The sequence below is a fragment of the Podarcis pityusensis genome, assembly GCF_964106645.2.
Source record: "Podarcis pityusensis genome assembly, chromosome: 13".
NCBI classification, from domain to species: Eukaryota; Metazoa; Chordata; class Lepidosauria; order Squamata; family Lacertidae; genus Podarcis; species Podarcis pityusensis.
Window position 1 is genome coordinate 46424955 of NC_138038.1, and position 72089 is coordinate 46497043.

General features: G+C 40.2%; 2 protein-coding genes and 1 long non-coding RNA gene across 3 annotated transcripts; all 3 read right to left on the minus strand.

Annotated features, from left to right (window-relative positions):
* Positions 1-13123: 13123 nt before the first annotated feature.
* On the minus strand, positions 13124-26429 carry LOC308461934 (vomeronasal type-2 receptor 26-like; the record flags this gene model as incomplete). The annotated part of the gene is made up of 6 exons (XM_080979103.1): positions 13124-13831; positions 21237-21430; positions 22332-22599; positions 22809-23675; positions 24855-25146; positions 26182-26429. The coding sequence occupies 6 exons, from the start codon at positions 26427-26429 to the stop codon at positions 13124-13126; spliced, it is 2577 nt and encodes an 858-aa protein (XP_080835229.1).
* A 1922-nt stretch (positions 26430-28351) lies between these two features.
* Positions 28352-38658, minus strand: LOC308461024 (vomeronasal type-2 receptor 26-like). The gene is made up of 6 exons (XM_080977602.1): positions 38595-38658; positions 37226-37304; positions 30613-31476; positions 30007-30228; positions 29605-29731; positions 28352-29510 (listed from the first exon to the last, which is right to left on the minus strand). The coding sequence occupies exons 3-6, from the start codon at positions 31411-31413 to the stop codon at positions 28609-28611; spliced, it is 2052 nt and encodes a 683-aa protein (XP_080833728.1). The 5' UTR covers positions 31414-31476; positions 37226-37304; positions 38595-38658; the 3' UTR covers positions 28352-28608.
* Positions 38659-52768: 14110 nt separating this feature from the next.
* Positions 52769-53401, minus strand: LOC308460737. Its single transcript, XR_013978761.1, has 3 exons — positions 53348-53401; positions 52948-53074; positions 52769-52853 (listed from the first exon to the last, which is right to left on the minus strand). It is a non-coding gene; the product is annotated as an uncharacterized lncRNA (long non-coding RNA).
* Between the last annotated feature and the right edge of the window lie 18688 nt (positions 53402-72089).

The following is a 72089-nucleotide window of genomic DNA, read 5'->3' on the forward strand; positions in this document are numbered from 1 at the left end:
TTTAAATATTACTTATTAAGATATGTGGTGGCTTGAGAAAGAGTATGATCTGAGGTACTTAAGAGTTCACCAAGAAGAATAAATATAACTGGTTTCCCCAAAAAGGCAATTATACTAGAGCTGAAAAAGACTATAGTTTCCATTAGCTAACCACCATCCCATCCCAAGTGACATAAGTCAGTGCTTTTATATCCCCCCCCTTTTAGAGATTTTATTTTTGTGTGCGCCCATAGTTTGAGTGCACACAAAAGGTTGTACTGGTTTTCATATGTAGAAGTTCCATGTTTTTTCTGAAGGCTTGCAGTATTCATGATCCAACACCCTGCATTCCCAAACAGAAAAAGTTCTCATATTTAGGAGAGTATCCACATATACTCTTGATAATTATAAGGTATGCAACTTAGAAAATGTAGCTGGAGTGGGCGATCCTTACTGTGGAAAGTCAAACAGGTTCTGAGAAGGGTGTTCCTCAAAAGTAACTTGGTTGACTATATAAGAGATATGAGAAGCAATCCCACCAATGAGGAGGCAACCTAGCTGGTACCATTCATGTGGAACAGGGAGGGGATCACCAGTGTGACATTTCATAGCTTCTTCTTGAGACACAAGGGGAGTCAACAGGAGCATCAACACTGCTATTTCTTACATGTTGGCAGAAAAGTAATTTGACTCTATAAATTCCCTAATTTGTAACTTGCATCCTTTGTGAGATTGTCAGTTCTAGAAGTCCAAGTGTGGCTTATAAGATTCAAAAAGGAGAACATGTCATAGATGGACCTGCCTGCCACTTGCACTTAATTATAGCCTAATGGCATAAGGAGTTAATTTATAACTACTTTCAGGCTCACTTACTGACTGTTTTTGCCTGCCCTCTAGAAAGCACCAGAAGTTTCAGAATGGTGAGCAAATTATAGTTATTTGGATAATTGCAGAGGGAAATAATTGCCTCTTCAAAGCTTTGATACTGAGTGACACTTGGATAGGAAAAAAATGGTTCATTTTATGGAACAGTCGACAAGTTTTCTCCATTCCCTAAAGCAGGTGCATTAATAATTTGGTGCTTTGTTGTTGGACAACAACTTCCGTCAAACCCTCCCAGCATAAGCAAAAAATCAATGACATGTAAATGTTCACAAATATCCCTTCTCTGTCATGAAGCAATGAGAAAGAAAAGTTTGGTTCCTGATCTCTCTGAAAAATAATTAAATCAGGAGAGTGACATTCTCTGGTAAAGCTAGTAACTTGACTGAATAACCCAAGCAGTGATAGTCCTGGAAAGAAGGTGGCTGTGTCTTAGAATTAGAGTTTCATCTTACACACCTGCCAATCACTTGCCATCAGGCTATTTTGCTAGCATGTCTTACTAGCAAACCATAGGGGTAAAGGAATAGGGCTTTTTAAAGGCCAATGATTGGCTGTTGGGTGGTGCCTGCCATCCCTGCTTTCTTTGCTTGTGTGAGCAATGACTTCAGATTAACGCAGACTTCGGGTGGCTTGTAGACACTTTGGATAGTACTGATATGTTTAGTTTTCTGCAGTTATTGCTTCACTTTCCACACTAATAGCTACTTGCTTCTCATGATCTATTCTAGTTGGCTCCTCAGCTTAATTAGGCAGCAAGCAGAATCCGTCAACTTTCAAGGGATTTTATTATATGCAGTAATTACACTCAGAGCCATTCACACAGCTACCGGCTCCTTTCAAGACGTTGACGCATCTGGGGTCCGATTTCGTAGCCAACAGGATACCCTCCAGGAATTGCCTTTTAGAATCTTAATTGACATCTTTCCTTGACCCTTGTTAAAATATGAGAGTGGAGGGATTCTGGATGGCATCGTACCCCTTCCTCTGATGAATACCCCCCTTCTGTTGTTGCTAGAGACCGCTTATCAGTGTCTTGGAGGCTCTCCAGACCTCTCTCACTTCCATGAAAATTTATCTCCTCTTCTCCAGCCAATGAGAAGGGGGGTTGTGATGAGCTGTCTTCAAACCATTGGGAAGGAAGGAGAACTACTCCTTCCTCCTCTTCTAACTCTCTCTCTCTGGGGAGCCCTGTCTCTGGCATTCTCTGAGGCTCTGTCCCCTCCATCATCCCCATTGTCACTATGGGGAGTCCTTTCTCTGACATTGGGGCAATAAAAATGTAAATATTATGATCATATCAAATGATCAATCAACAGAAAGATAGACAGAAAGGCATTTATTGTGTTAATGCAGAGCACCATTAAGAAGATAAAAGAAATCAATAATAGCCATTGCCATGGCTCAATATCTATTCACCGCTTCCCCATAAGCTCTGAAATCCCCTGCCAGATGTGTCATAAATGGGGTGAGGACACTGCCAGCATTAACAGCACAACACTTGGAAGCGAGAAGAGATGGGGTAGTGCTTGAATTAATAATGAATAGTGTTTATGAGTTCTGAGTGCCGTGCAGTGCTTTTCCCCTGTGGGTACTCAAGGGTACTCAGTACTAGCTTCTTTTCTCCCGAAACGTTAAAAGTGTGGCATTTACAGTAACAACTTCATAGAGATTACTGGCACCTTTCCCCCCTAAATATAAAAGCAATGGTTTTGTGGAACTACTTGTATAAAATAGTTGTGCACTTATCCAGTTCAGCATATAAAAAAGGTAAAGGGACCCCTGACCATTAGGTCCAGTCGTGGACGACTCTGGGGTTGCAGCACTCATCTCACTTTATTGGCCAAGGGAGCTGGTGTACAGCTTCCAGGTCATTTGGCCAGCATGACTAAGCTGCTGGGTGATTGAAATAAGCAGAGTTTGTTGAGAAGAAATTACCTCCCAAGGCTGCAGAAATTGAAGTTGGATATTGCTACCAGCTATCTTTGATCTGCCTTTGTATTTAGAGAAGTCAATTGCATGCAAAGCAACTTGTCATCTAGTCCTACCAAGTGTTTATTGCAGCATCTGGAAGGCATGGTGCACTTACATCATGGGTGGAGACAATATTTTTTAAAAAAAGCCAAGTTATGTATAGAGCTAAACAGCAATGTGGTTTCCTAGAGAAACTGCTGGATGACAACTCCCAACATCCCTCGTCTTTGACTCGAGGTAAGGGGAGCTGGAGTTAAAAAACATATTGTGCTGTTGTTGTGACCCCCCCTTGCCCCCTCTAATAATAATAATGGCAGATATCATGCATCCCCTTAATTTCCATGCTAAGCATATCCAGCTCTTCCAATTGTTGATATTTGATATTGACCCATTTCTTTTAAGCTTGTTTTGTTTTGCTTCCTTACTTCATAGTTCTGTCCCATTCTCAACTGTTTTCCATTTTAGTGAACCTGATGGTCATGGCAATGAGTACCAGATCTTTGCTCAAACTACTCCCTAGGAAAATGTTCCTTGAATGAGACAGTTGAAAAAAGACATTTTGCGAGATGAACTTAGGCAAAATCTGAGCATGAACAGTAACTTTGCAAAGAGACATTGCTATAATTGGAAGTGAATACATACTAATATTATGACCTGCTCCTAAGGCTCTTTTCCAACATGTATTACTGTATGATAGAATGAAAATATAAGATTCCTTAATACTTTCTCCTTATTAGTTTCTCCCTGCTATTCAGTTCTGGTCGCAACACAATGATGTAGCATTTCGGGCAAAAGATACAACCCTGTAAACCAGCAGTAGAGGCCAAGATGGAGAAAATCTCCACAGCCACCATGTCTTTCCCTCTTGTGCTCAGGTAAGTCGGAATAAAGGACAGCCAAACACTGCAAAATGCCAGCATGCTGAAAGTGATGAATTTTGCTTCATTAAAACTGTCGGGTAACTTGCGGGCAAGGAATGCCACAATGAAGCTGATGATGGCCAGAATACCCATGTAGCCCAAGACACAGTAGAACATGATGACTGACCCTTCATTACACTGTATAATGATTTCTTCATTTACCAAATGCATGTCTAAATCAGGAAATGGGGGAAAGGTTGCCAGCCACACAGTACAAATACCTATTTGAACAAGTGAACAGCCAATTACAATTGAATAGGACACTTTCCTCCCCACCCATTTCTTCATTCTTGATCCTGGTTTTGTGGCCATGAATGCAAGAGAAACTATGGTGGTTTTGGCCAGCACACAAGAAATAGCCACTGAGAAGATGATTCCAAAAGCTGCTTGTTGGAGGAGGCAGATCACTTTCCCAGGATGGCCAAGGAATAACAAAGAAGAGAGAAAACAGAGCAGGAGGGAGACGAGGAGAGTGTAGGAGAGGTCCCTGTTGTTGGCTTTGACTATTGGGGTATCTCTGTTCTTAATAAACATTCCTAGCACCAGGGCTGTGGTCAGTGAAAAGGAAACTGCAGCTGAGGCCAAAGTGAGCCCTAGAGGTTCTTCATATGATAAAAATGTCTTTACTTTAGGGATGCAACCATTTTTATTTTTGTTTGCATACTGGTCTTCTGGGCATTTGAAACAGTCATCCATATCTGAAAAACAGAAAAAAGGTCTAAATTCAGAGTCAATTAGTGTGACATAGCAAAAAAGCCCAAAAACCTCTGTGATGGCAGAAACATCACTGACCAGTCTGGTTTGATATCTTCCCATCTAAGCATTGGACACAATCATAGCAACAAAACTTTTCCCCTTCCTTCATTTTCTTCTGATGACCAGGATGGCATTGTTCATTACACATCGAAAGAGGAAGCACCTATCCATAAACAGGGAGAAATTAGTATGAATATACTTTTGGTTAACTTTAACTGATCTCATTTATTTATGTGGCAAATAACTGTTGAAATAAATAAATAAGGAATATTCAAAGAACATTATTCTTCAATTGCTGATATAGCCTAATATAAAAAGTTACAATAGATAAGTTTATGTGTTTGCAGAATAAATGATTTGATGTGAAACCTTCTCGAAAAATCATAACAGTGGACATGTTCATCTCAGACGGATAAGGATTAAATTTGCTTCCTCTTGTGTCTTAAAGCAGAATATAGCTTCTCCACATTATATTTCATAGGAAATCATCAAATGACTATAATCTGTGGGTTTTTTTCTTTTAAAAATGTTTAGGGGTATTCTCATTTCCCTACTCACATTGGAATACTGCCCCTCAATGAGGCCAAACGTAAATTCACAAAATGTTTAGGGGTATGCATACCCCTATTTCCCCCAGGAAAAAAAGCACTGGTTATAATATCTGAGTTAAATAAAATCTCCTATGTCATGCTTAAAGGGTGTTGATTGTAAGATATTCCAAAAATGGAGGCAAGAGTAAGTAAATCAGAATAAATGAGATAAAACTTGAAGCTTTCATTCTGCTAAGCATCCAATGTCAAGCTCTCAAAAAGTGGGTATTGCTGGATATGTCAGAGAAGCAAAGAATTCTGCAACCAGCAGTTTCCCAGAAGTCACCACCTTATTTATCTCCAGGGAGTTACTACTAAAAGGTCCTTTGAACCACTACCAACAACAGACTCTTTGCCATCAGAGTGGCAGAGTTAACCTATTACAGTGGTACCTCGGGTTGCATATGCTTCAGGTTACGTACGCTTAGAGTTAATAAAATATGCATAGAATATTTGACACAGTTTTCAAGTTAAGAATAAACAGAATTCATGCCTCACTAAATCCTCTAGGCCACACAATTCTATCCTCATCGACGGTGAATGGTTTTCCTTCATGGTCACTGGGATCAATCCTCCCAACTTTCACTTTCTGGAATGAATTATTTGGCAAAATGACCAGGTTCATGATATCAAATCCACCTCTCATTTCCCGTTTATCATTAAAGGACACAGTTTCTCCAGCTGAGTTGTTAAATGAAATGTCTCGAAGAAATAAGTGGAGCTAATTAAAAAAGATGGGGGGGGGATTCATAGACAACAACACTTTGCAAATCACACACTTCAGTTATAGAAAGAAATATGAAGCCAATATTTGCACTAATGACTTAAGGAGTAACCTGAATGTAGCTTCACATTGTACTCCACTGTATATTCTAATACTTTCTGGTAAGAAATTACCTGCCAAGGCTGAAGGTTCTGAAGTTCAATATTGTTACAAACCAACATTGGCCTGTGCTTGGACCTAGGTGAGTACATGGCATGCAAAGCATGAGCCAAAGCATAGACAGCAATATAAATGCTGTAGCTGTGGCCACTCATGTGCATTTCAAAAAGTCCAGCAGGGAGACTTTCCAGCCTCTCCTCTCCCGTACAGCTGTCATCATCCATTATAGGCACGCCTGGATCTGGAAAGAAACAGTCAAAGGCTTGCTCCCAGAAATCTTTGAGAAACCCATCTCCTTGAGTCCAATTTGGCTTAATGATTTGAAGAAATTCTCTGAAACCTGGTACTTCTTGTGTGTGAATTGTGAAGGAAATGGCACCCTGGAACATCTGAAAACCCCATCCTCTTGCAGCACCTGTTAATATAAAATCCATCTGCATTGTCATAATCCACACCTTTCGAAATAATGGGTTTTCCTTATTTCCTGAATCTTGTGAAAATATATATGTTCTCAGCCAAAAAAGTGTTAAAGATTCTCCGTATGTGATCATTGTTCCAACTTTACGTTCTTGGAAAGATACATCAATTGAACTTGCATCATTAAAATTATTGATGAAATCCTCCATACGAGCATCTTTGGGGATTCTCCTTATGAAGGCTGAACAGATTCCATGCCTGGAAAACAATGGCTCCAGTATTCTGAGGAATTGCTCTCCACTGTTATCTATAACAAAGAGCCCGACCCAGGTCCACCTAAAATGCTGAAGTAGCCATATAATCCCCATATACTGAAGGTTTTCATTTGGAACCATGCGGTAAAAGGGAGGAGCACCCATTGTTTGGACCTCATCTGGTGCAAATGAGCCATATATAAGCTGTAAGAGACCAGAGAGATTCATTAATACCCATCTATTTAATCCAGAAGTATGTGGCTGGGAGTGGGTTTGTGCAATGAATATTTTTGATGTATTTCTAAATCTATCTGTTTAAGGAATATTATAATGTTCCCAATATTTTCCTTATTGTCATCAATGTTACTCTTTTCTTTGGAACTTCAAAACTGAGTAATAAATAATTTTCCAACATCCACATCCACAGAACGAACAAATGAATCTTTATTTGCGTCAGCCATTGGCCACAGCAATAAAACAACAATACTATACACAAGGAATAAAAATAAAAAGTCAGTTATACAAAATACATATTAGGGTTTTTAATCAATAGTCAAATACTGGATCTTATTCTAACTGCAGCAGCTAATAACCTTGCAATCTTTGCTGTCACCTGCTCATTTTGATCTTCCAAGAGAAATGACACTGTCACAGTGGCTGGGCGACCCAAAATGGAAAATAAAAGATGGGTGATAACATCATTCCTCTTCTCTTTATAAAGAATGCAGGCCAGAAGGACATACGCCATAGATTCGGTACTGCCATCTCCTCAGGGACATAAGCATTTTTCATGTTGAATCTGTTGGAATCATTCCTCAAGTACAGCCGAGGCCAATACATTTGATCTTGCAGGAGTAAAAGCACATCTTTATTTTAGAATTGCTAGATTATGCATATAGGATGCAGGAGAGTCAAAATGGGTAGGTGGAAAATAGTCATACCATGGGCAAAATTTCCTTATTGTGGCCAAGTCGTTCTGATGCTCAATATTATTTAGGCACTGACAAATTAGACTGTTTGCTTTACTAAAACCCAAATCAACTAGCTGTTGTGGTCATAAACCACAAGAGTGAAGCTTTTGATAGACCCTTTTATTCAAGGCGCTCTGGTGACGATCTTGGAGCACTAAGGATATTAGACCGGGGAGTCTTTAAGTTTAGGCAAAGCCCATAGTTAAGTGTCCTATGCCAAATATATAATTCTACTGAGGGAGGATTAGCTTCTAGGCGCAATGATACTTTTGGGACACAGGCTGGTAAAGAAAAAAATTGCCTTAAGAACTTTGATTGGACAACTTCCATAGATCCAAGGTGTTTGGCTGCTCAAATCTGAGTCCCATACAATAACTGTGTTGGGGATTAGCTTAGAACACTTCCAGGACTGATGTTATATGTTTACCACCTTTTGTGTAGAAAAGGCATGCCAGGATTTTGGTGTTTTGGGACACTTTTTCTTTTGCACATTTCTCGTGTGCTCCCCATGACCATGTAGACTGAAAAATAAAGCCAATCTATTTGAAGACTCTATCCTCTTAAATTAGCTGGTTGTGCCATCTATGGGCCCTACAGTTTCTTGAGAAAACCATGGCTTTTGTTTTCTTATAATTCATCACCAGCTGTTCTCTCTGGCAATATCCTGAAAATACCCTCATCAGTCTTTTTAGGGGTACTTTTGTTTGGGATAGAAGAACCATATCATCTGCACAATAGCATTGAGATGGGTTGTGGCCAGTTTAGGGGCATGATACTCTGGAGATGTTAGACACTGGACAATATCATTTATATGTAATTGAATAGTGTCGGGGTTAGAATACACCCTTCCTTGACTCCCTTTGTGGCTGGTACAGATCCTGTAAGTTGTCCATTTGTGGAGCAACACACTTTCAACACTGTATCTTTATATAAGCATTTAATCAAGTACAGCAATCTTTTGTCTATACTTGAGGAGTTCAGCTTATCCACATACACAGATATATTGATTTATAGGAATATTATAATATTTCCAAGATCTTACTACTTGTCATCAATATTACTCTTTTCTTTGAAACTTCAAAGCTGAGTAATAAATAATGTTTCAACATCCACATGCATAGATATTACCTGTGGAATTTTGTAGAGGCCAATGATGTCCATCATAAGGAAAGAGGTGTCAGAGCCAAGTCCTCCAATAATGGCAAGAAGGGTTTTCTGTTTACCACATTTGTAGTTGGGAAGAAATGTATGTGCCTTGAAAATCAGGTCCAGTGTCGTCCGATAGGTCATCCTTGCACTATCATAGCTGTCGGAGATGTGGAACCCAAGGGTGACATTGGGCAGGATATTGTCATTCTTGTTGATCTCGTTTACTGCAAATGCCAAAGCCAGGTTGTGCTGGTAGAACTTGGTTATGACACTGCCAAGAGAGTTTATTTTAATATCTCAGAAGATGCATCCATAATGCACAAATTCATTATGGTACAAACCCAGAAATTTCTAAGTGCAACTGAGTCAGAATTTGCAATATCCTTTTTATTTGATTCTGATGTGCCACAATTTATGAACAGCATCTTCTTCAACAAATTTTAAAATAAAAAAAATCCTTCCAGTAGCACCTTTAAGACCAACTAAGTTAGTTCTTGGTATGAGCTTTCGTGTGCAAGCACACTTCTTCAGATACCAAGGTATCTGAAGGTATCTGAAGAAGTGTGCTTGCACACGAAAGCTCATACCAAGAACTAACTTAGTTGGTCTTAAAGGTGCTACTGGAAGGATTTTTTTTATTTTGATTATGGCAGACCAACACGGCTACCTATCTGTAACAAATTTTAAGCATACCTAGCCATGAGGAGTGCAAAGTTTAGTATTCTGTTGCATCATAGATTGCACTTAGATTGTCTATTTACTGTCCATTATACCATCTAAGCACCTGTTGAATCAAACATTTGCATCACTTTCTCATTAAGTGATCATGTATCCGTGTCTGTGCATGGACACATGCAAAATAGTGCTGCTTTTCACCTCTAAAATCAGATAATTATTTTTTACATTCTTCCTGTTCGTTTCTTACATTCCCACAGCAACAAATCTTCTTCAGTTAAAATAATCTTTGCAATCTATGGTGCATCAGATCATATCTGTCATATGTAATGGGCATGTTGTGACACGTTTTGAGAGCTCATCAGCAGAACAAAGCAATGCATTTTTATTCTTTCTGTCAAATGCACTGTCAAATACCCTCATCCATGACCTCCAGTTTAAATATCCTTTAATAAAATGTATGCGGTGGCTTGAGAAAGAGTTTGATTTGAGGTACTGAAAAGTTCACCAAGAAGAAGAAATATAATTTTTGTTTACCCAAAGAGGCAATTGTACTGGAGCTGGAAAAGACTATATTTCCCTTTAGCTGACCAATATCCCATCCCAAGTTACATTAGTCAGGGCTTTTATATCTACCCTTTTTGAGATTTTATTTTTTGTGTATGCTCATTGTATGAGTGCACACAAAAGGTCGTGCTGGTTTTCATGTGTAGATTTTCCATGTGTATTATGAAACCTTGCAGTATTCATGATCCAGACTTTTCCTTAATTTTTCAATACTCACTGCTTGTCCTGCCTGATGGCTTTCCTGTACCAACACTCTGCTGTCTAAAACAGCTTTCATTTTTGGAAGGAGAATATCCACATATACTCTTGGTAATTATAAGGTATGAAGCTTAGAAAATGCAAATGGAGTGAGGGATCCTTACTCTGGAAAGTCAAACAGGTTCTGAGAAGGGTGTTCCACAAAAGTAACCTTGTTGACTATATAAGAGATATGAGAAGCCATTCCACCAATGAGGAGGCAACCTAGCTGGTACCATTCATGTGGAACAGGGAGGGGATCACCAGTGTGACATTTCATAGTTTCTTCTTGAGACACAAGGGGAGTCAACAGGAGCATCAACAGTGCTATTTCTAACATGTTGGCAGAAAAGAATTTCTGACTCTGTAAGTTCCCTAATTGGTAACTCATATTCTATGTGAGATTGCCAGTAGTAGAAGTCCAAGATTCAGAAAGGAGAGCATGTCATAGACAGACCTGCCTGCCTATTGCACTTAATTATAGCCCAATGCCACCAAGGTTAATTTATAACTACTTTCAGCCTCCTTTACTGACTGTTTTCTCCTGCCTTCTAGAAAGCACCAGAAGCTTCAGAATGGTGAGCAAATTATAGTTATTTGGATAATTGCAGAGGGAAATAATTGCCTCTTCAAAGCTTTGATACTGAGTGACAATTTGGGTAGGAAAAAAATTGCTTCATCTTTATCGAACAGTCCACAAGTCTTCTCTATTCCCTAAAGCAGGTGCATTAATAATTTGGTGCTTTGTTGTTGGAAAAAAACTTCCATCAATTCCTGCCTGCAAGATCAAAGATTCAATGACATGTAAATGTCCACAGATATCCCTTCTCTGCCATGAAGCAATGAGAAAGAAAAGTTGGTTCCTGATCTCTCTGAAAAACAAATTAAATCGAGAAAATGACACTCTCTGGTAAAGCCATCATCTAGACTGAATAACCCAAGCAGTGATAGTCCTGGAATGAAAGTGTCTGTGTCTTAGAGTTAGAGCTTCATCTTACACACCTGCCAATCACTTGCCATCAGGCTATTTTGCTAGCATGTCTTACTAGCAAACCATAGGGGTAAAGGAATAGGGCTTTGAAAAGGCCAATGATTGACTGTTGGGTGGTGCCAGCCATCCTTCCTTTCTTTGCTTGTGTGAGTAAGGACTGCAGATTAACGCAGAGTTTGGGTGGGTTATAGAAACTTTGGATAGTATTGATAAGTTTAGATTTGTGCAGTTATTGTGTCACTTTCCACTCTAATTGCTAGCTGGTTGTCACCATCCAGTCCTCGGCTTAATTAGGCAGCAAGCAGACTCCATCAACTTTCAAGCAGTTTTATTATATACAGTAATTACACTCAGAGCCATTCACACAGCTACCGGCTCCTTTCAAGACATTGACACATCTCGGCTCTGATTTGGCCACCAACAGGATACCCTCGAGGAACTCCCCTTTCGATTCTTCGATTGATGTCTTTCCTTGACCCTTGTTAACCTATGAGCACGGGGGGATTCTGGTTGGCGTCCTACCCCTTCCTCTTACAACCCCCCCTTCTGTTGTTGCTAGAGACTACTTGTCAGTGTCTTGGAGGCTCTCCAGACCTCTCTCGCTTCCTTGAGAATTTATCTCCTCTTCTCCAGCAGATGAGAGGGGGGGTTGTGGGGAGCTGTCTTCAAACAGCTGGGAAGGAAGGAGAACTGCTCCTTCCTCCTCTTCTAACTCTCTCTCTCTCTCTCTCTGGGGAGCCCTGGATCTGGCATTCTCTGGCTCTCTGTCCCCTTCACCATCCCCATTGTCTTTCTGGGGAGCCCTTTCTCTGACCTTGTTGTAATTAAAATATAAAGATCATGTCCATATCAAATTATCAATCAACAGACAGATAGACACAAATACATTCATTGTGTTTTAATGCCAAGCACCATTAAGAAGAAGAAAAGAAATCAATAATAGCCATTGCCATGGCTCAATATCTATTCACCACTTCCCCATAAGATGTAAAATCCTCCACCAGATGTGTCATAAATGGGGTGAGGATACTGCCAGTCTCAACAGCACAACACTTTGAAGTGAGAAGAGAAGGGGCAGTGCTTGATTTAATAATCAATAGTGTTTAGGAATTATGTGAGTTGTGCAGTGGTTTTTTTCAGGGGTACTCCATACCAGCTTCTTCTTTCCTCCCCAAATGTTAAAAGTGTGGCATTTACAGCAACAACTTCATAGAGATTACTGGCACCTGCACCCCTCCTAAAAACAAAAGCACTTGTGCTGTGGAACCACTTGTATAAAATAGTTATACACTTATCCAATTCAGCATATAAAAGAGTATAATTTTCCATTCAAATTACGTGATCACATCATATTTAAGATCAAAGGGAACAATCTCTAAAAAGAGAGAGAGAGAGAGAAGGGTTTAAATGACTCAAGGGTGAAAAGGAGGTCCAATGCACCTTCAGAAACCATTGAATCTCTTAACAAAATGCAGTGACTTTTTTCAAGATCACACTTCCATTATGGAAGAGTTCAGTTGAAGTTTTGTCCTCTGATCAGTTGGCTAAGCTCTAGCCCCCATCATAACTGATTGCCTTTTGGCCGCTCTGGCTCCCTTAAGGAACTGTTCTTAAAATTAAGAATAAATAGAGCATTAGTATTACACAAAATTCTTCCTCTAATGCAGTAGGAACCCTTCTTGGCATTTTGAAAAGCCTTGCGGTTCTTAAACTCTTAGTTGCTGGCAATTTATACATACGTAGCTTCATATGTCTGCCCGCAGTTAGTCTGCTCACAGTTTATGTATTATTTTACACCACTGTCCTTGTAGCTGATCTGTACCCGAAATACTTGCCCATCATGCAAAGCAGTATATTGGAGAAAAGAGGACAATTTTCTTAATTCTTTCTCCTCATTATCTGCTCCCTGCTGTTCAGTTCAGGCCTCAGCACAATGATGTAGCACTTAGGGAAAAAGATGCATCCCAGTAACACAGCACTGGAGGCCAAGATGGAGAAGATCTCCACAGCCACCATGCCTTTCCCTCTGGTGCTCAGGTAAGTTGGAACAAAGGACAGCCAAACACTGCAAAATGCCAACATGCTGAATGTAATGAATTTTGCTTCATTAAAACTGTCAGGTAGCTTGCGGGCCAGGAAGGCCACAATGAAGCTGCTGATGGCCAGGAGACCCATGTAGCCCAGGACACAATAGAACATGGTAACAGACCCTTCATTACACTGAACAATGATTTCTTCATTCACTGAATGCATGTCTAAATCAGGGAATGGGGGGAAGGTTGAGAGCCAAACCGTGCAAAAACACATTTGAAGGAGTGAACCAGAAACAGCAATTGAATAGGACACTTTTTTCCCCATCCATTTCTTCACACTTGATCCTGGTTTTGTGGCCATGAATGCTAGAGAAACAATGATGGTTTTGGCCAACACACAAGAAACAGCCACTGAGAAGATGATGCTGAAAGCTGGTTGTCGGAGAAGACAGGTCACTTTCCCAGGTTGGCCAAGGAATAGCAAAGAGGTGAGAAAGCAGAGCAGGAGGGAGACTAGGAGAATGTAGGTGAGGTCCCGGTTGTTGGCTTTGACTATGGGGGTATCTTTATGCTTAACAAAAGAAGCAAACACCAAGGTTGTGATGAAAGAAAAAGAAGCTGCAGTTGAAGCTAAGCCTTTGCCTAAAGGTTCTTCATAAGACAGAAAATGTATAACTTTGGGGTTGCATTGATTTTTATTGTTGCTTGGATACTGATCTTCTGGGCATTTGAAACAGTCTTCCATATCTGAAATTTAGGTTGGGGGAATTTGAACTCAGTGACAATTCATTGAATACAGCAAATTCTTTTCAGCCTGTATTACAGCAAAATGACATGACCTACCCGTTTGGTTTGAAATCTTCCCCTCTGGACATGGAGCACAATCATAGCAGCAAAATTGTTCACCCTCCTTCCTTTTCTTCTGATGACCCGGGTGGCAATATTCATTGCACACAGAAAGGGGAACCACCTGTCCATATACATATTGATTGTTTTTACAATTAGTGATATTTTTAAAAATACACTTCTTACTTTGTTGATGTAGCTCCAAACCCCATATCACAACGATGGAGACAGCCCTGCAGCATGTTCAGACCAAATGATATCTATCATATTTAATAAACATAGGTGCATGATGTTTTTGTCATTGCAGTTTTTTATTTATTTAATAAGGATATTGCAGAGCATACAAAGTAGGCAATTATTTCACACACAAAAAACCACTCTCACAATCATTTCTGATTCTATGTTATTCCATCCTGGCATGGCACTTAGGGCATCTACATAGAACACATGTGGGTACAAGGTATGAATTTGGGGACAGTTCTGCAGAGGACTTGTTCTGAATCAATAGAGCACTGCATTCCATAGTTTCTTTGACTGGACTTAACTGTCCAGGGATCCTTTACCTTATTTTGCCTAGAGCAAAAAGTTAATTATATTTCAATGTTCATTAAATATGTATGGAAAAGGTAAAATAATATTCAAAACAGGAATAGTATTATATGGATGCATGTACTTGTTTCTGAATGTGAAAGGAATAATTGAAATCATTCAACAGCTTTATGTGCCATTGCAAGATCAGAATATGTTGAAAAAAACAATCTTACTTCATCATTTAACACAATGGCTTTACCAAGATAGAACTAGAATCAATACCTCATTAAAATATCTGTGCCACACAATGTTATCCTCACTAATGGTGAATATTTTCCTATCAGCAGCATAGTGATCAACACTTCCAATTTTTATTCTCTGAAAGGAATTGTTGGGGAAGGTGACCAGGTTCATGATGTCAAATCCACCACTCATTTCCCACTGATCATTAAAGGACATAGTTTCTCCAGCTGAGTTGTTAAAGGAGATGCCTTGAAGAAACTGATGGAGCTATTTCAAATATAAAAGGAAAGAAATCAACAAAAAATAACAGCATGCTGAAGATTTCAGAATGCCATTCATTGCAAGTTTCAAAAATAGAAAGGAAATGTAAACCCATGTTTTAAAAGAAAAACGGTGTAGAATGTTTTTATTATTTATTCAAGGTGAACAAAAAGTAATGTATTCTCACCCTGTAGCAATCTGGGGGATTGAAATCAGCAGAGTTTGTTGAGAAGAAATTACCTGCCAAGGCTGCAAAGATTGAAGTTGGATATTGCTACCAACTATCTTTGATCTGCGTTTGGATTTAGAGAAGTCAATTGCATGCAAAGCATGAGCCAAAGCATAAACTGCATTATAGATACTGTAGCTGTGTCCAGTCATGTGCATTTCAAAAAGACCTGCAATGAGACTTTCTGGCCTCTCTTCTCCAGTACAAGTGTCATCATCCATCACAGGCATACCTGGATCTGGAAATAAACAATCAAATGCTTGCTCCCAGAAATTTTTGAGAAAACCATCTCTTTCAGTCCTGGTAGGGTTTATATTCTGAAGGAATTCCCTGAAACCTGGAACCTCTTTTGTGTGAATAGCAAATAAAATGGCACCCTGGAACATCTGGAAATCCCATCCTCTTGCAGCACCTGTTAATATAAAATCTGTCTGGGTTGTCACAATCCACACCTTTCCAAATAATGGGTTTTCTGTATTTTCTGATTCTGGTGAATGAATAAAAGTTTTCAGCCGCAAGATTGTTAAAGATTCTCCATACAGGATCATTGTACTGGCTCTATAATCTTCCCGAGATAAATCAATTGGACTTGACCTAGAAAAATGATTTATGAATTCCTCCATACGAACTTCTTGTGGGATTCTTTTTGTGAATGCTGAACATATTCCATGTTTAGAAAACAATGGCTCCAGTATTCTTAGGAATTGCTCTCCACTGTTATCATCCACAACAACAAGCCCCACCCATGTCCACCTAAAATGCTGAAGTAACCATATAATCCCCATATACTGAAGGTTTTCGTTTGGGACCATGCGGTAAAAGGGAGGAACTTCCATTGTTTTGGTCTCATCTATGGCAAATGAGCCATATGTAAGCTGTAAGAAAACATACAGATACTGCAGAGATAGGTTAGGAGTAGTTTACTTTTCAGGCGACTGTTATTAGGAACTTCGGCATGACAAAATATATTCTCCAAAAGAATTTTTGAAGTCGGTCAGAGATAGGGTCTTTTTCTGACTGAATTTTCTTAAGTTATTGAGATCTTATCTTATTTGCAAATAAAGCCAAATTCTAAGATACTATTTTTTTCTTCTGAAAGATAACAGAAAAATATAATATTACCATCAGCACCCATGCACATATCCTACCTGTGGTATCTTGTGCAGACCTAAGATGTTCATCACATGGAAAGAAGTGTCTGAGCCCAGTCCTCCAATGACAGCTAGGAGGTTTTTCTGTGTTCCACACTTGTAGTTGGGGAGAAATGTATGTGATTTGAAAATCAGATCCAGGGTGGTGCGATAGGTCATCTTTGCATCGTAATAGGTGTCAGAGATGTGGAAACCAAGTGTGATATTAGGTAACATCTCAAGATTCTTGTTGATGTCATTTATGGCAAACACCAGGGCCAGAACATGCTGGTAAAACTTGATAATGACACTGCCAATAGTGTTTCTTTCATTAATTCAGAAGATGAGACTATCATGCATGAATCCTTTATGCTACAACCCTTGTAGTTCCTGTTCGTAACTGAGCTGAGTTCACTTACAGCAAAAGCCAAAATAAATACATGTTGCCAAAACATGGTCACCGCCCTGACAATAGACACCCCCCCCCCAATTCTGATTATGTATTTACAATGCATGAAGCTGTTACTCTATAATCCCACTAACCTATATGAGCAATTGAAACTCTTTTCAATTTAATATCTTTTCCATTTGTTTATGATTCCCTACAGCTTAGTATCACCATTCTTACCAGCCAAACCTCTATTTATACTTTGTTACAGAAAACAATTTGATTTGTCATCTGTAATGCATAGTCCACTTTGTGATCTCTTGATAAAAATATATCAGTATATTTAATCTCTCTTTCCAATGCACAAGAAATACTCATAGAGATTACTTCTATGAATGTTTTATAACTGCCCATGCACAAATCCTTAGTGCATTGGATACTACCCCATATTTATTTTATATTTACAAAATTCCTACAGTATTAGAGAATCAGGGAAAAAAGGATCCTTACTGTGGAATGTCAAAGAGGTTCTGAGTAGGATTTTCCTTGAACAAAACTTCATGGAAAAAGTAAATGATCTGAGAAGTAATCTCACCGATGACGAAACTACCTGGCTGGTACCATTCATGTGGTATAGGCAGGGGATCACCTGTGAGACATTTCATGGGACCTACTTTGGACACAATGGAAGGCAGAAGAAGCAGTAGCAATGTTTTTCCTAACATGCTTCCCTCAAATCTTATTTCTAAATATGAGCTGCAGTGCACCTATTTCCTTATATCGAGCTTATAAAAGGCAAAGGGAGAAAAGTGTCAGAGATGGCCCTGCCTGCCTCTTGCACTTAATCCCAGCTTCCCATGGCACAGGTGTTCGTTTATAACCACTTTGAGGCTTGCTTACAAATTGTTTCCTCGTGCCTTTTTGAAAGTCTCTGAAGCTTTGACTGCATGAGCAAATGATTATGCTTTGGATAATTGCAGGGGGACACTAATTGCTTTTTCAGTGTTTTGATACTGAGTGAGCCTATTGGTAGGAAATGATGTTTCTTGTCTTCCATTTGTGACCAGAAGTCTTCTCTGCTTGCTGAACAGATGGGAAATGGGACCTTAGTTCTAGATTTCCATGAGGAGCAGTCTCCAACAGGACAGTGAGGCCATACGAGCATTCTCTGTGGCATTTTGAACTGTGGCATTCCCTCTGCACTCTAGTATGCCTGGCATCTTCACCGAACAGCTTCTGGTGAATGCTGGAGATGCCCCAACGTACTGTTGCAAGATAGAAGCACAACAAATGGGAAAGAAACTGGGAAACGAAACAAGGGTTATGTTGGGAAAGTTCCCTTGTTCTTCTCTGTAGGCAAGTAGGAAGGACAATTGAATACACCATTCTCCCCGCCCCCCCCCCCCCGTTGCTGCTTATGACATGATTTCCTACCCCTCCCCCCAGTTTCTAATTCTTATTTTCCCTGCTAGCCTGTTTCTGTTTATCTCACATCATCTTATCTTAAAAGTGATTGTTTGCTCAAGGGTTCAAATCCAAACTCATCCATGAAGTTCACTGGGTGACCTTGAGCCAGTCATTCTCTTTTAGCCTAACCATGGATGTTTGGGAGGATAAAATGAAGAGGAGAATACGTAAGCTTCCTTGAATTCCTTGGAGAAAAGGTGGGGTTAAATGCAATCCGTCAATCAATCAATCAATGCTTTTTTCTGGGGGGATGCAGGGGTACACATACCCCTAAACATTTAGTGTATCTAATGGGAGAAGAAACTAAATTTGTTTAAAAATTTAGTTTCTTCTCTAGGACAGTGAATCATCAGTTCCATTGCTAACCCCGATGGTGGCCTCATTTCCCATCGTGGCATTTCCTGAATCTCAGACAGAAGTGAGCGTTTAATGCATTTAATGTGTGAAGTAGGAGTTGGAATCTAGCAACTGATTTTCCCCCTGATTTGAACTATAAAATGGTGATTTTCTTAAGTCAAAATGAGAGTACTTTTTTTTTTTTTTAGGAAAAAAGCACTGCAATCAACACTGACTCTGCTTAAGCAGGGATTTTTCTTCTATAAACTCAACATGCATTTTGCAAGCTATGGCTGGAACACCAATGAGAGCTGTTCTTGCACAGTGATAGTCTGGCCACAGTGACCCATGCATGAGTAATACCAAGATTCAATTATCACAATGCACTCTATGTGAGGCTACCTTTGGACCCTGTCTGGAGGCTTCAACATGTGCCAAAAGCTGCGGTTAGACTGTTGATGAGGGAGAGACTATCACCAACACATATGTTCTGTTAGTTGTTCCCTGCTATTCAGTTTGGGACTTAGCACAATGATGAATAGGATATCCCATACCTTTAAGCCTCTTCTCTTATGCCTCTGAGGTCTTTGAGGGAGTCACTATTAGTGGTCCCTCAAGCCTCAGGTACAGAGCCCATGGCCATCAGATTTTATTTTGTATCTTAGGGGGTTTATATGTTGTTTGTTTCTTAGTTCAAGAGCAGACATCTGCCCAGTATCTTCCTCTGTGAAAACAAATGTATTTATGAAGAAAGCTTTATTGTCTCTAACATCTTCCAACTATACTTGGTAACCACATCAGCACCCCCTTGGTCCTGATAACACCTCCACAGATTGGCAGTATACTGTATAAACCAGCTGATTCTCCAATACTGGTTTTTTTGACAACTCCCAAGCATTTGGAGTAATTTCATTGACACTGCTTCCCAAATTCTTTTTTTTTTTTTTTAACCAATCCCCTCTTTTGGAGGGAAGGTTCATTTTGGAAGTAGAATTTGACGGTAATGGCTTTTCTTGGCCATTGGCCATTTATATTTATTTCAGTAGCACTATGGTCACTGCTTTCAACTAGTTAAACAACATGACATCTTTCAACAAGTTCTGATTGCCACTTAAGATAAAGTCCAAGGTCATTTTCTGTCTAATCCGCTCTGTGACCACTGTTCTAGGGTATAGTCTCTGTAAGGATGGTTGAAGTTACCCATTACTACAACAGTTCCTGTTTGGAATGATTTATTATTATTATTTCTGCATCTCAAGTTCTTGCTAAGCATTGTTTTTAGGGGGAAAGAGTACACCCCAAGTACTAAATTACTCTTGGGGTTTTGTATCACCACTCAGAATGGACTTCCGGGTAGGAGTCTGCCCCCTTATATTTCTAGCTTGCTGGACTCAATGACCATTTTGACATACAAAGTGACATTCTCCTTCAGTACATTCTTACCTGCCCTTCCTAAATAATTTCTATACAGTGGTACCTCGGGTTACAGACGCTTCAGGTTACATACTCTGCTAACCCAGAAATAGAACCTCGGGTTAAGAACTTTGCTTCAGGATAAGAACAGAAATTGTGTGGCGGCAGTGGGAGGCCCCATTAGCTAAAGTGGTACCTCAGGTTAAGAACAGTTTCAGGTTAAGAACGGACCTCCGGAACGAATTAAGTTCTTAACCCAAGGTACCACTGTATAATTAATCATACCTAATGTTATGCGAAGGTATCTCCCCACAAATACTTGGACTTCTGATAGTCTTCTGTTTGGCCACTGTGTGAGAAGGACTATGACTAGATGTTGTGATGTAGTGGCTGAAAGATAGAATGCTTAATGTTTTCTCCTAATTAGATGCTCCCTGCTGTTTAGTTCAGGTTTCAAAAGAATGATGTAGCATTTAGGGGAAAAGATGCAAACCAACAACCCAATACTAGAGGACAGCATGGAGAAGATCTCCACAGCCACCATGTGTTTGCCACGTGTGCTCAGGTAGGTTGGAACAAAAGAGACCCAAACACTAGAAAATGCCAACATGCTAAAGGTAATGAACTTTGCTTCATTAAAGCTGTCGGGTAACTTGCGGGCTAGGAAGGCCACAATGAAGCAGGTGATGCCCAAAAGACCAATGTAGCCCAGAACAGAGTAAAAGATGGCAACAGAACCTTCATTACATTGCACAATAATTTCACCCATTCCTGAGTGCATATCTAAATCAGGGAAGGGTGGAAACATTGCTATCCAAAAAGCACAGGTGGTTACTTGAATGAGGGAGCATGAAAGGACAATGGAGGTAGCCAGTCTTCTGCCCACCCACTTCCTCATGCTGGAGCCTGGCTTGGTGGCTATGAAAGCTACCACTACAGTGATGGTTTTGGCTAAGACACAAGAAACGGCCACTGAGAAAATGATGCCAAAAGTGGGTTGTTGGAGAAGGCAGGTCACTACACAAGGTTTACCAAGGAATAAGAAAGAAGAGAGGAAGCAGAGAAGGAGGGAGATTAGGAGAGTGTAGGTGAGAGCTCGGTTGTTGGCCTTCACAATGGGGGTGTCTTTGTATTTAATAAAAATCCCTAACACCCAGACTGTGATGAGGGAAAACCCCCCAGCAACTGATGCTAAAGTGATCCCCAAAGGTTCTTCATATGACAGAAAGTTCATATGTTTTGGGATACAATCATCTCTGTTTATGCTTGGATATTGATCTTCTGGGCATTTGAAACAGTCATCCATGTCTGAAAAATATAAAGCAGCAGCAGTTCAGTCCCAATTCATCTTTAAAACCACATTGAATTAAGCATGTATGATGACAACATTTTATAATGAGCACAATACCTACCAGTCTGATTTGAAATCTTCCCTTCTGGGCATGGGGCACAATTATAGCAGCAAAACTTTTCCCCTTCCTTCCTTTTTTTCTGATGACCGGGGTGGCAATATTCATTACACACAGAAAGTGGAAGCACCTAGCCACAAATATGATAAGAGTTTTAGGTGTGAGATTTTGAAATGATTTTTAAGTTGCTTACCTCCAGAAACATACCATATTGAAGCAAAGTATTCAGAGAAAAAGAACCATGATTGCTAAGCTTACTCAGGAGTCTTGGGTGCATTACATTGTCAATATGCTTGTTTACTCAATAAGAGATATCTAATAATTTAGTGATATGGGAGCTGCCCTTGCAAAAGTCGTGCTGGTTTTGCTTCAGGAAGTCTTGTTTTTCTATCTGCTTGGTTGCTTATCTTTAACAATACTTTCCACTAGTTTTACATTGAACATTGAGCTAACTGACCTGTAATTTCCAGGATCAGCCTTCCATTTAAAAAAATGGTGTTACATTGGCCCTTTCTCAATCCTTAGGGATGATTACATTTTTTTGTTAGAAGATAATTCATATTTGAATCCTTTGAGAGTTGTCGAGTGGATTCTAGTTCTACCTGATGATTTCTAACTTTCTGATTTATCCAGTAAGGCCTAGAACATGGCATTCTATCGCCAACATCAGTCTTAGTTCCTCAGGCTTCCTTCCAGCACCAAGAAGGCTAGTAAATATTATTCAGATTAGCAGGATTTATTTGATGGCTTTCAGGGCTGCATTTGACAAAACAGGATTTTTTTCCTGGCACCCAGATTACCCACAGCAGGAAGAGAGAGTCCATCAGGAGACCTCACTATCCCTACCTGATTAAACCTTTTATGCCACACAATTATATCTTCATTGATGATGAATTCTTTTTCTTCATTGGCATCTACTCTTCCAACTTTTACTCTCTGGAAAGAGTTATTGGGGAAGGTGACCAGGTTCATGATATCAAATCCACCTCTGAATTCTCCTTCATCATTAAAGGAAATCATTTCTCCAGCTGAGTTGTTAAATGAAACAGCTTGGAGGAATTTGTCAATCTAGTTTAAAGAGAAACAGAGGGCTAAAATACTTCAAGTTTTAGACTCAACTAGATTTTATGCTGAAATTACAGGATGAAATGCAAACCTAAAAAAAACTGTAGTAGTATTAGGTTAAATAACAGGTTTTGATGCACAAAAAAGCTGGGTGTGATCTTGTCTTGTACTAATTTGTACATGAAAAGAAGACTTTGATGGGGAGACATTACCTGCCAAGGGTATAATGACTGAAGTTCATCAACTCCCCACCGCCTCACACTTGCTCTTTCTTTGGCTCTCGATGAGTACATGGCATGTAATGCATAAGCCAAAGCATAAACAGCATTGTAGATAATGTAGCTCTGACCAGTCATGCACATTTCAAAAAGACCTGAGGTAAGACTCTCCAACTTTTCGTTTCCAGAACATGCTTCATTGACATTCACAGGGAACTCTGAATCTGGAGAAAAGCAGTCAAATGCTTGCTCCCAGACAACTTTGAGGAAACCATCTGCTTCATTCCTCTGGGGTTTTATGTTCTTCAGAAACTCTTCGAAGGCAAGAAGCTCTTCTGAATGAATTGTGAATGAAATTGCACCTTCAAACAGCTGGAAATCCCAGTTTTTCTGCAGGCCAGTTGATGTGAAATCTATCTGGGTGGTCATAATCCACACCTTTCCAATAAATATATCTTCTTTATATTCACGGTGTTGCATAAAATTTACATTTCTTAGCCAGGAAATCATCACTGATTCTCCATAGCAGATAAATGTATTAGCCTTGCTGTCCCTGAGAGTTTCATAAATTTCTACAATGTCATAGAGGCTTTCTACTAGATTATCTATACCAATTTTTCGTGGGATTCTTTTAGTGATGGATGAACAGATTCCATTTTTTGAAAACAATGGCTCCAGGATCTTCAAGAAATGTTCTCCAGTTTTATTATTGGCAACAAAGAGTCCAACCCATATCCATCTGAAATACTTAAGTAGCCGGATAATCCCTAAATATTGATGAGCTTCATTTGGGACCATGCGATAGAACGAGAAGCCTTGCATTACTTGGTTTTCTTCTGAGGAAAATGAACTATATGTGAGCTAATGGAAAATATAAAGTTATTGCAGAAAATCAGTATGTTAGACCAATGGAGTGCAAACATATATTGCTAACCATGTTACGGTAAAATTGTAATGGAGAGGTAACATAATTAACATAAGGTTATGGTATGGGATAAACACAGGAGATTCTTAGCATGAATTATTAGCATGGTACATCATGTATAGCACCCTTACTGGGAGATGAATGATTTAATTTTGATACATATTTAGGGGATATTAGAATCTGTAAGATTTATGGGATGGGAAATTGTTAGGACTTGAAGGGTATAAGTAAATGTGAACAAATAAAACCAAAAAAATGTGAACAAATTCACTCCTTTATTGGTGCATAAAAATAAGAAATTTCCTGTGTAAGTTGAAATGGAAACATGATTTGAGAGTAGAAAGTTTGAAAAATGGATTGAGGAGATGTCCATTATGTTGATTTTTTGAAGGTAAGAACATAGATTCTATACCACCTTGGTGAAAGTGCTGGCAGGTTTAAAGTATTTGGGATGGCGTTCTATCAATTATCAATGAAATAGATGGAAGATTAATAGAAGGATGGGGGTGAAGAGAAAAATGTATTTATGGTATCGAACAGTAGCTGCTAAGCTGATGCTTATGTTAAAAGCAGCAGTGAAATTATCAGGAATCTTAGATAGTTGGAGGCTGGTGATGCAGTATATAAAATGAAAAATTGTGAATTAGGGAATTGAAATAGATTTGTTGTTATAAAAAGCATTGGGCACATTGGGCAAAAGATTCCTGCATGGTAGGGCGTTAGAATAGATGTTGTTATTACAAGAAGCAGTGGCAGAGATAGCCACTCGGGTACCCGGAGTGGCGCACATAATGTGCACCCAGGGGGCAGGGCGATTCTCCTGGTGGGGGTCCGGTCGCAGTGTGGTGGAGTGATCCACCGGGGGGGGGATTTTGTCACCCCCTCCATGGGATGACACCTGGGGCTGACGGCCCCACTGCACCCCTTCCTACACCCCTGATGAGAAGAGTTACAAAAAGAAAAACACACACACCAATAAATAAGATCACACAATTAACAGGATTTTGTGTTTCTACAAACAATTCTTTTACTTACCAGCCAGGCATTTACTCTGATAATGAAAAGAGAAAAGTGTAATTTCAATTCCCCTTCATTCCCCAGTTCATAGATCCTACCTGTGGTATCTTGTAAAGATTCAAGATGTCTGCTATGTGAAAAGAGATGTCAGAGGTCAGTCCTCCAATAGCAGCTATGAGGTTCTTCTGGTTGCCACATTTGTAGTTGGGGACAAATATATGAGATTTGAAGAGCAGGTCCAGAGTGGTCCGATAGGTCATCATCGCTGAATAGTAACTGTCATAGATGTGGAAACCGAGAGTGATATTTGGCAAGATCTTCAGGTTATTGTTGATCTCTTCAATGGCAAACACCAAGGCCAGGACATGTTGATGGAACTTTGTCACTACACTACCAATGGAGTTGACATATTATTTTAGGAAAGTTGATGCCTAAACACATTATTATGCTACCACATTCATTTCTGTACGTCTATCCTTATCTTTATTCCTGATGTTCATAAGTAATAACCACTTTCATTTTAATCATCATTTATTCTGGCTCCAGATTTTAAAGTCACACACATCTTCACCAATATAGCGAGCCAAGTTTCCTGCAGGTGCTATACTAGAAAGCAACATCAGTTTCCTGAATTAACCTCAACCATCCTGTTCCATGAAACTGATTGCTTATAGGAGCTGTTGGAGAACTTGCATTTTTAAAAAAAATTGCACTTCTCTTTTAACAACTGCCTGCAACAATAACATACCAGGGGAGCTTTTTCTGGCATGGATGTAATAGGTGGGCTAAGCTTCACCATCTATATGTCTATTGCAAGGTATAATAAATGACAGGAGCAGGGCCGGATGGTTGGGGAAACTGAATATCCCTCCCTATAGGGCATCATTGTGTGAGGGAGCAATCCCAAGCACAAGAAACTGGTGTAAAGCAAGCTGGTGTAAACTAAGCCAGGGAAAATCTTAATCTGATCCAAGCCTAGTTCAACAGCGAGATTGCTGCTGCTGTTCTGCATAAGCCTTGCAGAGGGAAAACAATCTGCTAACATTATATGGTGGGATACTGTTTTGCAGCAGACTTTAAAACCATTTAATGTTACTCATGCAGATATCATCTCATGCAGAGGTTCATCTCCACATACAATATGGGACTTCATCCTTTAGTGTGTCGTGACAACTACACTTTAAAATGCCTTCCCCTTAAATGTTAAATAAGCCATTAAAGCAGGGCTTTTTATTTCATCTGCATTGGAATTGTTTGAACGAATGGCATTATTTGTATTTTCAGTGCATAGTTGTGGAACTTAAAAAAAGTGTCTTTATTGCCACATTAAGTGGAGAGGGAAAGTATAATAATATATGTATCATCTCACTCAAACACACACACACACACACACACACACACACACACACATCTATAATAACTTACTGTGGAATCGCAAACAGCTCCTGAGAATTATGCTGCTTGAAATCAACTTCAGGGAAAAAGTAAATAATCTGAGAAGCAATCTCGCCAATGAGGAGGTCACCAGGCTGGTACCATTCATGAGGAACAGGGATAGGGCCACCTGCAGGACACTTCACACTATAGGCTTTGCACGCAATGGCAAGAAGCCGAAACAGTGTTAGGAGCCTGGAAGCAAAGCCTCTCTCAAAGTGCACATTCACCAACTGCATGACTTTGGCTGCACTGAATGCTGCCTGAATCTAACAATGCACCTCTTACATCGAAATGCATCACCCTGGCTAATACAAGGAAAAGAGAGAGTTGTGATAAGTAATATTAACAAAGCTCTGCCAGCCTCTCAGTGCCCCACACTGCCAACTCTCACTGGCACAGGAGGTCATTTATAACCACTTTCAAGCTTCCTTATTGTTTTCCAGTGCCTTTCGGAAAGCCTTTAGAAATCTGGTCAAGTGAGCAAATTAGTGTGATTTAGATAATTACAGGGGGAGAGAATTACTTCTTCATACTTTTTGAGACACTTCAGCTAGGAAAAATGAAGACCCTTCTTTTGAGATTTGACCTCACATCTTCTCTGTTTCCATAGTGAGCAGATCCCATCTGGAAAATGCATCTAAATTGGAACTTCTTGCCTAGGGACATAAGTGGTAAATTCTGAAATGGTGTCTAACGTTAAGAAATTCTGAAAGCAAAATGATCACTTTATTTATTTATTTGTATTTTTTATGTCATTTTATTAACTTTATTTAATAAAGTTATACCTCATTTTCTGAGAGACCATCTCTGCACTGTGCAACAATATTTAAAATCACAGCTGCAGCACAACACGAACCAGCAACCAGTGCAACTTGTGTGTTGTATGTGAAATAATTTCCCATCTCCCAGCCTCAACTAAAAACCATGTAGCTGTAACTTCACTCTTTACCTAAGAATATAGGCAGGAAGGAAAAACCAGGCTGGCTCATTTCACAGAAATTACTTAGAATATTACCTGCATAGTTTCCTTAATAACTTTCTTTCTTTCTTTCTTTCTTTCTTTCTTTCTTTCTTTCTTTCTTTCTTTCTTTCTTTCTTTAAATTCAGAGCCTGGGGAAAACCAGTGTGGATTATCATAGTTTCCCAGTTGATTACTTACTCCTGTGCCAGATTACACTATTGCCATTGTGTAAAGATCCTTGTTTAGATTGGATTCATATGTTTTTCCATACAGCAGCAAGAAAAGATAAGCTGTGTTATTTAGGTTCCAGAATGGTAAATGTTTATTCATCATCATCATCAAACCTTTTATTGGCATCACATTCAAACATCCAAAACAAATCAATACAGAATTACCACTTCCCCAGTGGCACAAAACATTAGCTAAAAGAAAGAAGGCAGAGCAGTCTATCATCACAAAAATGTTTATTAAATTATTTGTACAGAAACACAAATATTGCTTGCTCAAGTCAAGCTGCAAGGCTCCTTCCTGTTGCTATAGATAGTCACTTCAAAGGACCTGCTCAGCTCAAATCAGAATCAATTTTCCATTAGGTAAATTCTATTCTAATCCCCATCTCCCATCTGAAACCAAGCCTCTCCAAACACTATCTCTATCTAACCTCTCACCTCCAAAACTCTCCCTCTCAAAGTACAACTCAATATCTTCTAGCAGTCAACCAGAAAGAGGCTTCAGAACTCTGGTGGGATTCTGAGGAACTGCATCACCAGACTCTGATCTGGCTATGCTGTTTGTCACAGAGGCTGATTTGTCCCACATTGTGTACAGCACTTTGAAACTTTCCACAATCAAGTGTTGTATATATTTTATGAAATAAATTACTAAAATAATGAAAACCAAATTGACCTGCACCTAGAACACTTGCCTAACACACATGTCAGTATAACAACAAGATTTTCACTTTTGAATGCTTCTTTGATTTCTGCCTCTCAAGATTTTCCTGAGCATTGTTATAAGGTGCACAATAGCACATGCCCAAAACTAAATTACATTAGAGGTCCTGAATCACAGCACATAATGTTTCCCCTTTTTGGATTTCTAGCTTGCTGGACTCAATGTTCACTTTGACATACAGAGTGGCATCCTTTACTGTCCTTCCTATAGAAGGCATATACCTGTATAACTAAATATCTATAACTAATGTTATATGAATGTATCTCTCACCCAAATATCTGGACTTCCCATAGACATCTGGTTGGCCACTTTGTGAGTAGGATGATGACTAGAATGTTGGTAATAAGAGGTTGATTTATCCAACATTGTGTAGACCAGTTTGAGATTTCCTACATTTTAATGAAATAAATTAATGAAATAAGGGGGGGGGGGGCAGGAATGATCTGTACCTAAAATGCTTGCCTAACACATGTGTCAGTGTAACCGAAGGGACAAATCCTTTAATGTTTTCTTTTTATTAGCTGCTCCCTGCTATTCAGCTCAGGTCTCAACACAATGATGTAGCATTTGGGGCAAAAGATGCAGCCCAGTAGCCCAGCACTGGAGGCCAAGATAGAGAAGACTTCCACAGCCACCATGTCTTTTCCTCTTGTGCTCAAGTAAGTAGGAACAAAAGAGGCCCAAACACTACAAAATGCTAACATGCTGAATGTAATGAACTTGGCTTCATTGAAGCTGTCCGGTAACTTGCGGGCTAAGAATGCTACAATAAAGCTGGTGATGGCCAAGAGGCCCATGTAGCCCAAGACACAGTAGAACATGGTGACTGACCCTTCATTACATTGCACAATAATTTCTCCACTTACTGAATGAAAGTCCAAATCAGGGAAGGGAGCTGAGGTTGCCAGCCACATAGTACAAATGCTTGCTTGAACAAGGGAGCAAGTTAAAACAATGAAGATGGCTAGTCTTTTCCCCACCCACTTCCTCACGCTGGACCCTGGTCTGGTGGCCATGAAAGCTGTAACCACAGTGATGGTTTTGGCCAGGATGCAAGAAACAGCCAATGAGAAAATTATGACAAACATTGGTTGTCGGAGAAAGCAGGTCACTATACAAGGTTGGCCAAGGAATAACAAAGAAGAGAGGAAGCAGAACAAGAGGCAGAGGAGGAGAGTGTAGGTGAGGTCCCGATTGTTTGCTTTGACTATGGGGGTGTCTTTGTGCTTAATAAAAATCCCTAGCACCACAGCTGTGATGAAGGACAAAAAAACAGCAACTGAAGCTAAACTGATCCCCAGAGGTTCTTTATAAGAAAGAAAGTTTCTAATTTTGGGGATGCAAGCATCTCTGTTTCTGTTTGAATACTGGTCTGCTGAGCACTGGAAACAGTCTTCTGTATCTGAAATATAAATAGAAGAGACATTTTAGTGGCAATTCATTCACCACATCATTTGGAGTTAAGAATGTATGTTGACAAAATTTTAGGAACCTACCTTTCTGGTCTGAAATCTTCCCTTCTGGACATGGAGCACAATCATAGCAGCAGAACTTTTTCTCTTCCCTCTTCTTCTTATGATGACCAGTGTGGCAGTGTTCATTACACACAGAAAGTGGAAGCACCTATGCACAAACATGGGAGGGTTTGAGATTTGGGGTGAGAGATCGGTGGAGAAATTTATGCACGTCATCTCCAGAGCTACAGGATATTTTAGCAAGGTTCCACAAGTATTAGACATTCACAAATATAGCTATTTATTCCTCTGTTTTGCAGCCTACAAACCCTACATATGTGGGGTTATTTGCAATGCTACATTAGGTAGGTATAGTAATTTCGGACATCCTCAGTGCCTGTTTGCCCAACAGAAAGTCTGCTAAGAAATCCCTATCATCTCTACCTGATTAAAGGTTTTATGCCAGACAATTAGATCTTCATTAATGGTGAAGTCTTCTTCTTCACTGGGGTCCACTCTCCCAACTTTCACTCTCTGGAAAGAGTTGTTGTGGAATGTGACCAGGTTGATAATGTCATATCCACCGCTCAATTCTCCTTTATCATTAAAGGACACCATCACTCCAGCAGAGTTGTTAAATGCAACATCTTGCAGAAATAAGTCAACCTAGTTTGAAGAGAGAGAAAAGTTTTAAGAATGAACTTCATTATATGGTCCCAGTATAGAATGAGATGTAAACCCATGCATATGCTTCAGTGATTACAATTTCTAACACTTTTTCACCTGTTATTCACAGATGCTGAGTGTAATCTCATTTTTAAAATAATAATTAATCTGTGAATTGAAATGCTGCCATTTATGTAGAGAAATTCTGCTATGGATGCAGTGACTGAAGGTCATCAAGTTTCTCCAAAGACATAGTTCTTTGTTGTATCTAGATGTGTACATGCCATGTAAAGCATATGATAAGGGATTTTAAAAATGTTGTATTTTGCATCCATAAGGTCTACTTATGCAAAGAAAAGAATGATTTCTTTATGAACACATTACCTGCCAAGGCTGCAGAGACTGAAGTTCAATACTGCTACCATACACCTTTGCTCTTTGCTTGGATTGGGATGAGTAGAAGGTATGCAGAGCATGAGCCAAAGCATAGACAGCATTATAGACACTGTAGCTGTGGCCTGTCATGTGCATTTCAAAAAGACCAGCAGGGAGACTTTCTAGCCTCTCCTCTCCAGTACAGCTGCCATCATCCATCATAGGCATCTCTGGATCTGGAAATATACAGTCAAATGCTTGCTCCCAGAAGCCCTTGAGAAAACCATCTGCTTGGGTCCTGGAAGGCTTGATGCTCAGGAGAAATTCTGAAAAATCCAGAAGCTCTCTTGACTGAATTGTGAAGGCAAGTGAACCTTGGAAAAGCTGGAAATCCCAGTTTCTCTGAGGGCCAGTGGATGTGAAATCTATCTGGGATGTCATAACCCATACCTTTCCAAATGGAGCACTTTTGTTATGTCCAAGATCATTAAAAATATTAACCATTCTCAGCCAGGCAATTGTCAAAGATTCTCCATAGCTGATAAGTGTTCTGGCCTTGTTATCTGTGAGAGCTACAAAAATTCTTTCCATTAAACTAGTTATTTCATCTAGATTTTCCATGGAAACTTGCTCTGGGATTCTTTTTGTGAAAGCTGAACAGATTCCATGCTTGGAAAACAGTGGCTCGAGGGTCTTCAAGAAATGTTCTCCCGTGTTATCATCCACAACAAACAGCCCAACCCATGTCCATCCGAAATACTGAAGTAAACGGATAATGCCAATATATTGATGGCTTTCATTTGGGACCATGCTGTAAAAGGAAAAGCTCTGCAATGCTTGAATCTCTTCTGCGGAAAATGAACCATAGGTGAGCTAAAAGAAAACATATCTGTATTGCAGCAATAATATAATATAATATAATTATATGTGCGCCCATTTTGCTATGAGAATGTGTCTTTATAACAAAATATTTATTTACGAACTTTGTGGGTTCCAAAAGAATGACAATTAATTTTTAAAAAATTGAGAAAAATATGCATTTTCCAGTACAATGGTACTTTGGTTTGCATACGTCTTGGTTTGCATTTGTTTTGGATTATAAACAAGTCAAACCCGGAAGTGCGTGTCCTGGTTTGTAACATTTTTTTTAGATTACAACCCTTTTTTTGGGGGGGGGGGGATTACGAACAAATTTTTTTGGAAGGCCCCTTGGCGAAAGCGCACCTTGGGTTACAACCTATTTTAGACCTCCGGAACGGATTATGGTTTTAAACCAAGGTACCGCTGTATATTTCATCTGTTTTATTTACCTAAGCCTGGCAGAAGGAATATAGACACTAATTAGTGTTACCTGTTGAGTTGCCAGTTCATGTGAGCAAACTGAACAGGTTTAGGATCCAGCTTACGCCCTGCTTCTGTCCCACCCTGCCTCTGGAAGGCCTTTTGAGTGCAGGACTTACACCAGCAGTGGCTAAATCATAGCTGAGATGGGATGAGCAAATTATAGCAGCATATCCTCAGCTGATCCAGGATTGGAGACTTAACACTCTTTGAACCTGTCTGAGGCTGGAATTCCTCTGCATTCTAAATCACTCATCCCAGAAGATCTTGCCACAGGATTCCTCACCCAACTCTGCCTTAAAAAAAATAAGCATTCTCTTTTAATTTGCATTCTCCCTCGTTTTCCAATGCACAGATCCTACCTGTGGAACCTTGTAGAGGGTTAAGATTTCTGCCATATTGATAGATATGCCAGGTGTAAGTCCTCCAATTATAGCTATGAGGTTTTTCTGGCTGTCACATATGTAGTTGGGGACAAATCTGTGTGATTTGAAGAGCAGGTCCAAAGTGGTACAATAGGTCATCCTTGCATCATAGTAGCTGTCATGGATGTGGAACCCAAGTGTAGCATTTGGCAAGATCTTTTTATCATCATTGATCTCCTTTATGGCAAACACCAAGGCCAGGATGTGCTGATAGAACTTTGTCACTATACTGCCAATGGAGTCAACACATTAATACTTTAATTCACACTTAAGTATTCAATGAATTTTTTCTGCAATCCCATTTATTTTTGTTAGAGTAGTCTTTTATTTCTTGCTGTTTTCATTTTTGAAATGCTGCATCATAGTGTAAATTTCTCCTGATCCAATTAGCATTATTATTTGCAAGCAATTTCCTCTAATGCAATTCTATCATCAATATATTTTGTCTTCTCATTTTTTTTAATTTTTATGTTGTGAACGTCCCTGTAATCTTTGAATGAAGGGTAGTATACAGAATTAATTAACAACAACAGCAACAGGTATGTGGCAGTGATGTTGCTGCTGGATGGGTATTGCTAGCCACTCCTGCTTCACACAAACATGCAGCCTTGTAAAAGACAATTGCTTTTTTAGGAGGTGGGGAGTGAGGAATATAAGTACTTACTGTGGAACCTCAAGTAGCTCCTGAGAAGGATCTTCCTTAAATTCAATTACTGAGGAATGGTAAAATATATGAGAAGCAATCCCACCAATCAGGAGGTCACCTGGCTGGTACCATTCATGTGGAACTGAGATCGGATCACCTGCAGGGCACTGCATTGTATTGACTTTGCACACAATTGGTAGCAGAAGCAGTAGGAAAAGCCTCTGCATAGTTGCAATAAATCTCCTCCTAGGGGGCAGATTCCTTGGTGTTCATACACACCAACTGCCTGACTTTGACTACGTTAAATGTTGCCTCACTCTCACAATTCACTTCATAAGGTGAAACATATCACCTTTGCTTTTAGCATAAGTATAGTTTAAATAGTTAATCCTTCTCTCTCTTTTTATGCTGGGTGTTCAATATGAAAAAGTGGCGCTATGTGTAATCATTATCACAGACTACCTTCTGTCCCCCACTCCCAACTGTCAGTGAGCACTTTGTTTCCTCAATACTTTTCCAAGCTGTTTATTGACTGTTTTCTAGTGTCTTTGTGAAAGCCTTTCGATATTTGGGTGACTGAAGCAATTATTTTGAATTGGCTAATTGCAGGGGGAGATAATTACACCTTCAGACTTTAGAGTCGGAAGTAAGTGCAAATAAGTTTCATTGTTTTTGTAGATGAGAAAACTTCAGATTTCCCTGAAGATCAAAGCCCTGCAAGAAAATCAGGACCTGACACAGAGCCATAATCTTACCTACGGAAACCAATAAGTGCTAAATCCTAAAACGAAATCCACTGTCCAACTCCAATTTTGCAATAACATTGTAACCTTGAACCTATTGACATGGGATCAGCAAGAGGAGCAGTGACACTTGATTTAATCTAAAATTGTTCCTCTAGTCTGGTGTGAGCTGTTTTGTTGAGCCAGCTCAAGAATATCAGGCTCATGCAGCCCAGAATTGAAACATCACAATGGTTAACCAAATGCTCACCCACAGGTTCTGAGAGCAAAAGCATTCTCCCCACATATGATTCCCAGCATCTTGCAACTGGCATTGAGAAGCAATACCACTGTGGAGGTGGAACATTGTCATTATACTTAGTAGCCAACTATTCTCCACCTACTTCACAAAGGAATAGAATACAAAGCACCACTGGCCACAGGGAAAATCAAATGGGCAGATAATATGGCTGCATTTTTAATTGTGAAGCAGTGTAACCTCTGCAACATAGCTGGGACATAGCTGCATGGTGGATCATCTGCTTTGCAAGTAAACAGTACCATGTTCGATAGCCTGCATATGCCAGTTGAACTGGGAGGTGGCCAAAAGACCCATGTAGCCCAGAACAGAGTAAAAGATGGGAACAGAGCCTTCATTACATAGGACAATGACTTCACCCGTTACTGAGTGCATATCTAAATCAGGGAAGGGTGGAAACATTGCTATCCAAAAAGCACAGATGCTTACTTGAATGAGGGAGCATTAAAGGACAATAGAGGTAGCCAGTCTTCTGCCCACCCACTTCCTCATGCTGGAACCTGGCTTGGTGGCTATGAAAGCTACCACTACAGTGATGGTTTTGGCTAAGACACAAGAAACTGCCACTTAGAAAATGATGCCAAAAGTGGGTTGTTAAACAACAACAAACCTATGGTTATGTGAAACATACTCAATAAACACACAAGACGTAACCAGCTGCACTTTTGAATAAATAAGGTATACTATTCATTGTAACAAATGTAAATATCAACAGAAGTGTCATAAAGTTCAACAAAAAAAGTAGAAGACGTAGTGGATCAGTTCATTCTCTAATCAGTCCATGCATAAGGTCTATACATGTATAAACAAAAACAAGGTGTTGCTATGGGTTTGAAATGTGCTCCCAGTGTGGCCAATATCTTTATGAGAAATTTGATTTAGAACACATTGTTCATAATAACCCATTTAGTGAATGCATTTTGTTTTATGGCCGATATATAGGTGATTTTCTGAGGATATTTTTGAACCGTTTAACCATTGGATCAATAGTGTAAGTCCAACTTGACCTTTGAAGGGACTTCAAGTCCACATCATTTACCTTTTCTTGATCTAGATTTTTTTCTGGATGAGTCAAGATTTAAAGTGTGTCCGTATAAGAAAAGCACAGATAGAAATTCCTTGTTACATTATAGATCTAATCATCCCAAACATCTCCGTGATAACCTTCCCTTAGGTCAGTTTCTAAGATTAAAACACAATTTATCAGACCCACAAGACTTTAAAGTCCATTCTAATTTGCTTTCTGCATCCTTATTACAAAGAGGTTATCCAAAATCTGTAATAACAACTGCCTTTCAAAAAACACAATTAAGAGAGAGGTCGACCCTTCTTACATCTGGCTCACATGTTAATACAAGATCTTTGCGTATTTATGCTTCCCTAGAATACAACCATATGACTTTCAGAATTGAGAAAATTATTAGACGTTATTGGCATATTCTAAAGGACATCCCTGGTTGTGATAATATCCCCCCTTTTGCCAAACGATGCACCAAGTCATTAAAAGATATATTTATATATTTATTTATTTATTTATTTAAAATCGACACCCATACAACGCATGTTGTCTAGTCCTCCACATGGTTTCTTTAAGTGTGGGCATTGTACCTCCTGCAAATATGCTCTGCAGGTAAAAGAGTTTAACAGCAAAGAAGGTTTTAAGTTCGTTTTACAGGCATTTGCCACACGTGCTACTCCACGTGTAATTTACGTGATTAGATGTCCCTGTGGATTGTTGTATGTGGGTCATACTCTCAGACCTATCAAACTAAGAATATCGGAGCATCGATCTAGGATCAGGAACAATGTAACAGATGCTCCTTTAGTACAACATTTTATTGAAGCATCTCATTCTGATGAGGACTTGACATTTTTTGTAATTTGGACATATCTAGGTCCTGTAGAATGAGCTAAAAAAATCCTCATGCAGAAAGAAACTAGGTTCATTTTCTTATTGAATTCTTTACATCCCTCAGGTCTGAATACTGAAATTGATTATAGTTGCTTTTTGTGAATATGTACTAATGTTTATATGTAGAACACCTGAGCACGGGCTAAGTTTGTTTTACTTCTGTGGGCCGAGTAGATTACTTTGAAAAACACATTTTGTTTCTATGGATTGCTATTATTTTATGTATGAGTTTGTTTAAATATATAACATCTGAGTATGGATTAAGTTTGTTTTACCTTTGTTGTGCCATATGGGTCAATTTAAGAGAGAAATTGTGTATCTGTGGATTGCCAACACCTGTTGCTCAAACCAATATTGTGCTTGTCCATATAATCCTGCTTTGTAACATTTGCTGCTTACTGCAGCTACTACTATGCTATAAGATCCACTGTCCTGTAGTATTACAGATGGTATGTACAGTTGTTTATGGTTTTTTATATTATTTTTGCTATAAAAATGTGTGAGATGACAATATTGTATTTATTTGTATTACCTAGAGCCTGTACTACTGATGAAGCCTAGGATGCCAAAACAAGGCTAATATTCTGGAAATCCTTGTCTTAGACTCTGTGAAAGGATTCTGTGGAACTGTAACAACCTTTCATGTGGGTTATTGGACTCTATGAACAGACAGGTGGAATAGACACTGAAACTTACACATGTATGGACCATATGCATGGGCTGATTAGAGAATGAACTGATCCACTGGGTCATCTACTTTTTTTGTTGAACTTTATGAGACTTCCGTTGATATCTACCATTTGTTACAATGAATAGTATACCTTATTTATTAAAAAGTTGGTTGTTGGCATCACTACACTACACAAGGTTTACCAAGGAATAAGAAAGAAGAGAGGAAGCAGAGAAGGAGGGAGATTAGGAGAGTGTATGTGAGAGCTCAGTTGTTGGCCTTCACAATGGGGGTGTCTTTGTATTTAATAAAAATCCCTAACACCCAGACTGTGATGAGGGAAAACCCCCCCAGCAACTGATGCTAAAGTGATCCCCAAAGGTTCTTCATATGACAGAAAGTTCATATGTTTTGGGATACAATCATCTCTGTTTATGCTTGGATATTGATCTTCTGGGCATTTGAAACAGTCATTCATGTCTGAGAAATATTTTTTTAAAAAAAAACCAGTTCAGTTCTTGTTCATCTCAAACATCATATTGAATCCACATATGATGCCAACATTTTATAATGAGGACAATACCTACCAGTCTGGTTTGAAATCTCCCTTCAGGGAATGGGGCGCAATCATAGCAGCAAAACCTTTCTCTTTCTTTTCTTTTTTTCCTGATGACCAGGATGGCAATATTCATTACACACAGAAAGGGAAAGCACCTACCAAGAAATATGATAGGAGTTTTGGGAATGAGATTTTGGAATAATTTTTATGTGGATCACTTCCTGAGACATACCATATTGAAGCAAAGTGTTCAAAAAAGTACATATGTTTGAGTTTCACTTGCAATGCGCATGAGCCTCACCGTGATGGAAGGAAAGTGCCTCTCAAGGTGCTCATACACATCAACTCTATGACTTTGACTGCACTGAATATTACCTGACATTACACTTCTTACAGAGACGCGCATCACACTTACTTTTATTGAATGCTTACTTAGGTTGACAACACTTCAATGTGAGTAGTGGCTAATATGATGAACAACGGGAGCCTTGTTGTTACTAAGACCTGCCAACCACTTTATGCCTGCACTCCCAACTATACCTGACAGAGGGGGTTATTTGTAACTGTTTCCAAGCTTCCTTCTTGTTTTCCAGTGCCTTCTGGAAAGCTTTTAGAAATTTGGCCAAGTGAACACGTTATTGTGATTTAGATAATTGTAGGGGAAGATAATTACATCTTCATACATGTGACACTTTTGGTAAAAGATATGAAGACCTTTCTTTTGAGATTTGACCACACATCTCTTCTGCTCCCTAAAGAAATTAGAAATGGAAGATTTGTTCCAGATTTCCATGGTGAGCAGATCCCATCTGGAAAATGCATCTACAGTGGAGCTATCTTATTGCCTGGAGATGTAATCAGTAAATTCTGAAATGATGTCTAATGTTCAGAAAATTGAAGCACACTTATCAATCTATTTTTATTTAACAAATTTATACCTTATTTCTTGATAGAGCTTCTCCACAATGTGCAACAAAATGTAAAGTCAACAGCAGCATCCCAAAAAGCACTGGCAACCAGTGCAACTTGTGTAATATCAATGAAATGAGTGCCAATCTCCCAATCTCAGCTGCAAAGCAGGTAGATTTATTGTTTCACAGATGAAGTTTTTGAGCAGCCTTCAAAGGCAGCCAATTCAGAAATCTGCCCAGATGCTGGTCAACAACATTTTTGGATTGCTAGACATATTTCACATTTTTAGCTAGTGCTGTGGGCACATTTGTAAAATGGCTGTTCTAGGTACAGTATCCTCCAGCTGTTCTTAGTCTACAATTCCATCATCCTTAATCACTGGTGGAGCTGGAGACCCAAGTTTGGGAAACTCCATTCTACAGCAAAGCCAAGGCTGTCATTCTCTACTCACTTACTTGAGACTAAACCCGGTTTAAAACTGAGACTTCTGAATAGATGTGTTGTAAGTTAACGATATAGTAAATTATTAGTAGGTGCCTGGTCTTTAGCTGCTTCCAAGCAGGAGACATATCTTTTGGGGAAGAGGGCAATGGCAGCAATTTCTCTCAGAAATGAACCATGCCTTGAATCCAGGAATGAAGGAGAGTTTCAGTGAATTTGCTTTTTCAAGTGAACGAATGTATTTCATACCTCCTTAACTGATAAGCAAATAAGATAGGAACATAGAATTATACTTTGGATTTTGCACATTTCTGATTTTTGTAGTAAAAGCTTTCAGCTCGAAAAACAGCACCAACATGATTAAATTTTATAAAGTGTACTTAGAAATGTTCATATTGAGACTGTTAAAGGTTTAGGATTTTTTCCCACAGATTAACAGAAAAATGTGCTAAAAAAATGCAAGTTTGACACGTATTGATGTGCACACCCCAAACTTGAATGACAACAAACACACACTGTTTTTGAAGCCAGAAACACACAATGAAGAATGACAGGGAACAAACTGCCTGTTTCCCTGAATCCCAGCTCCAAAAAGCAGAAGAGGGAGATTTTAAAAACCAGAACAAACTTATTTGGTCTCTAAGGTGCCACTGGACAATTTTTTAATTTAATTCAACTGTGTCAGACCAACACACCTACCTACCTGAATTTAAAACCTTGTTTGCCTCATGTCTCCTGGAATCCTGTTGGAGCGGTAGCCTGCTGCCTTAATTACAATTTTTTTAAATATAGAAGAGAGAAAAATACCCTTGAAGAGATTTGGCTCTTAATGAGACCATTGGTAGGAGGGGTGACATTCCTCCCCCCACCCCTCACCCCCCACCCTGGGAGATACAAAACTAATGGGAGGCATATTTAGACTCATACAAAGAATGACACAATTGGTGTCATACTTAACCACCACCATCCCACTCCAAATTCTCAAGTTCACATGACACTCTGCAATGAAAGCATTTCATTTCAATGAAGGCATTGAAGACCCTTGATGAATCAGGCCCAAGTCCCATCTGGTTTAGCATTTTGATTCTTTCAGTGGAAGCCTGCATTCTCTCCACTTGTGATTAGGAAAAGGCTATTGATGACTACTAGCCATGATGACTATGGGCAGCAATGAATCTGAGTACCAGCTGCTGGAAATCTCAGGAGCGGGGAGATCACTTGTGGACAAATCTTGCTTGCTGGATTCCCAAAGGCATCTGGTTGGCCACAGTAAGAACGGGATGCTGGTGAAGATGGGTCATTGACCTAATGCAGCAGTCTCTTATGATTCCCAACACTTGATACTGAGAAGCACGTGACAGTGGTAAAAGACAGCCATTGTGGCTAATATGTTCACTTTTTAATTTACAAGTGTTCAAACTGTCGTTAATATTGTATTTTATATTGTTGTAACATGATAATTTATATCCCTGTGTCCTTTGTTTTTTAAATCTGATTGCAATACCAAAAAAATGAACAGAAACAGGTCTTAGCCTTCATTGATATATTTTATTTCTTAAATTTGTTCAGATATGTGACAAATGAAATGAATCAGCTGAACTAACTGATAGGGTATGTCCACAGCTTTGGTTGCCACAACACCTCAGAAGAAATGCAAATTTAATATCAGATTAGCATTACAGTAGTATCAGTGTTCGAAACTCCCATTGTTCTAATTGCATTTTGTGACAGGGAATTTCACTAGCACAAGCAGTTTGTGAGCTCTGGGCACAGTACTGCACCTAAGATTTTAGATAAAAAATTGCAGATTGGGAGGAAAGGAGGGCTTTTTACTGCCTCCCCACTTCCAGCTACTCTCTGAAGACTGGAGAAGAGACCATCTTAAGAATATTAGGGGGTTGGGCAGGGAAAAAACTAGACAATGTGAAAAATGAACATAATATTTTAGCTACAGTTCATTCATTTTCAGCTTTGTATTCTTATAAAAAGTGTGCCTAGACATTGTGTTTCTGAACCCATAGCCTAGGTTTAAGGTGCCATTTAGCTCCTAGCGTTCATATCTCAGTTTCGAACACTGAGTAAAAAGAAATTACTTTCCTTAATTATATTTCTTTGCTAGTTGCTCTTTGATGTTCAGCTTGGGCTTCAGCAGAATAATGTAGCATTTAGGGACAAAGATACAACCCAATAGCCCAGCACCAGAGGCTAAGATGGAGAAGATCTCTACAGCTACCATATATTTCCCCTTGGTGCTCAGGTAGGTAGGGACAAAGGACATCCAAACACTAGAAAACATCAACATGCTGAAGGTGATAAATTTGGCCTCATTGAAAGTGTCCGGCAACTTCCTGGCCAGGAAAGCCACATTGAAGCTGATGATGGCTAGAAGGCCCATGTAGCCCAGGACAAGATAAAACATGAGGACAGAACCTTCGTTGCATTCAACTATGATCTCCACAGCCTGTGAGTGCATGTCGAAATCTGGGAATGGGGGAGAGATTGCCAGCCACACCACACAAATGCCTGCTTGAATAAGAGAGCTTGAAAGCACAATGGAGTTGGCAAGTCTTTTGCCCACCCACTTCCTCATGCTAGACCCTGGTTTGGTGGCCATAAAAGCAACAACCACAGTGATGGTTTTAGCCAACACACAAGAAACAGCCACAGAGAAGACAATACCAAAAGTAGTTTGACGGAGAATGCAGGTCACCTTCGTAGGTCTTCCAAGAAACAGCAAAGAACAGAGGAAGCAGAGGAGGAGAGAGACAAGGAGAATGTAGCTGATGTCCCGATTGTTGGCTTTGACTATGGGGGTATCTCTGTGCTTGATGAAAAGTCTTAGCACAAAAGTGGTGATGAGTGAAAGAGAAACAGAAACCGAACTAAGGCTGATCCCCAAAGATTCTTCAAAAGAAAGAAATGTCATAAGCTTGGAGATGCATCTATCTCTACTCTGTTTAGGATATTGATCATCTGGGCATTTAAAGCATTCATCCATGTCTGAAAAAGGAAAGATGATTCATCACCCCTGTGCCAATTTATACACAAATTGTATCTGATTCCAGGACTGTATACTCCATTGTTTTGGTGGTTGGTTTAGCCAAAGAGTCAGATCTGTGATTGACAATTGACTTCAAAAAGAAAAACACCTAAGCAACAGAAATCCATGTTGGCCTCTCCAGAAACAATACTACTGTATTCCATGCCCTTTAGTGCACTTTTTCAGCTTCTGTCTCATTTTTGCCCTTCTCTTTTTCCTAGCAACAAGGATGCATATTTCCTTTGTTGAATTTGTCTGAAATCAGGTTACTCACTATAAATCTTTCTTTTCTTTTCTTTTTTTCAAATACAGCTATACAATAGCTATAGTGGATATTAAGAAATCCTCTGGCCGCACACAGCAAAAGCAAAATTAGAAGAAGAAAAAACCCACAAAGAGGCTTAGCCTGTCTCCTACTATGCAGGAGCTAAAGTCTAGGCCCTACTTAAGAATTCATTGTACTTACACAAATCTTATGCAATTTGCAGATCTGTGATCTGTTTTATGTATGAGCCAAGGCCAAATATACCTACGGTCTCCTGAGCCCATAACATCATGTTGGCATCCCAGTCTGCCCCTGCCAAAACAATGGCTGGGAGAGGGCAAAACTCAACCCACCACTGAACATATTCTGGATCCAAAAGTGTTCCACAGTGGGTTGCTTTCTGTCTCCCATCAGCTACTTTAAGGGGCTGTCATTTCTAATTCAGCTTAACAGAGACACAAGGCCTCATTTTGTTTGAACAGGCAGAGGCCAATTCTGTTGTAAAATTGCTTGTGTGCCCAAAGTTTAAGTGACCCTTTCTTCCCGAGTATTTGCAAAATTGCTTACAAAATTTGGGCAAAATTTGAACCACACAATCCCATGTTCTGTTTAATCCACCAGAGTATAACAATTGGTGAAGTGTATCACTTACCCATTTGGTCAGAGATCTTCCCTTCTGGGCATGGAGCACAATCATAGCAGCAAAATTTCTCACCTTCTTTCTTTTTCTTCTGATAACCAGGGGGGCAAGAATCTCCACATACAGAAACAGGTGTTACCTATGCAGAGCAATGAAGGGAGTTTAGGGGTGGATAAATTGTGGGGTGGAGTATTGATTTACTGTCACACAAAGGAAAAAACATAACAACAGGCATGCCTAAATACAGAACATGACACATAATGATGGGACATTGAGAGCGCACCTTCACACGTCCACTCTCAAGCTACAAAATTGTTGAGAGAAATTCTGGGGTGGACTGGTGTCTTACAAAATTTAGGGTGTGGGACTTTTGCTATCTCTGCAAAACAACAGCAGTGATCCTAAACTGTTCCTTTACTCAATCAAAGACATTTTGCTTCACAATTCTATAAGGTTTTTCGTCCAGTTGTCTTCTTGAAAAATGTCATGACTACAGCCACATCACTCTCTCCCACAATTCATCTGAACATTCTGTTTATCTCAGCCATCTATATAACGGAATCCTGAAAAGAGAGAGGTGTTATGTGTACAGCTTCTCAAGTCCAGTGGATATGAAAATAGCCAGTTCTGGACTGAGTTGCTCTCTCCTGGACAGAGCTGTTAATAGCTTGTGGGGTGTACTCCTGGATCATTTAGACTTCCAATCACATGCCCTAAACCACCTATCCTGACAATGGAGCTGTCGCCCAGAGTATCTAAGAATCCACACCTGCTTAAAGCTCCTGTGCCACACAATGATATTGTCATTAATGGTGAATTGTTTCCCTTCCCCAGCACTCGGATCCATCATTCCAACTTTCATTTTAATAAAGGAATTGTTTGGGAATAGGTCCATGTTCATGATATCAAATCTGGCTATCAATTCCCCATGGTCATCAAAAAACATTTTTTCTCCAGCTGAGTTGTTAAAAGAAATTCTTTGAAGAAAGGAGTGAAGCTGGGGGGAACAAAAAAATAAAGGAGAAGCATGATGAAATCTTTTTGTGAAGTTTTATGAACATGGATAAGACCTGGATAAGATAAAATCTTTATTGGTGTCAGCCACAAGCCATAGCAGATGACTCAAATACAATCAAATACAGATATCTAGATTATTCACTATAACACTTCCAAATACAGTGGTACCTCTGGCTACGTACTTAATTTGTTCCGGAGGTCCGTTCTTAACCTGAAACTGTTCTTAACCTAAAGCACCACTTTAGCTAATTGGGCCTCTCGCTGCCGCCGCACCACTGGAGCATGATTTCTGTTCCTGAAGCAAAGTTCTTAACCCAAGGTACTATTTCTGGGTTAGCAGAGTCTGTAACCCGAAGCGTCTGTAACCTGAAGCGTATGTAACCCAAGGTACCACTGTAGTTTTATTATTGTGTAGTGGTTGCACTTGGATCTGGGAGATGAAGGTTAAAATCACAACTTGGCTATGAAGCTTACTTAGTGACCTTGGGCCAGTCACAGCCTCTCAGCTTCACTTGCCTTATAGGGTCATTGTGGGACCGAACTGAGGAGAACTATGTATGCTACCTTGAGCTTCTTGGATAAAAAATGTGGAATATAAATGCAATTTTTAAAAATTCTTAAGGCTTTTATGAAATTGGAATGCTCCTTCCCCCAACACCTCCCAAAATTAGAAGACACGAGATTCTCTTTCTGCATAGCATTTAGTCAGGATAGGGAAGATCAACATTATTTCTCAGTAGCTTTAGTTGCTTCAGGAGGGTTGATCTCAGAAGGTGATGCTGAGAGACTGCTGTTCCACACAATTAATGTTATGAAAACATAATAATGGCCTATATCCCAGTATCACATTGGCCAACACAGTACCTTTGAGAAGTTCACAATCAAGTCCTGAATGCAAAGGCGTTCTCCCCATTAATGATTCCCAGTGCCTGGCATTCAGAGGCATACTGAAATGGACATGTGAGGAACCATAAAGTGTCATCTACCTGACAATTCTGGGAAAAGTCATCAGTATTGTGATTAAAAACCAATTTCAGCACCTATCATCTGATTACGAGCTGTTTGAAATTGGTGTTAGTTTAGGAAAGGATAAGATTGAATATGCTGAATCTTTTCTGAGTCAAGAACTGTCCAAAAACTATCACCCACAATATCTGAGAACCCAAGGCTGAAGAACATCATTATCAGGTAGCTTGGGCAGCAACTGACAATGATCATAATAAGTAAATCATTTTACATGGGTGTGAGTGATAGGTGCTCTTTCACTTTCTACTTTACCAGAATAAAACCATTTCATTTGGAAGACATTACCTGCCAAGGTTGAACACTGCGAAGGTCAAGCCTTTGAAATACCTTCACTGCACTGTACTTGACCCAAGAGGAGTACATGGCGTGCAAAGCATGTGCTATAGCATAGACAGCATTATAGACACTGTAACTGTGGCCAGTCATGCCCATTTCAAACACAGACCTGGGAAGGCTCTCCGGTTTCTCATCTCCAGTACATGTTGCATTCAGTATCTCTGACATCATGGAATTTGAAAAAGAACATTCAAACGCCTGCTCCCAGAAAACCTTGAAAAATCCATCTTCATCTGCAGAGTTGGGTTTTTTGTTCTGGATATATGTTTGGAACCCACTAGGTTCATTTGAGTGAATTGCGAAAGATATGGCTCCATGGAATATTTGAAAATTCCATGTCCTTATCATGGATGTTACAGAAAAATCTATCTGAGCTGTCATAATCCACACTTTCCCAACAGATGTGTCTTCATTATATTCACGAAAGAACAGAGCTACTATGGTGGTCAACCACATTATGGTCATAGTTTCACCATAAGTGACAAACGCTGTGGCTTTGCTCTCCATGAAAGGTGTGTTAATATTCCACCCCATATCAATCAATTCATCAAAAGAAAGGAAATTGCCTTGGTTTGGGATTCTTTGTATGAAAGCTGGACAGATTCTATTCTGGGAAAGCAGGGGCTCTAAAGCCTGCAAAAAATGGTCTCCACTGTCATCATCCACAGCAAAGAGCCCAATCCATGTCCATCCAAAATGCTGAAGCAAATGGATAATCCCCATATACTGCTGGGATTCACTGGGCACCATGCGGTAAAAGGAAGAGGCATGTTTTGTATGACCCTCTTCCAGGGCAAATGATCCATACGCAAGCTGAAAGACCAAAATAAAACTAAAGATTGCTTGTATAGAGCTTGGATATTAGGAATACCTGAGTGCATTCTTATGTGATTGTATACCGCATATGTGGAGGTAAAATTCTTATTTTAATTTCTACCTTTGCTTAAATACAACAGTGTTAACTTCAATGGCTCATTTGGATATTGCACTTGGAAGAAATGTGGTAACATAATGTAATCTATATTAGGGTTACCAGACGTCCCCGTTTCCCGGTGACAGTCCCCGGATTTGCGAATAAGTCCCCGGACAAATTCCATCCCCAGAATGTCCCCGGATTTCATCTAATGTCCCTAGGAAACACAGCGGCGGCAGTCTCAGCAGCCCGAAGCAGTTGGCTCTGGCTGGCTTCAGGTGCTGCTCAGAAGTCCCCATATGATGGTGGTGCAGGGGCTCTAAGATGCAGCTTCCAGGCTGCCTCCACCTTCCCTGAGCCCAGCAACTAAGCTGTGAAGGGAGGCTTCATGCTGCCTATCGGAGCAGCCTCCCAACTCCTACTTGCTTGCAACAGGAGCAGGGCGGGGATCTCTCAGCTGGGAAGGGAGGCTTCACGCTACCTATCAGAGCTTGCGTGCAAGCAGGAGGGGGCAAGGATCTCTCAGTTAGGCAACGAGAAGCCTCCCGCCCCAGCTGAGGGATCCCTGCCCCTTCCTGCTTGCACACAAGTAGGAATGGGATTGGGGCTGCTGCGATGGGAAGGGAGGCATCACACTGCCCGAGGCTCACCGCGGCTGCTGCTCTTGGCCCTCCTTCTCCACCTTCCATGCCTGAGCCACCGCGCACCGCTTCCCCACCACCACCGAAGAACCAACAACTCAAGGGCTGCCCAGGCTCATGGAGAAAGGAGATAGAAGCCTTGGAGGAAGGGGAAACGTGGCAGCTGAGGTCAAGGTGGCGGTCACCCCTCTGCCACCGCCATCACTGCAGCATCAACGTCCCGAACGTGTAGTATTGATTGATTGATTGATTGTGTTCCCAGATTCATTGAAAAAAAAATCTGGTAACCTTAATATATATACAGTACTCATGATAAAGGGGGGGGGAATGTGCTAGACTCCCCTTACTCTGTCCCCCCCCCCCTTTTTACTAGTTTTGATAAGCCATTCCCCATTTGGTGAAGTTCTTTAAATATTGTATAAAATATATATTTTTTTTTTTACAGCCAGCCTTTCCTCTGTGACTTTCATAGCCCCAGCATCACCCCCAGAATTAGAAAACATGAATTACATGTAAGATTAGACCACCAGTCCACCCCCATTACCTGTGGGATCTTGTAGAGGACTAAGATGTCTGCCATGTGGAAAGAGATATCAGAGCCAAGTGCACCAATAATGGCTACTAGGTTCTTCTGGGTGCCACATGTATAGTTGGGGACAAACCGGTGTGATTTGAAGAGCAAGTCTAGCATAGTACGATAGAACATCTTCTCCTGGTAGTAGCTGTCATAGATGTGGAACCCAAGTGTGACATTGGGCAAAATCTTGGGATTCTCATTGATTTCACTGATGGCAAATGCCAAAGCTAGGATGTGTTGGTAGAACTTTGTCACCATGCTGCAAGGAGTTATACGTCCTTTCAGAAACGAGTTCTGGACTGTGTAAAATGGAGTTTTCAGAACTCAGGAATGCTATGACTTCCAAGACTGCATAAACCCAATCTGAATTTGAAATGCTCCTATTTAAATATAGTATGATAGTCTTTTGGTGTTTTTGAATAGATGGAGCGAGTGGGGGGGAACAATCACAATGGCAGTGAAAAAGAACTATAGTCAATAATTTCAAAGCTGATCAGAGACAGAGAGGGAGGACCACAAACAGATAGGAAAATATGTGGTATATTTGTCCCTTCAACACAGTTTGTCTATTAAGTCTTTTACTAGTTTTCTGCCCCTGAAGCTAAGGTCTTATCCATGCAAATCCAGTGCTTTATTATAAAGTAGTGACGAATTCTTTTAAGGCTGGTTGATAATTGACAGCTTAAATTGGGAGGGATTTTAAATCATTTTTTTTATTAGGGAGGGGAAATTCTTCCAAAAGTTATGTGGGGTTACTACTGGCTCAAGGGATCGTTCTTGCTTTCTTTATTCCCCAATTACCCAAACCTCTAGCATGGAACACTTGCCTACCAATTGTGTTGCCCAGAAAAAGTTAAAGAAACCTGCTACGTTAGATACATCCCATATGTATTTTTTTTAAAAAAAGAAATACTATGTCTTATATTTTATAATCCCTGGGCTTCCCAACTCAAATGTTATCCAATGTGGAAATGGAAGAGTTTCTTACATTGGAAGATCAGTGCCCAGCTCCTGAGAAGGATATACCTGGAAGGAAAATTTGGGGGAAATGTAAAGGATCTGAGAGGCAATCCCACCAATGAGGTGGTTCCCAGGCTCATACCACTCATGGGGAACAGGGAGGGAGTCCATTGCAGGGCACGTCGCAGAATGTATTTTGCACCCCGTCAGAGGCAGCAGCAACAATAACAACAACAACAGGCACTTCACCATCTCTGCATAAATGTCTTTCCCTTGAGCAGAATCTCCTGTGTCCACCTAAAGCCTCGCCACTGGCACCTATCTCAGTTTTAAAAGAAACTGACAATTGATAGCAAAGGACTCTGTCACGATACACTGCAAAGAGAAGCATGGAGGACAGGAAGCATACATGGATTTGAAGCCAGGAGTCTTGTATCATGGAAAGTGGAGGAACTTTCACAATTCAATGTGACAAAGCCCTGTCCCTCATTCCGGCTCTAAATGCCACAAAAGGAAGGTTTTATAAACACTTTATGAATTGGTTACTGATGCTATTTCTGGTGCCTTCTGGAAAGCAGTCCACTAAACTGATTATTATGGTATGGGTAATTATAGGGAGATATAATCACCTGCTCTGAGTTCTAGCCTTGAATCAGACTATTAGTAGCAGGTGTGTCTAACTTCTACCTAATAGCTCAGTAATGTCTGCATAGACCTGAAGAGGTTCTCCTGAGTTTAAGACAGGGGACATTTTCAGGTCTAGCTGGAGATGCCAGGAATTCAACTTAGGACTGTCTGTGTGCAAAGCAGATGTTATACCACTGAGCTACAGCTCTTTCTGAATTACCACAATGGTGGTAATGCTTCGAGAGAAGCATTGACTGGCTTCACGGCTTTTCCCACATCATGATCTTTTGCATAGCACACCCATACATTGTGATTCATGATATACTGGCAAGTCAAGTTTTATGAAACAGTTGTGACAAGGTGGGCTTCAAACCAGTTTTGGATGATGTATTGATATATCACCCATCTTTATATGGGATTAGGCTTTCTCACATATTTATTCCCTAATCCCATAATTCATTATTTCCTTTTCTAATAATAATAATACCCCACCCTTCTTGGTTTAAAAACCGAGCTCAGGGCAGCTAACAGCAAATATAAAACATTGATTAAAATGCGACTTAAAAACAGCATAAAATACAACATAAAATGCAGTATCAATAAAATTCAAAAATTCAGGGGTCATTGGGGGGTGGGGAGGGAAAAAACAACAACCAGTCAATAGACATCAAATGATCACCAGGGCTAACTGGTCAAGTTGGTCCTATTAGGGCCAGCAAGGAGACCAGGGGGTCCCAGAAAAGGTTTCTTCATAGAAGAGGAAAGGGGAAAGGGAATAGAGGATCAGGCTAATTCAAATTGAAGGCCAGGAGGAATAGCTCTGTCTTACAGGCCCTGCAGAAGGCGATCAAATCCTGCAGGGCCCTAGTCTCGTGGGACAGAGTGTTCCACCAGGTCGGAGCCGTCACTGAAAAAGCCCTGGCCCTGGTGGAGGATAGTATGGCTTCCTTGGGGCCCCGGACCTTTAAGCTATTATTATTCATGGAACTTAGGGTCCTCTGTGGGATATACCAGGAGAGGCGGTCCCATAAGTACGAGGGTCCTAGGCCACATAGGGCTTTAAAGGTCAAAACCAGCACCTTAAACCTGACCCTATACTCCACCAGGAGTACACCCTATACTTCATTTTTCATTTTTCTTCCCTCTCATCCACCAACACCAGCAAAAAAGAAAAAGGGGGAATGTTTTTGATTATTTTCGGGTGATGGTTAAGTTGTTGGTTTCCCCCAAATAGCTTCCCTCTATATTAAAAAGGAAGATTGTTGTTGTTGTTGTTGTTGTTGTTGTTGTTGTTGTTGTTTAAAGGAGATTATCACTTTGATAGACTGATAAAAAGGGAGAGAATGGTGGAATGGCGGAGGGGGGCGTTTGTGTCACAATAGGGGGAAATGGGGGGGGGGATTTAAGGAGCTGCCTTATGCTGAAATGGGTGTTTGGTTAGTTGTTAGGTGAGAATGATGTGGAGGGCATTTTTCAGTAAGCAGTGCACGCAAATGTGAGTCTGCTCACAAGAAAGCCCTACTAAATTCAATATGGCTTTCCCCTGAGGAAAGGAGAAATTAATTTAGTAGAGTGGGGTTTAATCATGCAGAGAATTGCTCTTGACCCTCTGTTGCCAGGACATTAACCTGTTTGCCTCTACAGAGCTCCATCCTTATTTTAGACATTATGGTATATTGGTATTTCACACTGTTTAACTGGTGATATATTATCATGTTGAAAACCAGATATTGCCCAGTCTAAATTCCTGATATCCCTGCCCTTATACCTTGAGGTCTCCAGGGAAGTCACTAATAGCAGTCCCTCAAGCTTGGACGTGGGTGGCGCTGTGGGTTAAACCACAGAGCCCAGGGCTTGCTGATCAGAAGGTCTGCGGTTCGAATCCCTGCGACGGGGTGAGCTCCCATTGCTCGGTCCCTGCTCCTGCCAACCTAGCAGTTTGAAAGCACGAAGTGCAAGTAGATAAATAGGTACCGCTCCAGCAGGAAGGTAAATGGCATTTCCGTGCGCTGCTCTGGTTCGCCAGAAGCAGCTTAGTCATGCTGGCCACATGACCGGAAGCTGTATGCCAGCTCCCTTGCCCAGTAAAGCGAGATTAGCGCTGCAACCCCAGAGTTGTCCGCGACTGGACCTAACGGTCAGGGGTCCCTTTACCTTTACCTTTAAGCCTTGGATGCAAGATCGCATCCACCAGGATTTATCAATGTATCAGCTTATATTTTGTTTCTTAGGTATAGAACTTCATCTCTCATCAAAGTTTGCATCAATTCTGCAGACCCGGCACCAACAGAAGTTAGTTCAGCGGCAGACATCTGCCCAATATCTTCCTTTGTAGCAACAAATGGATTTTGAAGAAAGCTTTCTTGCCTCTTATATCTTATTTGACTATAATCAGTAACCACATCAATACCCCCTTGGCCCCTGGTACCACCTTTACAGAGCAGAAGTATATAGTCTAATAATGTGTGTTTAGACAACTCCTAAGCACTTTGGAGTGACTTTATTCCATTAACTTTGCTTACCAACTTCCTTTTTACTATTCTCTTTTATTGGGGAGTTTTCTCTTTGGGAGTAGCATGTGACCATACTGGACTTTCTTGGCAATTGGCCATTTATACTTCTTTTTAGTTGAATAACGCTATGGTCACTGCTTCAAACCAGCTAAAGGGAACTACAACTCTCAACAGGTTCCAATTATCACAAAATATGAAGTCCAGAGTCACTGTCCATGTGGTCCGTTCTGTGACCAACTGATTTAGGGTAACTTCATTTAGGGTATCAAGAAATTTAAAATGGTTCTGACTGAAACAGTCACTTAGCCAGACTGTGTAAGGATAGATGAAGTCACCGATCACAACAAGATTTTCACTTTTGAATGCTTCTTTGATTTCTACATCTCAAGATTTTCCTGAGCATTGTTATAAGGTGCACAATAGCACATCCCCCAAACTAAATTACATTAGAGGTCCTGAATCACCACACATAATGTTTCCCTTTTTTGGATTTCTAGCTTGCTGGACTCAATGTTCACTTTGACATACAGAGTGGCATCCTTTACTGTCCTTCCTATAGAAGGCATATATAACTAAATATCTATAACTAATGTTATATGAATGTATCTCTCACCCAAATATCTGGACTTCCCATAGACATCTGGTTGGCCACTTTGTGAGTAGGATGATGACTAGAATGTTGGTAATAAGAGGTTGATTTATCCAACATTGTGTAGACCAGTTTGAGATTTCCTACATTTTTATGAAATAAATTAATGAAATAATGGGGGGGGGGGGGACAGGAATGATCTGTACCTAAAATGCTTGCCTAACACATGCGTCAGTGTAACCAAAGGGACAAATCCTTTAATGTTTTCTTTTTATTAGCTGCTCCCTGCTATTCAGCTCTGGCCTCAGCACAATGATGTAGCATTTGGGGCAAAAGATGCAGCCCAGTAGCCCAGCACTGGAGGCCAAGATAGAGAAGACTTCCACAGCCACCATGTCTTTTCCTCTTGTGCTCAAGTAAGTAGGAACAAAAGAGGCCCAAACACTACAAAATGCTAACATGCTGAATGTAATGAACTTGGCTTCATTGAAGCTGTCCGGTAACTTGCGGGCTAAGAATGCTACAACAAAGCTGGTGATGGCCAAGAGGCCCATGTAGCCCAAGACACAGTAGAACATGGTGACTGACCCTTCATTACATTGCACAATAATTTCTCCACTTACTGAATGAAAGTCCAAATCGGGGAAGGGAGCTGAGGTTGCCAGCCACATAGTACAAATGCTTGCTTGAACAAGGGAGCAAGTTAAAACAATGAAGATGGCTAGTCTTTTCCCCACCCACCTCCTCACGCTGGACCCTGGTCTGGTGGCCATGAAAGCTGTAACCACAGTGATGGTTTTGGCCAGGATGCAAGAAACAGCCAATGAGAAAATTATGACAAAAATGGGTTGTCGGAGAAAGCAGGTCACTATACAAGGTTGGCCAAGGAATAACAAAGAAGAGAGGAAGCGGAACAAGAGGCAGAGGAGGAGAGTGTAGGTGAGGTCCCGATTGTTTGCTTTGACTATGGGCGTGTCTTTGTGCTTAATAAAAATTCCTAGCACCACAGCTGTGATGAAGGACAAAAAAACAGCAACTGAAGCTAAACTGATTCCCAGAGGTTCTTTATAAGAAAGAAAGTTTCTAATTTTGGGGATGCAAGCATCTCTGTTTCTGTTTGAATATTGGTCTGCTGGACACTGGAAACAGTCTTCTGTATCTGAAATACAAATAGAAGAGACGTTTTAGGGGCAATTCATTCGCCACATCATTTGGAGTTAAGAATGTATGTTGACAAAATTTTAGGAACCTACCTTTCTGGTCTGAAATCTTCCCTTCTGGACATGGAGCACAATCATAGCAGCAGAACTTTTTCTCTTCCTTCTTCTTCTTATGATGACCAGTGTGGCAGTGTTCATTACACACAGAAAGTGGAAGCACCTACGCACAAACATAAGATGGCTGTGGGACTTGGGGTGAGAGATTGTAGTTAACTTTCATATGAATCATCCTAAAGCCACATGATTAGCTATGCTTGTGTTCATAGTTTTATCATCTATGGAGATAAAATATGAATATGAAAGTAGTTCAATAGTCTTTCGTTCTTCAGCCTAGTAGTATTTGTGGGGTTATTTACAAGGCTACATTAGGCAGAACTAGTACTTTCGGACATCCTCATTGCCTATTTGCCCAAGAAATCCCCATCATCTCTACCTGATTAAATGTTTTATGCCAGACAATTAGATCTTCATTAATGATGAAGTCTTCTTCTTCACTGGGCTCCACTTTCCCAACTTTCACTCTCTGGAAAGAGTTGTTGTGGAATGTGACCAGGTTCATAATGTCATATCCACCAATCAATTCCCCTTTATCATTAAAGGACACCATCACTCCAGCAGAGTTGTTAAATGCAACATTTTGCAGAAATAAGTCAACCTAGTTTTGAGAGAGAGAAAAGTTTTCAGACTGAACTTAAATATATGGTCCAATGACAGAATGAGATGTAAGCCCCATGAAGCTGTTTGAATGTATAAGATTCATTACAATTGTCACCTGTTTCAGCTGTTTCTCACATATGATAATTTTAATTGTGAATTGAAATGAATTTTTTTATGTAAAGACATTAACTTCCATGGATGCAGTGACTGAAGGTCATCAACATTACTCAAGAATATTGTTCTTCATATGGATCTAGATGTGTTAATGACATGCAAAGCATAAGCTGAAGGATAAACAGCATTGCTGTACTTTGTATGCATAAGGTCACTATCCATTGCAATAAGATTATTTTGTTGTGAAGACATTACCTGCCAAGGCTGCAGAGACTGAAGTTCAATACTGCTACCATCCACCCTTGGTCTGTGCTTGGATTGGGATGAGTAGAAGGTATGCAGAGCATGAGCCAAAGCATAGGCAGCATTATAGACACTGTAGCTGTGGCCTGTCATGTGCATTTCAAAAAGACCAGCAGGGAGACTTTCTAGCCTCTCCTCTCCAGTACATGTGTCATCATCCATCATCGGCATCTCTGGATCTGGAAATAAACAGTCAAATGCTTGCTCCCAGAAGCCCTTGAGAAAACCATCTGCTTGGGTCCTGGAAGGCTTGATGCTCAGGAGAAATTCTGAAAAATCCAGAAGCTCTCTTGACTGAATTGTGAAGGAAAGTGAACCTTGGAAAAGCTGGAAATCCCAGTTTCTCTGAGGGCCAGTAGATGTGAAATCTATCTGGGATGTCATAACCCATACCTTTCCAAATGAAGCTTTTTCCTTATGTCCATGATCATGAAAAAGATTAACAACTCTCAGGAAGGCAATTGTCAAAGATTCTCCATAGCAGATAAGTGTTCTGGCCTTGTTATCTGTGAGAGATACATAAATTCTTTCCATTTTATTCAGTATTTCATCTACATTTTCCATGGAAACCTGCTCTGGGATTCTTTTTGTGAAGGCTGAACAGATTCCATGCTTGGAAAACAGTGGCTCCAGGGTCTTCAATAAATGTTCTCCCGTGTTATCATCCACAACAAACAGCCCAACCCATGTCCATCCGAAATACTGAAGTAAACGGATAATGCCAATATATTGATGGCTTTCATTTGGGACCATGCTGTAAAAGGAAAAGCTCTGCAATGCTTGAATCTCTTCTGCGGCAAATGAACCATAGGTAAGCTAAAAGAAAACAGCTTTATTGCAGCAAAAGTTAAGAAGATTATCTCTGTGCCCATTTTGCTAGGTGTATGTATTTCATAACAAAATATTTATTTAAGAACTTTGCGGGTTTCAAAAGAATGACAGCTAATCAAATTTTTGGGAAAATTAAGCATTTTCCAGTATATTTTTTCTGCTTTACCTAAGCCTGGCAGCAGTAATAAAGATGTTCTATGTTGAGCTGTCAGTTCATGTGAGCAAACTGAACAGGTTTAGGATCCAGCCTAAGCTCCTGCCCAGTCCCACCCTGCCCCTGGAAGGACTTTTGAGTGCAGGACTTACACCAGTAGTGGCTAAACTGTAGCTGAGATGAGATGAGCAAATTATAGTAGCATATCTTCAGCTGATTCAGGATTGGGGCCTGAACACTCTCTGAGCCTGTCTGAGCCTGGAGTTCCTCTGCATCATAAATCGCTCATCCCAGAAGATCTTGCCACAGGATTGCTCACCCAACTCTGCCTTAAAAAGGGGGGGAATCTTTTAATTTGCATTCTCCCACATTTTCCAAAACACAGACCCTACCTGTGGAACCTTGTAGAGGGTTAAGATGTCTGCCATATTGATAGAGATGTCAAATGTAAGTCCCCCAATGACGGCTATGAGGTTTTTCTGGATCTCACATATGTAGTTGGGGACAAATCTGTGTGATTTGAAGAGCAGGTCCAACGTGGCACGATAGGTCATCCTTGCATCGTAGTAACTGTCATAGATGTGGAACCCAAGTGTAGCATTGGGCAAGATCTTTTGATCATCATTGATCTCCTTTATGGCAAACACCAAGGCCAGGATGTGCTGATAGAACTTGGTCACTATACTGCCAGTGGAGTCGACACATTAATACTTTAATTCACACTTAAGCATTTGATAGCATCTTTCCTCAATCCCATTCATTTTTGTTAGAGTAGTCTTTTATTTCTTGCTGTTTTCATTTTTGAAATGCTGCATCATAGTGTAAATTTCTCCTGATCCAATTAGCATTATTATTTGCAAGCAAATTCCTCTAATGCAATTCTATCATTAATATATTTTGTCTTCTCATTTTTTTTATTTTTATGTTGTGAACACCCCTGTAATCTTTGAATGAAGGGTAGTATACAGATTTAATTAACAGCAACAGCAATAGGTATGTGGCAGTGATGTTGCTTCTGGATGGGTATTGCTAGCCACTCCTGCTTCACACAAACATGCAGCCTTGTAAAAGACAATTGATCTTTCGGGGGGGGGGGAGTGAGGAATATAAGTACTTACTGTGGAACCTCGAGTAGCTCCTGAGAAGGATCTTCCTTAAATTCAATTACTGAGGAATGGTAAAATATATGAGAAGCAATCCCACCAATCAGGAGGTCACCTGGCTGGTACCATTCATGTGGAACTGGGATCGGATCACCTGCAGGGCACTGCATTGTATTGATTTTGCACACAATGGGTAGCAGCAGCAGTAGCAAAAGCCTCTGCATAGTTGCAATAAATCTCCTCCTGGGGGCAGATTCCTTGGTGTTCATACACATCAACTGCCTGACTTTGACTACTTTAAATGTTGCCTCACTCTCACAATTCATAAGGTGAAACATATCACCTTTGCTTTTAGCATAAGAATAGTTTAAATACTAATTTAAATAGTTAATCCTTCTCTCTCTTTTTATGCTGGGTGTTCAATATGAAAAAGTGGCGCTATGTGTAATCATTATCACAGACTACCTTCTGTCCCCCACTCCCAACTGTCAGTGAGCACTTTGTTTCCTTAATACTTTTCCAAGCTGTTTTTTTGCCTGTTTTCTAGTGTCTTTATGAAAGCCTTTTGATATTTGGCTGACTGAACCAATTATTTTGAATTGGCTAATTGCAGAGGGAGATAATTACTCCTTCAGACTTTAGATCCTGAAGTAACTGCAAATGAGGTGCCTTGTTTTTGTAGATGAGAAAACTTCAGATTTCCCTGAAGATCAAAGCCCTGCAAGAAAATCAGGACCTGACACAGAGCCATAATCTTACCTAGGGAAGTCAATAAGTGCTAAATCGTAAAACGAAATCCACTGTCCAACTCCAATTTTGCAATAAAATTGTAACCTTGAACGTATTGACATGGGATCAACAAGAGGAGCAGTGACACTTGATGTAAACTAAAACTGTTCCTCTAGTCTGGTGTGACCTGTTTTGTTGAGCCAGGTCAAAACCATCAGAACAAACCATATCCTCACCCACAGTAGCCAACTGTTCTCCACCTTAACCCCTATGCATTTGCCTAACCACCTTTTAAGGGCATTCAAGTTGCTGAGCATCACTAACAGGAGCAAATTCCACAGTTCAACTTTGTGCTGTGTGAAGAAGTCTTTTACTTCATAAACAAACAAAATGTACTCGCCTTCAGGTTTACAATCTAAAATGACATAGCACAAAAGGAAAATGGATTGGGAGAAAGAGTTTTATTGCTTTCTTGGCTCTAAGAAGGAAGTGGGAGGGCTCTAGTACCCTGCCAGAGCCCATGCTCCCTCTTCCCAAAGCTAGGTATCTCCTTACCCACCTTTGGGAAAGCAGCATGAGGGTGGGGGGAGGGCATGCCAAATGTTGGTCTTGCACAGGGTGCCATAGTACCCAAGTCCACAACTGTGAAAGTTCCACATTGTAGCAGAAGCACCCATTTTTTAAAGCACAGGGCTGGCAATTGTCCTCCACCTACTTCACACAAGGTGGCAGCATTGGCATATACAGAATACAAACACCACTGGCAGATGAGCATGAAGGGTTGCAGTTTCAACCATAAAGCAGTGTCCCCTCTGCAACTGTCTGAAAACTAACACTATGTAGGTCCCTCGAGAGTCTGATTCCCCAAGGAACTTCGCTACAATTCTTAACCAAAAGCCAAGGCAGTCTGATCCCATGCTCAATTAATAGAATGGCTTTAGATGCATACGCTTTTTTAGGTCAGCTTTCTTGAACCATTACACATGCTTTTTAGGTCTCATTGATAGTTTATTGTGGGTGGGGAAAACAGAACCAGGACAGGGACATAGCCACATGGTGGATCATCTGCTTTGCATGTAGACAGTACAAAGTTCAATTTCCAGCATCTCCAAGTAGGGCTGGAAGAGACCCCCTGCCTGAAACCATGGCTCTTTGCTGTAGGCACTCATTCCGTTCTCTAACCCAATCTCTCCAGGGTTGGAGTCAGTATGCTTCTGAATACCAGTTCCTGGAAGCTAGAGGGGAGAAAAGTGCTCTTGTACTTGGGTCTTCCTTGTACATTTCTTGCAGACATCTGAGTGGCCACTGCACTCAACTAGATGAGCCATTGGCCTTCCATCAGGCTCTTCCTGTGTTCTTCTCTGCCACCTGAAACCTGTTGCTCAGTAGGGCTTATATTGCTCCCTACCCACTTTGCAAGAGAAAGGCTTCTCTCTTCTGTGAGCAGGCAGAAATGAGTCAACCATACAACAGACAGTCAAGGTGGGTAATCACATAACCTTTAAGAAACAAACAAACCACCAACGAGTGAACAGTTTCTTTCATTGCTGAGCTGCTCTGTGTGAATGTTTAAAGTTTCTTTTTCAATCTACAACAGCAGATGGAGCAGAGCCAGTGACAAGAAAGGCCCAACTGCTCATTTTGTCCCCATCTTCCTCCCTGCTGGGCAACACTGAGACTAAGGGGGAGGAAGCTGACAGGCAGGACCACCCCCTGGACTGGTTGTAAGCAAGAAGGCAGGCAGGTGGAGGCTAGCTGAGGGCAGACTGAGGCTGATGGGGCAGTCCTAATGGGCCAGCCTCCTCTGTGAGCTGGGCTTTCCCAACATATCAGGCAAAGAGCAGAATGGCGCTCCCACAGCCAGCATATAGAAGCCAGCTGCTCTGCATTCGTCTTTGAAATCCCTCAAGAGTTTTGATTTTACAAGCAGCTTTTTTACACAGCTGAACTGCTGTATTTTATTTTTACTTGATTTTAAATCAGTCTCCTTGACTTATAATTTGAAACATGATTTTTGCCCTATTACTGTGCATGTGTGTATGTTCTAGTGGTTAGCACATCCTACTAGGACCTGGTGACCTTCTGCCAGTCATTGTCACCCAGCATAACTTCCCTCATAAAATTGCTGTGAGGATAAAATGGGGAGGATGAGAACCATATATGTCACCTTGAGGCCATGGAAGAAGACGTAAATGAAATAATAATAATAATAGTAACAACAACAACAACAACAACAACAACAACAACAACAACCTACTCCTAGGGATGGGGCTGAAATTAAATTTCATTGGGATTTAAAGAACACACCTAATTCAAACTTTCTGAAACAATACATGAACCAAGGTAACCATCTTTCAAAATTCATACTTTCTGAATTTTGCAATGCAGTTCTACAGCCAGGCAATGTGTACAAAACAACAGCAACAACCAAATCATATAGTGCTGTAAACTATGCAGATATATGCATATATTTGTGAAAATACCCTGAAGAAAAATTGCATATAATAATGTGCATATTAGGAGAAATCTTCTGATGAAACTTTGTGGAAATATATATGAGGTGAGAAATATGTATAACTGAAATTAAGTTTGGAAAACGGGGGCAAACTGAGAGGAACTGGGAGGCACTGAATTCAGTAGATTTACTCATCCCTACCAAGTCCCTAAGTCATGTTTGCAGAAAGACAGAGGTTGCAAACTGGCTGCATTTCTCTCTTATCCTCACTGTGGTATGCAAATAAAGAGGTAGCTTCCTCTTTAAATCAGTCAACATTGTCTCCCTACCCACGACCACAATCCCATGTCTCTGTGATCACTTCCAAATTCATATCTCTCCAAATGGCAGTAGGAAAAATGTTCTTTTGGCTCCAATTTGTCTTCTTTGCAGCAATGCTCAGAGGTATTTCCCTGCCCTTTCAGATTCCCTTGGCAAGAAGATGCTGAAGTATGCAGTGGTTTGTTTTATAATATATATTTCTTTACAGATGTCCACTCAGCGATTCAGCTTGAGCCATCTGAAGGGGGCATTAGAAGGCCCGGAGAGTCCCTCCGCCTCTTCTGTAAAGGTTCAGGGTTCACGTTCAGTAACTATGAGATGCATTGGATGCGACAGGTTCCTGGAAGGGGACTGGAATGGATTGCAAGGATATACGAGAGTGGGAGCACACAGTTTTATGCTGATTCAGTAAAAGGACGCTTCACCATCTCTAGAGACAATCCATCAAGTATGGTGTACCTGCAGATGAACAATCTGAAACCTGAAGACACTGCTCTATATTACTGTGTGAGAAGAGACACATTGAGAGGAAGTGAGCCTGAAGCTAGTCAAAAACCCTCCTTAGCAGATGGTAGCTCTCAAAACTGATCCAAATACGTGAGTCTAGGTGAATGAGGCAGAACAGGGTACTCCCCTTGGTGACTTGGGAATTTACTACAAGTCCTAGAGTTCGCAGCAGGAGCTGATCAAACATATGTCATTTGCACCAGACGGAGACTTCCCCAGCCTTACCTGAAGATGGTTAGGAATGAACCTGAGACTTTTTGCTTAGAAAGTATGTGTTCCACCACTGAGCCATGCCTCTTTCCTAGTCTGTAGTTCTGGTTAGATGAATTCAGTAAGTTATGCCAAATAAGTTTTCCAATATTAACCCAATATTACTCCAATTATACAACTGGGTGGGCATGAGCACAATTTCACCAGGTAAAACAGTGTCTTTGGTTTCTTGATTAATTAAGTCGATGGTAAAATCAGAGCGTGTATCCTTTGAGATGGTTTTACTAGTGGAGACTAACGGCAGAGGGCTCCCTATTTGTCCTGGCCCGGGAGTGGGGCCCCTAAGGAGTTTCCCGAACTCCTGCACTGATTTGCCCAATGATAGCCTTTACCGCGCTTCAGGCATTTCTTGGAAGGCTTAGCCTTATTGGCATCACCATTCCTGTTTGCACCCCTGCCAGGGGCTCTGCATTGTTTAGCAAAATGACCTGGGCGATTGCAGTTGAAGCGGTTCCCAGTGGGCTTGTTGCCAGCCTGGATGGCACCGGCAAGCAAGGACATTGCATGACTCTGGCTTCCAACATCTGCACAGGCTTGAATCATATCGGCCAGGTCATATTTAGGGCGATGTATGATCGACTGCAAAGCCTTTTTGCAGTCAGTACTTGCATTTTCAAAAGCCATTTTTTTCATCAATTCATTTTGAGCTGTAGTGTCATCAATCTGCCTAGTGACTGATTCTTTCAATCTATCTATAAATTGATGGTAGGGCTCTGAATGTTGTTGCTTAATATTAACAAAGGAGCTCAGTGGTTGCCCTGAGACAGGGACTTTGGGAAAGGCGCATTGCACACAGGTCGCGGTGCGACTAAAATGTAAAGGTGTCAGCGTCGCCTGGGCTGGTACATTATCATACGGACCAGCACCAAAGAGTTGGTTGGCTGAATGCTGTGGATCAGCCAGGGCTACAGCGCAATGCTTAAATTCACTTTCAAATACCACATACTGAGCCGGGGATAAAAGCACGCGCATCAGATCTTTCCAATCTTGAGGTAGCATTGTATAACCAGTTGCTATTCCCTCCAGCATTCCTGTCACATAAGTGGATTTTAGGCCAGAATCAGTAATGGCTTTCCTTAATTCTCTCAGAATAGAATAAGGAAGCGTCTCATACATAATTTGTTGTTGCGCGGTGCCAGGGTTAATATAAGAAATAGGGAAGGCAGACGGCAGTTCCCCGGCCCACCCCGCCTCCTCCTCCAAGGAAAGAATTTCTTCCTGTCTAGCTTGAAAAAGTGCAGCACACACAGCTCCTGTAGGAGCAGGCGAAGGAGGGAGGGAAGGGGGGATGGGGGGGGATGTGGGCTGAGGCGAAGGGGGGGTTAGAGAAAGTTGCGATGGAGGCAAAAGCTTTGGGTAAGGAGGTAGATTGTCTGTTGCGGCTAAAAGGGCAGGTGGTGGGGAATTGTCTGGTGGGGGTGCCGACGCAGACGCCTGGGGACCTAATCTAGAGACGGCATCCGCACACTTCTGCCAAGTGAGCCGACAATGAATCGGAGCCCTCGGTTCTGCGAAGAGGGTTTTTCTGATTTTTTGCCAAGTCTCCATCCCCAAAGACCCTATTTCTGGGTACCAGGGGCACTCACAAGCAATATGACATAACAATCGTTCAATTTCTTTCAAGGAAATATGCGCACCTGCTACTCTATGTCTGACTAAATGAAACAGTTCTTTAGCATGCTCTTTTTGGGACTTTGTAAGCTCCCCCCCCCCCATACTCATGGAGTAGCGTGCTGAGACTTTTCCAGTCGAGTGAAGTATGAGGCTGCGTAAAGGGATCTGGCACGTCGAGGGTCACCAGATGTTGGGTTGAAAATGAAGGACAGACGAGCAGGTAGGTGTCATACAGGAGGCGTCCCCGAGCAAGCCTCGGAGAGTCCCTTTTATTGAATATTACTGTGTTTGCCACGTGTGTGCTTGTTGCTGATTGGTTAACATAAGTACAAAGCAAGGGTTGCATATAAGACATTAATTATTGCATATAAGACATTAATCATAGACAGGTTAAAGGTTGGGAAAAGGAACGCGGAGTTTACACAGGCATGGTTTCGGACTGCCCGTACCAGAGTGGTACGAAAAAGGAATGTACAAGGAGGGGTAAGTACAGATTGATATGGTGTGAACTCAAGGTGAACAGAACGTACCAGGGTGATGAGGGAATGTCTTAGCATCAGCACGGTTTGTGCAGCGTGAGCAAAAGTAAAGCTTAGAAGCAAGACTTCCCATCATGCCACAGTTATGTGCAGAAGCAATGCTTCCCATCATGCCATGGTCATGTGCAAAAGCAATGCTTTCCTTCACTTTGGTAATATGTCTACTTAATTCACTTAAATTGCTAGCGTCTTAGTCAACCATATCATATCTCTTACAATGGTACCTTGGGTTACAAACACTTCAGGTTACAGACTCCGCTAACCCAGACACAGTACCTCGGGTTAAGAACTTTGCCTGAGGATAAGAACAGAAATCGTGGCCCAGCGGCCCAGCGGCAGTGGGAGGTCCCATTAGCTAAAGTAGTACCTCAGGTTAAGAACGGTTTCAGGTTAAGAACGGAACTCCAGAACAAATTAAGTTCATAACCAGAGGTACCACTGTATTGAGAAAGAGCTGGGTCTCTCACTGAAATATGTAAATTGCTTTGCATTTCCATTTTTATATCTCTGGATGTCAGCAATTTTCATATTATCCATTATTTCAAAGAAAAAATTAGGTGGTTTACCCTGGAAATTTTTAATATTTTTCTCTGAAGGTCTGTCTCTATTCCAGTTTTCCATAAAGCATCAATTTTCATATGAAAAGTCCATCAACCTATCCATAAGTCCTTCATAAAATATAGATTTCTCTTCATTTGGTGCAGATATGTCTACAGCCAGAGTTTTATCACCTTGGATATTAACTCCCACCCCAACATTCACCATTTTAATCAATCAATCCATTTTATTGTACATAGGCGAAAGACCTTTACAACAGACAACAGAGAATAAAAGGAAACTTTCATCTAAAACCATACAATGTAATCTGTAGCAGTTTACAACATAAAAAGAAATTTACAACATTAAAACTTAAGATTGGAGTGCATTCACATAGCTACATATCTACCTCAATTGGTGCAGAGGTGGGAATGCATATATAGAAAAACTCCACACACACCCCATCAGTCCTGCAGAGATAAATTCCTCACGTGGCATCCCATAAAAATTCTAATCTTAAAAAATACTCTGTTGTTGTATATTGACTAAAGAACATCAATTCACTTACAGTTAAAGCACAAATATATGCTTATTTCAGTACAGTATCCAGAAATAGCATACATACAGACATTATTAAATGTAATAATTAGCCATAGATGAGGTATAAATAAGACTTTTTGATTTATATGAAAAGCTAATTGTTCAGTCAGGCATTATATTTTTGATCATGCAAATCTGGAGTCAAGTTCCCCTATCTTATTTTCTTAGGGACCAGAGAAGACTTCTGCTCACAAATGGAAGACATGATCCAACATGTTGCCTACCAGAAGGGTCAATTAGTATCAAAACACTGAGAGAGTAATCCCCCCCCCCACACACACACAGTTATCCACAGCACTATCATTTGCTCATGTGGTCAAAGCTCCAGAGACTTTCAAAAGGTTAGTAAAAAACAGTCAGTAAGCAAGTCTGAAAGTGATGATAAATGAACGCCTGTGCTATGGGAAGTTGGGATTAAACACAAGAGGCCAGCAAGGACATCTCCGACAATTTTCTCCCATTGTCTTGTCAAAGCTGGTTAGAAGGAAATAGGTGCAGGACAGCTTACGTTATATTTAGAGAGAAACTTTGAGGAAAGCATGTTAGGAAAAACAATGTTTCTTCTTCTTCTGCCTTCTACTGTGTCCAAAGTAGGTCTCATGAAATGTCACACAGGTGATCCTCTACCTATACCACATGAATGGTACCAGCCAGGTGGTTTCCTCATTGGTGGGATTACTTCTCAGATGATCTACTTCTTCCATGAAATTCTGTTCAAAGAACACCCTTCCCAGAATCACTTTGACATTCCACAGTAAGGATTGTCTTAGCCAAATCTGTTAAGTTGTATATTTTTTATAAATGTATAGGATATATGGGGTAGTATCCAATGCTGTAAAGATTTGTGAATGGGGAAATATAAAAACAGTAAAAGAAATCATCATTATGTATATATCTTGTGCACTGGGATAGAGGTGGAGCATATTGTTATATTATTTTAAAGATATCACAGTGTTGCTAAAGACACTAGGCATTATAGATGAAAAACACATATGTTATATGTAACAAAATATAAATAAAGTTTGGTGAAAATCGTAACAGATGTCTGTAGGGAATCAGGAGAAATTGGAAAAGATATTTCCACTCCTGTAAGATTCAATTGCTCATGTAATGGTATTATAGAATAATAGGTATATCTTCTGAATTAGAAAAATGATTCTATTCTCAGTGTGGTGAACAAGTTCTAGCAAGATGGATTTCTCTTGGCTTTTGCTGTAAATAAACTTAATTCTGTTGACACAGAAACTACAAGGTTTATAGCATTATTTATTCCTGCATTGTAGATTCATTTTGTGAATTAATGAAAGTCATGTTATTGGCAGAATAATTACCAAGTTTTACCAGCATGTTCTGGCTCTGGTGTTTGCCATAAATGACATCAACAAAAATCCCAAAATACTGCCTAATGTGACACTTGGTTTCCACATATGTGAAAATAATATTTATTATTTTTCCAACAATTTAAACACTACAAAAAAAAGAACAATACAATACAATACAATACAAAAACACTACATAACACATTAAACTAACAAAACAAAACAAAACAAAACAAAACAAAACAAAACAAAACAAAAACAGTTTAAAACACATCAAACAATTTCAATATCTTATCTTTCATTCACTTATTTCAATGACCTCCTCACACCTCCCTTTTTGTATTCCACTTCTGTTAATTGTTTCAGCAATTCCTTTCCATCTTCCTCTGCTTTCTATCCTTTAATTATCTTAACAGATTCTAACCTTATTTTTCCCTTTAATACTCTATTAATCTATTTATACTTAATTCCTTATAACATTTCTACTAAAGCCATATAACTTCATTCCACAATTTTTCTAACATTCATTAATTTTACAGTATTTCTGTAAATAGTCTTTAAACTTTTTCCAGTCTTCTTCCACCGACTCTTCTCCCTGGTCTTGGATTCTGCCAGTCATTTCCGCCAATTCCATATAGTCCATCAACTTCATCTGCCATTCTTCCCGGGTGGGTAAATCTTGTGTCTTCCAATACTTCGCGGTGAGTATTCTTGCTGCTGTTGTTGCATACATAAAAAAAGTTCTATCCTTCTTTGACACCAATTGGCCAACCGTGCCCAGGAGAAAGGCCTCTGGTTTCTTCAGAAAGGTATATTTAAATACCTTTTTCATTTCTTTATAGATCATCTCCCAGAATGTCTTAATCTTTGGGCATGTCCACCAAAGATGAAAGAATGTACCTTCAGTCTCATTACATTTCCAACATTTATTGTCGGGCAAATAATAAATTTTTGCAAGCTTGACTGGTGTCATGTACCACCTATAAATCATTTTCATTAAATTTTCTCTTAGGACATTACATGCCGTGAATTTCATACCTGTGGTCCATAACTGTTCCCAGTCAGCCATCATTATGTTATGTCCAACATCTTGTGCCCATTTAATCATAGCTGATTTCACCATTTCATACTGAGTGTTCCATTTCAACAGCAAGTTATACATTCTTGACAAATTCTTGATTTTTGGATCTAACAATTCTGTTTCCAATTTTGATTTTTCCACCTGGAAACCAACTTTTTTGTCCAGATTGTATGCCTCCATTTGATAATAATGGAGCCAATCTCGCACTCTGTTTTTCAATTTTTCAAAGCTCTGAAATTTTAATGTGTCTCCATCTTGTTCCAGAATTTCCCAATATTTTGGCCATTTGGCCTCCATATTGAGTTTTTATCCTGGAACACTCAGGATGAAACGGTGAAGTCAGCTATGATTAAATCGCACAAGATGTTGGACATAACATAATGATGGCTGACTGGGAACAGTTATGGACCACAGGTATGAAATTTACGGCATGTAATGCCCTAAGAGAAAATTTAATGAAAATGATTTACAGGTGGTACATGACACCAGTTAAGCTTGCAAAAATTTACCATTTGCCCGACAATAAATGTTGGAAATGTAATGAGACTGAAGGTACATTCTTTCATCTTTGGTGGACATGCCCAAGGATTAAGACATTCTGGGAGATGATTTATAATGAAATGAAAAAGGTATTTAAATATACCTTCCTTAAGAAACCAGAGGCCTTTCTCCTGGGCATGGTTGGCCAATTGGTGCCAAAGAAGGATAGAACCTTTTTTATGTATGCAACAACAGCAGCAAGAATACTCATCGCGAAATATTGGAAGACACAAGATTTACCCACTTTGGAAGAATGGCAGATGAAGTTGGACTATATGGAACTGGCGGAAATGACTGACAGAATCTGAGACCAGGGAGAAGAGTCGGTGGAAGAAGATTGGAAAAAGTTTAAAGACTATTTACAGAAATATTGTAAAATTAATGAATGTTAGAAAAATGTTGGAATGAAGTTATATGGCTTTAGTAGAAATGTTATAAGGAATTAAGTATAGATAGGTTAATAGAGCATTAAAGGAAAAAATAAGGTTAGAATTTGTTAAGATAATTAAAGGATAGAAAGCAGAGGAAGATGGAAAGGAATTGCTGAAATAATTATCAGAAGTGGAATACAAAGAGGGAGGTGTGAGGAGGTCGCGGAAATATGTGAGTGAAAGATGGGATAATGAAACTGTTTGATTTATTTTATTGTTTTTGTTTTGTTTTGTTAATTTAATGTTTTGCATTGTCTTTTTTTTAGTGTTTAAGTTTCTGGAAAAATAATAAATATTATAAAAAAAAACTAAAAAAAAACAATGATAACTTCAAATTTGTCCATATTTCTAAATCCTTTTTCACTTCAATCCAACATTTTTCATAATTATCCTTAAATAAATTCACATTTTTAGCAGTCATGTTAACCCCTAAATATTTCACTTTCTTAACCAATGTTAGTCCTGTGTCCTCCTGAAACTTCTCTCTCTCATTCACAGTTAAGTTTTTCTCTAAAACCTTAGTTTTCATCTTGTTCAACTTAAAACCTGCTACCTGTCCGAATTCTTGAATCAGTTCCAATACCCTTTTAGTACTAGATTCTGGCTCCTGTAAAGTCAATACTAAGTCATCAGCAAATGCTTTCAGTTTGTACTGTTTAGCTCCCACTTGTATACCTTTAACCTCTTGGTCCTTTCTGATCATATTTAACAAAACCTTAAGGACCGATATAAAGAGCAATGGAGAAATTGGGCAACCTTGTCGTGTCCCTTTCTCAATCTTAAACTCTTCTGTCACTACATTGTTCACAATTAATTTTGCCTTTTGTTCTGAATAAATTGCACCTATACCATTTTCAAAACCTTGACCTACCCCCATCCCCTGTAGATTCTTCTTCATAAAGCTCCAAGAAATGTTGTCAAAGGCTTTCTCTGCGTCCACAAATATCAAGACTGCCTTAGTATTGATATTCACTTGAAGTTTTTCTAGAATATTAATTATATTCCTCATGTTGTCAGACAAATGTCTGCCCCGGAGAAAGCCCGCTTGGTCTTTATGAATTTCTTCTACTAACACCTTCTTTAATCTTTTAGCCAAAATATCTGCAAAAATTTTGTAATCCAAATTAAGCAGCGATATGGGGCGGTAGTTCTTGAGCTGTGTCTTTTCAGTCTCTGTTTTCAGTATAAGTGTAATGTAAGCTTCCTTCCACGACTCTGGTGCCTTTCTCCCTTCCAATATTTCATTGCTGACTTCCTTCAATGGTTGTATTAACCATTCTTTCAAGGATCTGTAATATCTTGAAGTCAAACCATCTGGTCCTGGAGATTTACCTAATTGCATGTTCTGGATGGCCGCTTCCACCTCCTGATCCGTTATTTTGTAATTCAACATTAGCTGTTTTTCCTGAGAGATTTTGTGTAGTCCATTTATTTTCAAAAATCGATCAATGTCCATTTCTTTCTGCTTCTCCTGTGTATAAAGTTGTTTGAAATACCTCTGGAAACACTTCCTGATCTCCACTGGGTTCTGTATATTCTTTCCTTCCACTTCCAAATTCGTAATAGTATTGAGTTTTTGTCTTTTTTTCATTTGCCAGGCCAACAATTTTCCACACTTATTTGCTGATTCAAATGTCTTTTGCCTCATCTGTTTAATCTTCCATTCTATTTCCTGATTCATCAGCTTCGTGTATTGTACTTGATATAATTTTATCTCTTTCAGAATCTCCTGTGACTTTGGTTTTGCTCTCAGTTTTCTTCTCTCCTTCCTTTATCTTCCCCAGGATTTTATCCTTTTTTTCATTCTGAGTTCTCTTCTTAATTGCATTCTGTTGTATTAGGAATCCTCTCATAACCGCTTTGCTTGCGTCCCAATTTACTCTTTTTTCCACTGTAGTATTCATGTTTATCTCAAAATAGTCTCTTAGAGTTTTTTGGGCCTTCTTGGTCACCTCTTCATTCCTGAACAAAGTATCGTTCATCCTCCATCTAAAGGAACCAATTGGCGTCAATTTTATTTCCATCTTCACCGCATTATGGTCAGAACAAGTTTTGGCACAAATCTCCACTTTGCTGATCTTCGGAGCCAATCCCCTGGTTACCCAGATTTGGTCAAATCTTGTCCATGTCATTTTAGCCTCAGAGAAGAAAGTTCCCTCTCTTCCTAGAGGGTTCTTCATTCTCCAAATGTCAACTAAGTCCATATTTTCAGTCATGTCAAAAAAGGTTTTTGGTAGTCTACCATCTTTGGTGACTACCTGTCTCTGTGCCTTGTCCATATTTGTAGACACCACTCCATTCATATCTCCCATCAAGATCATATTATAGTCCATGTAATCCATCAGAGTCTCATGTAGCTTCTTAAAGAATTCCGATTTTCCTTCATTTGGTGCATAAATACCTACAATCAAGAATTTCTCTCCTTGTGATTGAATTTCAATTGCAACAAATCTTCCTTGGTCATCTTTGAATATGAATTTCAGTGATAGGCTCTCCTTTGCATAAAGGACCACTCCTCTTTTTTTAACTTTATCTGATGAGATAAATTCTTGGCCCAGTCTTTTATTACTCAATATCTTCCTGTGTAGCCTTATCACATGTGTTTCTTGTAAACAAATCAAGTCCAAATGTTCTTTTTTCAATAAATGAAAGACTCTCCGCCTTTTTTCTGGGGAATTTAATCCATTCACATTCCAGCTCGAAACCTGCAATGCCATCATGTAATTACGCTGATGTTCCTCCAACTGCACCCAATGCTTGCTCTTCTTCTGTTGGTAGTAATGGTGACACGTTCACTGGGAGATCCAATCCAAAGGATAATGCTGATATATCCAATATTCCCCTGTTTGGTGATCTTCTATCCGATGCTCTCTGCTCTAGTCCTCTATCTGGTGATCTTCTATCCGATGCTCTTGGCTCTTTTCCAAGTCCCTTCTGCAGATCTTCTTCGTATTTGTACAAAAACTTCGCTTTATCTTCTACTGATCTTATTTTTATTTTCCTTCCTTTGAAACTGAAAGATGGACCTTGGGGAAACTCCCACCTAAAGATGATTTTATTCCTTCTCAGCAGGGCAACAATATCTCCGTAGTTGGGCCTAAGATCCAAAAGATATTTCGGGATGTCTTTAAAAATTTCCACTCTTGACTGTTGTACTTCTAGGTTCTTCTGGTAGTGCCAACCCAAGATTCTATCTCTCTCTTCTTTAGTTCGAAGGGTGATCAAGCAGTCTCTTATTCTATTCTTCTCTTTTTTCCCTCCTCTTCCAAGTCTGAAGGCCCTCACAATTCTAAACTCTTCTTGACCCAAGTCCAAGTCCCAAAAGTCAGCAAATTCCTGTGTAAGAAAGTCTATCAAGTGTTCCTTCTCCAATTCAGGTAGGGCTCTAATCCTCAGATAATCCTCTGTTTTTCTTTAAGTTCAATCATAGCAAGTGTCAACTTATGTTCATCAAGTTGCCTCTGTAGGGCTGGGACTCTCTCTCTCTCTCCAGTTGTGTTACTTTACATTCAGCAGCAACGGCTTTCTCCCTGGCTTCCTCCACAGTCTGCCGTATCAGAGTAGATTCCTGTATCAATTTCTGGATAGTTTCTGTATTGGTATTCTTCACATTTTGTCCCAGATTGTTTATACTTTCCGTTGCAACATCCACTTTCTTATTAAGCTGTTCCAATGAATCATTTATCTTACCTAATGCAGCCGCTAAAACCTCTTCTGTCGACATTCCTCTTGGTTTTGATTGTACTGATGCAGAAGCAGCAGCAGAGGAAGCAGGGAGGCCTGGTGTTGAGCCTCTTCTGGGTTGCTGCCAAGTCCTCCCAGACCTTGATGTTTTTTCAGCAGTTGGCTGATCTGTTTTTTCCTTTCCATTTGCCATAACACTTAAAAGATTCAAGGTCAGTCCCAAAGTCTCACAGTTTTTTATCTTGCAGCTGGAAATTCCCCTAGCCCAACTCTTGTAAAGCAACCAGTTTCAAAGGTTTCCACTAGGGGGAAACAGTTTCTATTTATGTTATTTTGTATTAATCAATAATGTCCTCTTTTAAACATAGTTCAAACAATCCAAAGTTAGTTTCAATTTTCAGTTACTTTACTCCTTTTTAAAAGCAGCCAGAGATAGTAGAAACAATGTATTTCTCTTGTTTAGCTAGCTGTCAATGAACGTTCTAAACGCTGTCAATGAACATTCCAAAAGACGTCAGTCCTGCTAGCAGCCCGTTTCCAGGGTCAGAGCGGCGGTATTTTAGCTCTCTTCGCTCTCTCCTGCAAGCATACTCAGTCCACAACTTCCCCCCCTCTTCTCCTGCCTGCAAGGGGGGGGGGTTAAGTTCTTTACCGATGGAAATTTAGTCTTTTACAAAAGGCTTTCCAAGACTTCAGCTTGCAGCCTCATTGCTTCAGTCTATTTACAAAAGGGGGAAGGCGGACTTCCTGTATTAAGCCTCCCCGTTACAGTACCAAATTAAACGTTTAAAAATCCAATTCTCCTGCTTCAGCTCTACTCACGGGTAATTACTTTGAAGTCAAATTGTCCACAGGAAAAAGTCAGCGCTCTCCGGCAACAGCTATGCGGCTTCGCTCCGTGGAAGAAGCAGACGATTCGAAGCACCGCGCCGCTCACCCCACGTTGCTCCGGACCCCCGAAACCGGGTTCCCCGCGAGTAGGGGAGGTGCAAAGGGTGCCCGCCGAATCCCACGCTCACAGGCTTCTCCCTCCTGTGATTTTTTACGGGTCTCCGCCTTCACCGTGGTGGCCGGACCCAAATTCCCACGGAGCAAATTCCTCCCGATCAGAGGAATTCCGCCATTACCGGAGGCACCAACCCGGAAGCTACAACCACAGAAACTACAAGGTTTATAGCATTATTTATTCCTGCATTGTAGATTCATTTTGTGAATTAATGAAAGTCATGTTATTGGCAGAATCATTACCAAGTTTTACCAGCATGTTCTGGCTCTGGTGTTTGCCATAAATGAGCTCAACAAGAATCCCAAAATACTGCCTAATGTGACACTTGGTTTCCACATATGTGACACCTATTATGATGCAAGGATGACCTATCGCACCAC

Bases quoted from the DNA above. Each gene is read 5' to 3' on its own strand.
- LOC308461024 (XM_080977602.1), bottom strand. From the start codon at position 31,413: ATGGTCCCAAATGAAAGCCATCAATATATTGGCATTATCCGTTTACTT. The intron at 30,229-30,612 runs GTAATGTGTTCA...TCTTCAAACTAG, and splicing joins AGTCTCTGCAGCCTTGGCAG to GTTGACTTATTTCTGCAAGA. The intron at 29,511-29,604 runs GTAGGTTCCTAA...TTTATATTTCAG, and splicing joins GAAGATTTCAGACCAGAAAG to ATACAGAAGACTGTTTCCAG.